This window comes from Castanea sativa, chromosome 1 (assembly GCF_040712315.1).
Source record: "Castanea sativa cultivar Marrone di Chiusa Pesio chromosome 1, ASM4071231v1".
Classification (NCBI taxonomy): Eukaryota; Viridiplantae; Streptophyta; class Magnoliopsida; order Fagales; family Fagaceae; genus Castanea; species Castanea sativa.
This window is the reverse complement of record NC_134013.1, coordinates 49,923,879-49,995,967: the sequence shown is the minus strand read 5'-3', so window position 1 is coordinate 49,995,967 and position 72,089 is coordinate 49,923,879. Positions and strand designations below refer to the sequence as shown.

The window sequence follows — 72,089 nt, the reverse complement described above, 5'->3', positions numbered from 1 at the left end:
CAATCAATGATAAAAGAACAATTCAATCATGTATTTTATATTTATTTATTTATTTATTTATTTATTTTGAAAAAGAATAAGTGGTGACTCCACACCACTTACCCAAAAAGAGAGGTGTTCTAGAAAAGCACTCAAAAAATCCCTCTCTTTTTTGAGAGAACCCCTAGTTTTCGTGGTCTCTCACAAAGGCTTTCAAATTGTAGATTAATAAACATGATTTGTTTCTCATAGGTATTTTGCTACGTTAATGACCATTAAGAACTGTTATTTGTGCAACAAAATGTATAATTTCACGATAAGATTGTTACAGTTGGATTAGAGTTTGTTGTATTGAATCTGCGACATATTACAAAAAGTAATAAAATCTACTTTACATGCTTGATCACCATGGAGTAACTTACATTCGAAGTAACTTAAAATGGAGACCGTGCATTTTAGAGTTAAAATATTGATATATTTATGAATAAAAAGACATACATAATGTTTTTTTTTTTTGGAGGATCAATACCGAGCAATATTATTGAGGAATTGTAAAATCAGAAGTTACAAAAATAGAAATGATAGGTGGAACATGCACCATCTAGACTAACAAAGGAAGAAATAACCTCGCTCTCTTAGCTAAAGTATGGGCTACAAAATTGCTCAGCCACCTAGCATGAGAGAGAAAAAGTTCTAAGTGAACTCGCAATAGACACTATGTCTATTTACAAACGGACCAATTGAAGAGTGATGAAAATCTACAACAGATAACGCATTGCAAACCACTTCAGATTACCTCCAAAAACAGATTGCTGAATGCCCAATTCCACAGTAAATTGTGTTGCTCGTCTTGCAACTAAGACCTCTAGAACTTCCAGTGAATATGGGCAGGGGATTTTTTCAGACATTGCAGCGATTACTTCTCCATTGACATTTCGAACGACAAGCCCCAAACTTGCTTCGTTAGTGTTTGCAAAGATAGCTCTGTCGAAATTGGTTTTGTAAATATCACCCAAAGGGGGGTATCCATCAAACACTTTTCGATGAAGGCTGTACTATATGTAGCGGACATTTTTGTTGGAATTCCGAGAGATAGTTGCAAGCTGCTCTGGAATCTGTCAAGTGCCAAGCTCAATTCATGAAGTCTCAATTTGTTCCTGCGAGACTAGATGAACCATGCCACTGTAGCAAACACTTCCAATCTTCTCATATGTTTTCCAATCAGTTGAACTACATCATGGAAATTCTATATATCTGGGAAATCTTTCGGAATCCATTCAAAGGCTGGAAACCAAGTTTGATGCAGCAACTCCAAAGGGCATGAAAAGTGGATTCCTGGGCTGTGGAGCATATATTGCACCTTGAGTCGTTCAATATTTTCCTCTTCTTCAAATTTTTCTTGGTAGGTAAGTGTGAGAGACCACACCCTCGGTCCATTTTTTTTGGTGTTGGGCCAAACCCACATGAATGGGTGGAGTATATTGCTTCTCAAAATAGAGGTTTGATTGATTATATTTTCCTCTTTAGATTAAGGGTTTTACAATGGAGTCGCCACTTATTTAATTGTTGGAATAAATAAGAAAACCATAATTAAAAAATTATTCATTTTATTAATTTGTAAATGAATTTACATTGATCATAAGAAATTACATAACTTTGGCTCTAGATACAATCTAAGATAAAGTACATGGCTTTGTTTCCTAGTTACAATCTAAAAATTGAAAATTGCATGGATAAGCATTGATCTATCAACTCTTGATCTAAGTTCGAAGGCTATATTACAAGATAGGAAGGTGTTAGGCACCCACCTTGCCCGGTGAAATCGGTCTTCTAGATTATGGTGGCAAACATTCATATCATATCATCCAATGTGTTATCAATCAATTTGCATGTTGAATTTAATGTGTGTGCATGTGATAAACCCTAATTCAATTTATTAAGCATTGCATTTGGATTGAAAAATAGATTCTAGTGAATGTGTGTGGGTGATGATATCTCAGATTCAAGGATTTGAGAGAATTATGAAACAAACATGGTTTTCATATTTTTGATGTGGGTTTAAGATCAAAGATAGTGTTATGTATGAACATATGATGAACAACCAAGAGCATGTGAAGAACACATATGAACATTTAAGAACATTGAAACATATTCAAGGAATTTAAATAAACACTAGCACGCTCTAATCTTAATCTCATAATAATATATATATATATATATAAAAGTTCGGGAAAGAGATTATACTTGCATACAAGATCCACACGATAGAGGAGGAGACTCTTGATGGAGGTCCTAAAGGGTGAAGTTGAAAAGAAGAACTAGGAGAGAGAAAGTGAGTCTCACTCAATACCTTGAGTCTTAGGGAAACTAAGATATGACAAGATTACTCTACTTCACTAGAACTTAAGAGAGGAGAAGAGAGGAGGTTTTTTCGTGTTTTAGAATGGAGGAGAGGGGGGTTTTATATAATAGTAGTGAAAAAAATATAAATGGAAGGTCATTTAATGAGATTTGAAAAAGGATAAAAAAGAATCATGAACCTAGATCCTATTTTAGACTTCGGGGAAAGCTGGTGCATTAAATGTAGAGATTGGTGGGAGTGATAAGCAAGCAAAATTCGATTTTCTTGTAGCTATTGTAACAGCCCACAAAAACAAATTCAAAAAATCATATCTTATTCAATTCTGATAAGAATTATCTTATTTTTGTACTCAAATTGAAGTTTCAGATGTTTAGTTTCTGGAAAAATTAACCTCACTCATAGATTCAAAATATTCTAAGAGATATCAATGAAGTGGTGAGTAGAGGTCATTTGTTAGAAAATAATTTCAGCACAATTAACATTAAAAGGTCCCAAATTAGTTTCCAATTAACATTAATAGGCTTCAATCACTTCCATTTCAGAATTAATTAGTTTTAAATTTACCCTAATTAAAAAGATAATTACACAAATTACTCATGGAATAATTAATGTTTGACTATTTAATTAATTAAGTGTGTGCAGCCTTACCATAAGATGTAGTCTTAGCCAATCAAATTATGACACATCATTAATCTCAGTTTGATTATAATTATAACCAATTGGAATCAATTGTTCATAATCACATATAGTTGGACTCAATTTGTGATAATGCATTTCAGTGATTAAAATTTGATTTGATAATAACTTTTAATCTGATGGTCCGATTAGGGCTTATGACTAGTCGATTTGATCGTTACAACATTAAGATCATTTTGATGAAATGAGATTAAAGATCTAATGACCATAATTAAGATGCCTATATCCAAGGCAAAATTACCCTTTTACCCTCCAAGTGAGGTTAAATGTGGGTTACAAAATGGGGTGTCAACGATAAGGCTTTGGAGCAAGCTCGCTACAGAAAAGTTTATATTTTATTTGACACTTGAAGTTTCCAACTACGCTTCCAAAAATTCTATTAAGTCGATCCTTCTGAATTTGACGCATTGCCCTTGTCCTCAACCTCATACAGCATTTGATACCCTGTTTCAACCTGTCTCGACATACAAAGAGGGATAGCTTTTATTTGCTGTGCTTCAAACCACAAAAAGTTTTGGTTAATTAAGTTACAATTCTACTTACCCGTATTTAAGTTAATCAGATGGTCAACAGTGGCATCTTTTAACACCGCCACACAAGGTGAGATAATCTTCGTAGAACCATTACCTAGTAACCAATTGTCTTCATAAATTTTTATGCTCTTCCCATCACCTAATCTCCACCTCATCATAGCTTTCATTATGCTCTGCTAAGCATAAGAACCAGTGGATGTTGAAGATTCAAAAAATGATTCTCTTGGGAAATATCTAGCCTTAAAGACTCGACAGAACAAAGAGTTATCATCACTCATTAATCTCCAATCCTATTTAGCCAACATCACTTCATTAAACTTTACCAAATCCTTGAACCCCATCTCCCCTTTTGCTTTTGGTTTACAAAGTATCTCCCATTTTTTCCAATGGATTTTTCATTGCTTTCCCTTTTGGCCCCACCAAAATTTTCTTAATAATGCCTCAATCTCATCACACAGTCCCAATGGAAGCTTAAACAACTCATGGCGAATGTTGGAATCACTTGCACCACAGCTTTGAGTAAAACCTCTCTACCCGTTTGGGACAATAGCTTCTTCTTCCATTCCTGGAGTTTGCTCCAGACTCTTTCTTTAATATAATTAAGGCCGTCTTTTTTATTCCTCCTTACCACAGCTGGAAGACCAAGGTATTTTTCAAACTCTTTCACTTTAGGCACTCCCAAAAAAATTGTGATAGAATTTTTAGTATCTTCATCCACTGCTTTGCTAAAAAAAGGTAGTGGTTTTCTCCCGATTTAGCTGTTGACCTGATGCTTGTTCATATATAGTTTAGATGCTTTGTATTGATTGTAAGTCCGACATAGTAGCTCGACAAAATAGCAAATTGTTGTTAGCAAAGAATGGGAGATTCTTGGACCCCTTTTGCACAATGAGAAACCCCTTATATGATCCTCATCAGCTGCCTTTTGTTACATTTTGTTTAGGCCTTCGAAGGATTGCAAGAAAAGATAAGGGGACAAAGCATATACATAATGTCATGTCATTTAATATCTCATTTTATACTATAAGAAATGAAATTTTATTTAAAATGACATTGTGATATTATATATATATATATATATATATATATATATATATATATATATATATATCTTTAAATTTATAAAAAAAATTAATCTCTTTATCAAGGAAATGTACTTTTTCTATTTCTAAAAGATATGGATACATGGGCCTCTTAGCATTGATATATGCATTTAGAAAAATAAAGCATATATTACAATTCAGAAAGCAATAAATTTGAACCGTGACAATTTGATTAGAAGTCTCATAATTTTCTAACTTATCAAATTTTCTTCCACCCGGTTGTTCAACGAAAAGTAATCATGTAAATTCTCAACCAAAAAAAAAAACTTAGTTTAGTTGGCACGGTGTACTTGGGAGCCTAAGCCATTTGGGCCTGGCCCAATCGTAGGTAATCCCAATCTGCTCATACTTTTTCCATCACACGTCATCCTTATTTTTGAATCAGGATATCAGAAATGAGCTTTTTATGGGCCCACATTATCCATTTTTTGTGGGCTGCTGCGAGTTCCTTATGCTTAAAAGTTCCATCACTTTTCGTTGAATTATACCTTCTTAACATTGTCATAATAATTTCACAATAAATTCTTAACATTTTCATAATAATTTTACAACAAATTTTAGGTAATAAATTATTATTGATGGATAAAATAATAATATTAGTAATGGCTTGAATAAAAATCAACTTGTTATTTAAGATTTGTTACGAAAATGTTGTGAATATATATATATATATATATATATATATATATATATATTGGTTTTTTTGGAAAGAATTGTTTTTTGCACATAGCCAAGTTCAACAGTCAAAAAAAAAAAAAAAAAAATAGAAAAAGAAGAAGAATGCCATAGCTAACAGTCTACTGTTTGCGTGATGGAAGAAATGCTGAAATGGTCTTCTAAGTTCTAAACTTCTAATCAATATGTATGAATGAATAAATAAAATGCAGATGTTTGCTTTTACATCGTTATTTAATAACTCTTTTTTTTTTTTTTTGAGAGAGAGATTGTTATTTTATAAACTAGTATGTTTATTGGATATTTGTATTAGAGATAGCTAAAAAAAATTATAATAAATTATAATTGCTAGGAAAAAAATGACATGACATCACATTTTTGTGGCTCATGGACAATACAATATGACAGCGTTTGCAGTGAATATCCTATCTGCCTGCTTTATTTAGAGATAAAAATATCCATCAAATTTGATACATGAAGGCAAACAACCAAATCCCATAGAAGTTATTCTCTCAAGTCTCAACTCAAAGATTTGTTTGCAGGTTTCTGGAAGCACACATCAAAGAACATTTGGACAGGGGGGTAGTACCAAAGAATGGCAAAGTCAGTACCAGTTCAAGTTCAACATGGCAATTACTCATCAAAATTTCTAGCAACCGAAACAGGAAAACAAAGAGAGGATATGCCTTTGAAGCTAGAAATAGAGCAGGTACTCTGATTTTTAATGGTTGTCACACTACTGGAGCTGCCACAAATCTGTTGGCGAGTCTGGCTGCTAGGTGGAGGCCTGGCCTTACTTAAAGCTAAGGAACTAGGATTTATAGACCTTATAGACCTAACTAAAACCAGAAGCCTAGAATAGATATGGTATGGTAACAGGTACGCTAACTGGCAGGAACTACCTCTACTGGAGGATATGCAATTTCTCAAGCATCAAGGATTAACTCTTATCTCTTACCATCAAAATTGTTCCAAAGCTTGTTTTGTCTAATGTATTTGATATGGCTAATGCTGCCTCTAAGTGGCCTATTCACCACAGCTGGGTTACACCAGCAATTTTGTAGCTCTTCCGAAACTTTGTTCTTGTTCTGTTTTATTTATCTGTGTTAGCATGTATAGTGTTGTGGGCTTTAGGCCCAACTAGTTTACTAGTATAGCACACATTCTTGTACTACACTCTTACTTGTACTGCACTCATATGCCTCCAATATAAAGGCACTCATGTATATTCTTTTAGTAAGAAATACAATACTATTAAATTCAGTATTTCTAACATGGTATCAGAGCCACTGCTCTGACCTTTTTCTTAGCAGTCCTGTCTTAATTGGTGTTACTCCATTCTCAACATCGCTTCCGTCGTCATAACAGCTGCAGCAGCCTTTCGCCGTTGAACCTCTGACGTCTTCCAGACATCGTCCTTTGGTTCCGGACCTGTAGCAGCCATCGTTGAAGAGTTCTACACTACAAAGACCACTGCCCTTTTCAGCACCGCTGCGAATCTTGCTCCAATCAATTTTCTGCAGGTACCACTTAGATTGTCTTGCACCGATCTACAAAGTAATGGAATCTGTGAAGCCATCTGAGCTCGCACGCGCCGCTCAAAGATTCTGTGCTAAAGCTCATGCGCCCCACGCGCCGATAGCCTTCCTCACGTGCCTCCACGCGCTTGCACATGCCAGATCTGCACCTGCTGATGTCAGGCCTAGGTGACGTCATCAGCTAACATCATTGCCCATCCGCGCTGCTTACGTCACCTGCCACGTCATCGTTGACCAGATGTTGACCAGACATTGACTTTGACTGAAGGTTGACTTTGACCGTTGACTTTTATCCAGGGTTGACTTTTTTGCAGTCCAAGTGCTCCTTACCCAGTTTTTCGGGTAGATTTCATTTTTGCAGTCCATTTTTGCATATTTTGCATCTAAATGAAGAATAAGAACAGGTTTTCTTCTTGTTACAATAATTGTCGCTGACAATCTAGTAAACGTTTTTGCAATTTTTGCAAACGTTTTGGCCACAATATTAAGACTTGCTATCATCGCAACAAATTAGCTATTTCAATTTCTTCTGCTACTATTGCTAACACTGAGAGTGTCCAACCAATGGCTCCCATCTCTACACAGTCTAAGTCTTCAGGTCGCACTTTTACCATGTCCACAAATGACCTTAAAAATATCATCACCAATGTCATTCGTATGGTTGGTAATGCATCTTATTCCTCTTTTCTCTTAGCTTTATCTGGTATGTCTCCTTCCTCTTGGCTTATGGATTCTACTTGTTGCAATCACATGACACCTCACTCGTCCTTATTTTCTGAACTTAAACCTGCACCACACCCTCTTAATATTCGCATAGCAAATGGTTCCACAATGTTTGGTCATAATATAGGTTCCGTTTCAACCTCTAACCTCTCAGTTCCTGGGGTCTTTAATGTTCTTGACCTTTCTTACAATTTGTTTTTTGTGGGACAATTAGTTGAGTTGGGTTATCGCATTATATTTGATTATTTTGGGTGTATTGTGCAGGATCCAAGGATGGGACAGGAGCTTGGGACCGGTCCCAGAGTTGGGCGTATGTTTCCCGTGGACAACCTTCATCTTCCACTTGTTACTCTTGTTTCTGTTGCTGCAGCTGCTGCAATTTCTTCTATTCCTTCCCTTGCACTTTGGCATGCTCGACTTGATAACATATCTTCTTCTCGGGTACAATAATTGGCTTCTAGAGGTTTGTTAGGTTCAGTGTCTATAGAAAATTTTGATTGTATTTCATGCCAGTTAGGAAAACAACTAGCTTTGCCTTTCAATACTAGTGAATTAATATCCACTAATATCTTTGACCTTATTCATTTTGATGTTTGGGGACCTTCCTCTGTCTCTAGTATTGGTGGATCTCGATATTTTGTTGTCTTTGTTGATGATTACTCTCGCTATAGTTGGATTTTTAATATGAAACATCGTTCTGAATTGTTGCAAGTATATTCTAATTTTGCAAAAATGGTTGAAACTCAATTTTCCAAACGTATCAAATTTTTTTGATTTGATAATACTCTTGAGCACACTCAATATGCTTTCCAAACTGTTTCGCATTCCTATGGCACTATTCATCAATTAACTTATCCAGGTACCTCTCAGCAAAATAGTAGAGCTGAACAAAAATTTCGTCATATTCTTGACACTGTTCATACTCTCCTTCTCTTTGCCAAAGTTCCTATTCCTTTTTGGGGCGAAGCTGCTCTTCATGCTTTTCATGCTATTAATTGAATTCCTAGTCCTGTCATCCAAAATCAAACTCCATATGAGTGCCTTTTTGGGTCACCTCTAGACTATCATCACCTTCACTCCTTCGGTTCTGCTTGTTTCGTTCTTCTTCAGTCACATGAGCATAACAAACTTCAGCCTAGGTCAAGGCTTTGTTGTTTTCTTGGCTATGGCGAAACTCAAAAGGGGTATCAGTGTTATGATCCTGTTTCTCATCGTCTTCGTATCTCCTGCAATGTTGTCTTTTGGGAACATCGCCTCTTTGTTGAGCTCTCTCACTTTCGTGCTTCTCTATCTTCCTCTTCTGTCTTAGATCTATTTCCAGATGAGGCACATATTCCTTCTGTAGCTGCTCCTGACCCTCCTGTAGCTGCTCTTGATCCTCCTGTAGTTGCTCCTGATTCTCCTATAGACTTCTCTATTCAACCACCAAATATCTTTGATCTCTTTCCTAGTTCCCCCTCTAATGAATAGGTGGAAGATGAATAGGTCAAAGACGATCTACCTAACCCTGATCTTGGGTCCCCTGCTCCTGCTTCGCCTAAAGATCTTGCACAAGACATTCCACCTCGTCACTCAACTTGGTTAAGGTCCATTTTTGCACATTTACTTGACTATCATTGTTACACTGCCTTTGCTACACTACACGAGCCTCACACCTATCGTGAGGCTTCCACTGACCCTTTATAGCAGATTGCAATAAAAAAGGAACTTGATGCATTATCTAAAAACCATACTTAGGACTTGGCCACTCCCCGCCCCTAGGAAATCTGTGGTTGGTTGTAAGTAGATCTACAAGATTAAGACTCACTCTGATAGGTCCATTGAGCGCTACAAAACTCGTCTTGTTGCAAAAGGTTTTACATAGGAGTATGAGATTGATTATGAAGAGACCTTTGCTCCGGTTGCTCGTATCTCATCTGTTCGTGCCCTCTTAGCTGTTGCTGCTGCCAGTAAATGGGACATTTTCCAGATGGATGTCAAAAATGCATTCCTTAATGAGGATTTAAGTGAAGAAGTTTATATGCAACCTCCTCCTGGTCTCTCTGTTGAATCAAACAAGGTTTGTCACATTCGACGTGCACTTTATGGCCTTAAATAAGCTCCACAAGCTTGGTTTGCCAAATTCAGCTCTACCATCTCTCGCTTGGGTTACATGGCCAGTTATTAGGATTCTGCCTTATTTCTTCGTCGCACTGACAAAGACACTATTTTACTTCTTTTGTATATGAATGATATGATCATAACTGGTGATGATCTTAGTGGCATTCAAGAACTTAAGGATTTTCTTAGTCAGCAGTTTGAGATGAAAGATCTTGGACATCTCAGCTACTTCTTGGGTCTTGAAATCACTCATTCTATAAATGGACTTTACATTACTCAAGCCAAGTATGCCTTTGAATCCTTGTCTAGAGCTGGACTCATTGATAGCAAGACTATTAACACTCTAGTTGAGCTTAATGCACATTTGATTCCCTTAGAGGGGAAACCATTGTCTAATCCCTCTCTTTACAGACGCTTAGTTGGCAGCCTAGTTTATCTCACTGTTACTAGTCCAGACATTTCCTATGCTGTTCACTAGGTGAGCCAGTATCTGTCTGCTCCACGATCGACTCACTATGCTGCTGTTCTGTGCATTCTTTGATACCTAAAGGGCACTCTCTTCCATGGTCTTTTCTACCCTGTTCAGTCTCTTCTTGTTCTCCGTGCATTTTCTGATACTGATTAGGCAGGAGATCCCACCGATCGCAAGTCCACCACTGATTATTGCTTTCTTCTTGGTTCTTCTCTAATTTCTTGGTGAAGCAAGAAACAAACTCATGTGGCCTGTTCCAGTACTGAAGCAGAATATCGTGCCCTTGCTGATACCACATCTGAGCTTCTTTGGCTACGATGGCTTATCAAAGACTTAGGTGTGTCTACATCCTCTGCTACTCCTCTTTATTGTGACAACAAGAGTGCCATTCATATTGCTCACAATGATGTCTTCCATGAACGGACTAAACACATCGAGATCGATTGTCATTTTATCTGTTATCATCTTGTCTATGGTGCTTCAAGCTAATCTCAGTCTCCTCTACAGATCAACTAGCAGATATCTTCACCAAGTCACATCCTAAGGGACACCTTCGTACTTTGGTTGACAACCTCAAGTTGGTCTCACATCCACCTTGAGTTTGAGGGGGGCTGTTAACATGTATAGTGTTGTGGGCTTTAGGCCCAACTAATTTACTTGTATAGTACACATTTTTTTACTACACTCTTACTTGTACTGCACTTATATTTACTTGTACTGCACTCATATGCCTCCTATATAAAAACACTCATGTATATTCTTTTAGTGAGAAATATAATACTATTGAATTCAGTATTTCTAACAATTTGAGGATCATTTTTTTAAAAAAAAAGATGAAAATTGTTCCTGTGGTTGTGTTTGGATTCAAAGGATTTAAAATTATAATATTTGAAGAAAAATTCATAGCACAAATTAAATAATATAAATTTCATAACACATGATGATGTGAACTTTGAATTTTTTCTCAAACAAAAACTTTTGTGATACAATGAATTTAAAATGACACTTAACAGAGTCATTTTAAACCCACATATGAATAAAGTCAAATCCCTCTATAAATTTCATTAATAGAAATAAAAGTATGTCATTTTATACTTTTTTTTTTTTCAAATTTCTAAAGTAACTTCTAGCAACTGGCTTCTACTGCTAGCACTTGGACTTGGAAGTTGGAAGCAAAACTACAATTACCTTGAATCAATCAATGAATTAATGAAAGGAGGGACTAGTTGGTTTGAGAATCCGCTAGTCAAAAGAAAGATAGGGAGTCCTTCTGGGATGGAGCCTTACGATGCAAGATTGTCACGTACAGTTCCTTTGAGAAGGGTGTGATACCACCCCCTATCAGGCTTGGTCAATAGTGCATGATACATTTTTTAGTTATTGGAGAGCCCAAGTACTCTCTTTCGGATCTAAGGAAACGACTTTCAGAGATTTTTTTTTCCCTATGGAAGATAAAGAGTGAAATATTCAACCTATTAATATTAGAGGACCAAAAGAGTTTATTAAAATCTAAACCATTCTTTTAAAATTCTTTCATCAAAATGGCTAATGATTGAATTTTAATTACAAATCAAATACACATAATTGGCCTAGTTGTACATCCTTTTTTTTTTAGGTAGCAGTCATTAGTGGATGGAGGGGAGGGGTTAGGTGTGGTTCAAACTGTTGTTCATCCATTTCAATTGGTCTAGAGTAAAGTGAGAGAATTTTATGACAATATCAATATGTTGCACGGTACTAAAAGTATCTCTACCAGCTTTTTAAAATTTCACGCAGACTTGAAGAAAAAAAAATCACTTTTTCATACGCACCATCTTAAAAACTTTTTCTATTATTTCTCTATTTTATTAAAATAAAATTTATTATTGTTTTTTCTCCATCAAAATTACTCTATTTCATTATAACTTTTTTCCCCACACCCACAATCTTACTCGCATCCACCCTACTAAAATGAGAGAGAGAGAGAGAGAGAGAGAGAGAGAGAGAGAGAGAGAGAGTCGTGACCACCGCACTCATTAAAGGCCCTCAAGGTTAGATAGAGAGAATTTTCTTGGGGTTGTGTTTGGGACTATTTGTTGGCATTAAGAAAAAAAAAAGGGTTTGAAAATGACTCCCAAGGTGTAGAGACTGTTGTAGCAAATTTATTTTTTAAAGTCCCAAGAAAGACTATTATTGTAATTTTTTTGCTGAACAGAAAGAGTATTATTGGAGCCTTTATTTTAGGTGATACTTTCTAGAAATTAAGAGTGAGAGACTTAAGAGAGGCTGTTGGACATACTTAAACTGGGTGCTTCTATAATTGTCTAAGTTACCAATAAAAAATGAGACCTACTATATAAATTAAATGTAGTGCTACGTCCAAAACAGTTACACAATATTTTTATAACAAATTTTAGTTGGCAGGTTGTCACAGATTTTTTAATTTGAATTTATATCTAAAACTACTTTTTTGTCTACTAATAATAGTAAGTAACAACCTACCATATATGATTTATTGTGAAAGTATTGTGAAAATGTTGTAGATATAATATTTTTTTTTATAAATTAAATTTCATATAAGAATGTATATGAGCATTCCCTTATGATTTAAGTTATTGTCTGCTTCTTCTCTTCTTCTTTTTCTTTTTCTTTTTCTTTTTTTTCTTATTTTTAAAAATTATAAAATTACAATGAGGGAGAAGAGATTTAAATAATCTTGAACATTTTCATTGAAAATATTAAATTGTATTAGTTGAACTATAAGACTTTTGGAAAATCATCATATGCTTTTAAGAATGAGAATAAGAATTATATGAGAAAAAGAGCATTTTCCCCCACTTTCATGGCCTGGCCTTGTGAATACCTTGCCAAGCCTATTTTGGTCTAATGAATCATACAAAATATTTAATACAAAATAACAATTTTTTTTTTATAAGTAAAGGTATGTAGACCTCTTTGAGTATCTAACTATTCCCTTAGATATGTACAGTCTCCCTGTCCTACACACATCAAATTCTTACAGGGAGGAATCCCATGGGTATCTGAAAATTTAGGCCTATTTTTAGCCCATTGTGAATCCTGTGTACTGAATAGAAAAACTATTATTTTAGATTAGGGTTTGGTGCGTTGTTTTATGAAAGAAAAATTGTACTACTACATCTTGTATTTTTCCCTGTGAATAGTAATTTCACTATAACTTCGGGGACGTGAACAAATTGTTGAACCATGTAAATATTGTCTTGTGTGATTACTTTCTTTGATATATATATATATATATATTTTCTTTATTTAGCATTTCACAGATTTGAAAATTTCATATATATTCCCTACAAGATGCCGAAAAGATGTTTTAAACTCAAGATCTTATAGATATCATAAGATCTTAGGAATCACTAAAAAATAACCTTGGAGTTACAAAATAGCGACAATTGACTATACAATTGGAGACATTCTCATCCTTCCTGAATCATTGCCTGCCCATAGAGGAGAGGTATGAGTTCCTATATAAACTAATAATAAAACGAGAGCAAATCAATGGTTAAATTTTTTATGATTAATATACTCTTTAAAGTGACTTTATATATTCCTTATTAATATTTTTTATAAAAAAATTATACAGTATGATGATGCTGAGATCGTTAGTCAAGTAGGTTCGTCCAGATAGATCAGCACGAACTTCGTCTCAATACCTGCAGGAGTAATAATGGAATCCTCTCTAAGTGGCCACCGGTGTGGTGCAGGCCACAGAGTCTCTGATGGTAAAGTCAGAGACTAGGAATGGTAGATAGGGCTTATAAGAACTAGAGCGATATATAGTGTTTCAGCGAGTGTGTATGTATGTACCTTCTTTGGCTCTAAGATGTGTCTTATATACATTCTTATTCTTTCTAGCTATTGTACCCTACTCATGGTGGTATAATTGCTTCTTTTGTAACGCCTCTGGGCTCATTCAATGTGGGCTTTGATGGGTCTCCAACGGTCTTCTTGGCTGATTGGTAATCGTCCAAGGCATTTGAATGCTCCTCTTTATGGCACTTCTACCATTGTCCATGCTGAGATGGGATGGATGATGGTACTTGATGGGCTCGTCTGGACTGATATTTATTGGCCCTATCAACTACCCCCCCCCCCCAGTCTTGCGGTCATCCTTATGTGTAATGATGATCGTAGGAAGATAGAAGGTTTTTTTTTTTTGTTTAAACATGACCCTTGGGATTCCGTTTTAGTCGCATTTAATGTGTAGTGGCGACAGTGTATGCAACATGGCCATATGGCACATTCTGACTACTAGAATTCAATTGCTTCACTCATGTGTCTTTTGGGTTTCCCGTCGATTTTTAGTTTTTCGTGCCCAACTCTATTAAACTTGTCTTCTTTTTCTCTTTCCTCACTTTCTCCTATTTGCGCCATTGTTGCTCTGTATTTCTCTTCTCCAAGCTCCCTATCACGTTTCTCCTTTCTGGGATTGTTCCTTTTGAGGTACGGCTTCTTTCCTCATGCTTTTATCTTTTGTAGCGGGCTTTATTGGTAAAAGATCACCGGTATTTTCCTTTTCTTGTTTTGGGATTTGGAGATTTCCCCCTTTTTCTTCTTCTTTTGGGTTCCATGGTAGATAGCTCTAAGGTTAGGAGACTCTATCCTTCCCTTTCGTTTTTCTTTGTGTGTTTAAGGGCTTCTCGTTCTTTTGGCTCTTCAATTGTGGGTTTTGTGTTTGGGGGTAGTGGCTTAGGCCTGGCGTTGGTTGATCTAATCCTTCTGTTTCGTTACTCAATGGATTGGTTTGAGGGAATAATGGGTGAATGGAGAGCTATGTCGGAAGTGAGGTCTAGTAAGCTAGAAACTAGGTTGTCGTATAGCGATGACCCCGTTTAGGTGGGGGAGGATACCGCAGCTTTTGGCCTAAGAGTGGTTAGGGCTTTTCATGCCCTTGGGAAGGTGTGTGGTCTGGACGCTAACACTTTCTCTAGGTTTAGGGATAGGTTCCAATTCCCTAAGAGGGTTCGGGTTTGTCTTCCTCATGGAGAGGAATGGGCCTATCATTTTTCGCTTGGAGAGGTGTGCTTCTATAAGGTTGCCTTCCTATGCGGTCTTAGGTTTCCCATCCACCCTTCATTATGGAGATTCTGAATCATTTCAACATCGCTTTTGGGCAACTTATGCCAAATTCGTGGAGGATTGTGATCAATTGTATGAAGATATGGATGGCTGTCACTGAAAGGGACATGATTAGGGTGGACGAGTTCACATATTTGTATCGTCTAAAGGAGTTAAAGGAGAATAGGTATTACGAACTTGTGCCATGGGTCAGAAAGGCTAGGATCATTACGAATCTACCATCGTCCTTTCGATATTGGAAATCGAGGTTCTTTTTTGTGTCAGGGGATAAATGGGAGACTCCTTCCAATGGGTTCTAGGGTGATGTTCCTAGGTTACATCGTCATTGGAGAGCCCTGAGTCTAGGTGCATTGTCCTTCTGCAAGTCCTTTTTTCTTTTTCTAATTTTTTTTGTGGCTAATCTTTCTATATGTTGTGTAGTTAAGAAACGTCCAAAGCTCAAGAGGCGTGTCGAAGCAGCTACTGAATATGCCAAGACTATTGACGACTTCGACGACTTGGTTGACCTAAGAACCTTAGCTCGTCATTGCCTTGGTCCAAACCCTTCCTCCTTCGTCTTGTGCACCATTGAAATCGAAGAGAAGAACAGTAAGTGTTTATTTGGTTTGTCACTGACTTGGATTTTTTTTTTTTTTACCAGTGTTTCTCTTTCACAGAGATGACGACGAAGTTCAATCAGGGGATGTATGCCAAGATGAGGGCCAAGAAGAATGAGCCCCTCTCCAACCTTGGGAAGAGGGTAGTGTGTGTCGTGGAGAAAAGGACTCCTGTTGCGCCTATTGCCTCCATCTCTGGGGCTACAAGGGCTGCGTTTCCTGCCACCTCGGTCGAAGAGATCACTCCTTGCCCAAAGAAGTAGCGAGTGGCGGACAAGGGCAAAGAAAAGGCCACCTCCCGCTCGTCAATTGTCTGGGATGACGTCGACCTGGCACTGACAAAGGTGCAAGATGCCTTCATTGCTGAGGAGCTCAAGGCTTTTATAACGTGCCTTCCAACGAGATCGTGAGTCGTCACATTCACAAGCTTGTCTAGGTGAAGTATTTGTATCACTTATTTTTCCTCTCTTTTCCTCTTTTGCATGGATTTGAAAGTTAGGTGCTCTGTGTGATTTCATTTTTAGGTGCTGGGGAAAACCGTCAGGAGGCGAATGCCGCGTCAGTAGGTTCCAAGGTGGAGGCCCTAGAGATGGAGAATTCGAAATTAAGGAAGAATCTCATTACTGCCATAGACAAGGCCAAGACTGCCAAGGAAAAGGCGAAGGTTTTGGCTGGCGACCTGAGGGCTGAGAGGCAGCTGACCTTGGAGAAGGATGAACAACTCCAAGTTACAAAAGAGAAGGTTAAGACCGTTGTTGCCAAGGCCGTTGAAGCCTTTCAACAGACTGATGAGTACAACATTGTGCTCTTTAGTTGGTACTACAAGGACTTTGAGCTCATTTGGCGGTATCTTGTCAAGCATCCTACTGGCGTAGACTTGGGGAGTTTGGACCTGGAGGATGTATACAAAGAGATGGAGGAGGATGAGGCTTCTCTATTCGTTGCTATTGCTCCTGAAGGGAATGCTCCATAGCCCAATCCCGCTGGTGGTAACGAGGTTGCTGCATGAACCTGTCCAGTGCACACACACACACACACACACATATACACACACATATATATATATGCTTTTTTGTTTTTGTTTTTGTTTTTTTTTTTTTTTGCTACCTAGTGTGTTTTTGGGCTTCTAATTCCAAGACAATGCTTTTTGCCCTGTTTTTTTTTTTTTTTTTTGGCTTTTAAATTCTGTTTATGGACAAGATATGTTTATGCTATTGCTCATTTTCATACCTTTGATAGTTCTTTTCTTGTAATGTTTGATGTATGTGACTAACGCTTTTGCTAGAGTCTTTGTTTGCTTACTCCCGTCTATGGGTACTTAGTCACTTTTTAGATGATTTACATCTTGCTGTGGATTTCACCTAGGTTTCATTAGTGACTTACATTCGTCTAGCGGGATTCTCTTTGGCTTTGTTGGTAATTTACTTCCGTCAAGCGGAATCTCATCACTTAGCCTTTTTCTTTTTTGTTATATGACTTACATCCAACTAAAGAATTTTGTCACTTTGGCTTTGTCAGTGATTTACATCCGTCTAGCGGAGTCCTATCACTTAGCCTTTTTTAGGTGACTTACATCCAACTAGGGAATTTTGTCACTTTTGGCTTCATCAGTGATTTACATCTGTCTAGCGGAATCTTATCACTTAGCCTTTTTTTAGGTGACTTACATCCAATTAGGGAATTTTGTCACTTTTGGCTTCGTCAGTGATTTACATCCGTCTAGCAGAATTTTATCACTTAGCATTTTTTAGGTGACTTACATCCAACTAAGGAACTTTGTCACTTTTGGCTTCATCAGTGATGTACATCCGTCTAGCGGAATCTTGTCACTTAGCCTTTGTGTTCTAGGCTTGCGTACAATGACTTGGAATATTGGTTGAATAGTGCTTTTATTACTTTATTTCAAACGTGGATACAATTGTCTTTTACATTTATTGATGATACTTCTTCAAATGCTCAATGTTCCATGGCCGGGGCAATTTCTTCTCGTCCATCGTCTCCAGGTGGTAGTTGCCTTGTCTTGAGTAGTGGAAGATCTAGTATTGCCCTTCCCAGGTTGGCCCAAGCTTCCCTTGGGTTGGATCCTTAGTGGCTGGTGTGACTTTGCCCAGGACATGGTTTCCTATGTTGAGTCTTTTGAGCTTCACTCTTTTGTTGTAATATTTGGTCATCTTTTGCTGGTACTTTGTTATCTTCTGGGATGCTTCGTGTCTCACTTCGTCGAGGCAGTCTAGGTTGACTCTCAACTAATCGTCGTTGCTGTCTCCACTAAAAACTTATCTTCTCATGCTAGTGACCCTTACTTCAACTGCAATTACTGCCTCGATGCCATAGGTGAGCCTGAAGGGAGTTTCTCTTGTTGGGGTTCTTGTCGTAGTTCTGTAAGCCCACAAGACACTAGGCAATTCATTTGGCCATGCGCCCTTTGCTTGTTCCAGCCGGGCTTTGATGATCTTCAGCAGCGTTCAGTTCATCACTTTCGTCTGTCAGTTGGCTTAGGGGTGTCCTGGGGATAAGAACTGGTTCTTGATCCCCAATCCCTAGCAAAAGTCTTTGAAGCCTTGGCTGTCAAATTTTCGTCCGTTATCCGATATGATCATCCGTGGTATCCCGAATCTGCAAACTATGTTCTTCCACACGAAGTTTTGGATCCTTCCTCCGTGATGGTTGGTAATGCTTCTACTTTAACCCAATTTGTAAAGTAATCAATTGCGACCAGTAAGAATTTTACTTGTCTCTTACCTTGGGGTAGTGGACCTATGATGTCAATTCCCTACTGGGTGACTGGCCACGAGGAGGTTATAGGTGTCAACTTCTCTGTTAGGATACGTTGAACATTTCCAAACCTCTGGCATTTGTCGCATCGTTCAACAAACTCTCTTACATCCTTCTGCATAGTAGGCAAGAAGTGACCCATTCTAATGATCTTACTTACTAGTGATCTTGGGCCTGCATGGTCTCTGCATATCCCTATGTGGATCTCCTCCAAGATGTACTTGGCCTCACTTTTGTCGAAACACTTCAAGTAGGGCATGGAGAAGCCTTTTTTGTATAGGACATCGTTTAAGATCCTAGCTGCTCTCTTTCAGACTTTCCTGGCCTCCTCGACGTCCTGCGGAAGTCGTCCATCTTGCAGGAAAGATAGAATTGGGGTCATCCAACAGCTTTCGCTTTGAATTGCGAAGGTGTGGATCTCTTCAATGCTTAGACACCTTTGAATTTCCATTTTTAAATCTGTGCTCGTCGATCCCGCTTCTGGCGAGGCTTGCTTCGCTATCTCGTCTGCCCCCATATTCTGACTCTTAAGGACCTGTTTGAACTCTATCCGATCAAATTCACGGGCCAAATGCCTTGTCAGTCTCAAGTATTTCTACATTATCTCCTCCTTTGCCTTATACTCTTCCTTTATCTAACCCACGACCAGCTTAGAATCGCTCTGGAGGAGCAAGTTTTTAGCGCCCAACGCCTTTCCGACCCTTAGTCCTGTCAGTATCGCCTCATACTTCACTTCTTTGCTGGTGGCGGGGAACTGAAGCTGAACTCCGTATTTGAGCGTATCTCATTCTAGAGTAATGATAATAACCCCTACTCTGCCCCTTTTTCGAGCTGATGATCCGTCAACCTGGATTGTCTATCTATCCCCTTCGTCTAGTGCCTCGTCCTCGTATAGGATCGTGAATTCGGCGATAAAGTCTACTAGTGCTTGTGCCTTGATAGCTGTTCTGGGGTGGTACTTGATGTCGAATTAGTTAAGTTTGATTGCCCATTGAACCATTACTCTTGCGGCCTTGGGCTTGCTCATTGACTTCTTTGTGGATTGATCCGTCATTACTAGGATATGATTCGCCTGGAAGTAGGGGTGCAACTTTCGTGAGGCTACAATCAAAGCGAATGCAATCTACTCAATCCGTAGGTACTTTGCTTCAGCTCCTCGGAAGGCTAAACTGGCATAGTAGACCAGGAGTTGTGTTCCACTCTCTTCCTGAATCAAGGTTGCACTCACAGCTGTAGCCGATACTGCTAAGTATAAGTATAAGTCTTCCCCTTTTTTGGACGGGCTCAGGAGAGGTGGATTGCTCAGGTAGTGTTTAAATCCTGGAAGACCTTCTCACATTCCTCATCTAGGTGAATGCTTGCTTCAGAGTTTTAAAGAAAGGTAGACATTTTTCTGTTGCCCTAAAGACAAATCTGTTGAGTGCAGCTATCCTTCCTATTAGCTTCCGGACTTCCTTCACCATCTTTGGTGATGCCATCTTTTTTTACATCACATAATAAGAAGATTTACAAGTCAATAACTAAATATCAAATAATACAAAACATTTAGTCTTAACTCTTATGTCTTAAACCTCAATATAACATCAAACAGTAAGAAGATTTATAACAAGTTATTACTCATTACATAAGCCCATAATAACTAATAAGCCAACAAAGTTAATAACATAATATTACTCCTCCTCCTCCTCATCATCCATGAGAAAAGGATCAAATTCATCATCAAAAGAACTCCCACAAGAACTACCAGGACCCATTGGAAGATTTGTCAAGCCATGTTCATGGTTGTTGTCGTCGTCATCATCGTCATCAACATCAATAGTTTCAAGTTCAATATCGTCTTCCACATTCACTAGGGCTACTGGTTCATTAAGACAATCCCAATTTATGTCATTTGGATTAAGAAGTGCAGGTTCTTCAGTCACCCAATCTCCCATCAAGTCAATGTTATCCAAGCTTATAGGATCCAATGCATACTTATTTCTTTGAATGTTCTTACCAATGAGAATATTAAACATTAGTAACATTATAATTATTTAAAAGTACATTTCATTTACATATGAGTAACGATGATAAATTTACCTTTCTTGAAGCCTCAAATTATAATGGACAAAGACCAAATCATTTACTCGTTTATGTTCCAATCTATTTCTCTTCTTTGAGTGAACATATTCAAATGCGCTCCAATTTCTCTCACAACCAGTTGCACTACAACATTGACTTAGCACACGAATGGCAAATGATTGTAAATCTGGAGCTCCAAGTCCAAATTGCTTCCACCATGAAACTACAATAACAAGTAAAAATGTAAAATAAGCATTGCCCATGTAATCTTACAATAACAACTATAAAGGATAAATAGACATATTTAAAGGAAATACAATTAAATTATTAATGTTTACTTGGATTTAGTCTCTCTCATTGGCGGATTGCTAGTGATGTGCCAAAGTCACCCATTGACTTTTTGTACTCATCAAGTTGTGAACTTATTTTGTCTTGAATGTCAAGATCGGGAACCAATCTCATTAGAGTGCTTAGCAACCCTCTTTGAACTTCATTTTGCCTTTTAAATGAAGGCCTAAAGTAAATTGCAAGGTTAAGAAAGCAACTTGCTGCATGCAAAGGACTATGAAATTGTTTGCCCCATCTAGCATCAATAACTCTAATATAATGTCCATGCAAAGAAACTTTGTTCTTCAACCTTTTTTTAATTTCCTCTTTTGCTTTGTCCATTGCTTCATAAAAGTACCCCATAGTAGGTTTCTCATCCCCATCAACAAGACAGAGTACTCTAACTTTGTTCTTGCATTGAGACCAAAATGAATAATCTTCCAAAACAATTTTACTTATCTCCTTCCAAACGGCAGTCTTAGCATGGGGGAATGAAAGCCATTTATCACAAGTGAATATTTGTCTAAGCTCTTTTTTGAACCTTAGCATGCTCTGTAGACTTAAGAAGTTAGTGGCAAACCTTGTAATTGTAGGACGACATAACTTTCTTCCATTTGTAAAATCTTGCCTCATCAAGTCTAAAACAACTCCATGGTTGTAAATGAACTTTGTTATTTTTTTCGCCTTCTTAATTGATTCATCAACAAGAGAGAACCACTTAGGATTAGCAATATTCTCCAACATTAAGTCTATGCAATGAGCTGCACAAGGAGACCAAAATAAAGTTCATACTTCAGCTGTAATTTTTTTCCAGCTTTTTTATAGGCAGAAGCATTATCTGTAATCAATTGGACAATATATTCTACACCAATTTCTTGAACAACAGAATCAAATATATTGAACAACATTTTAGCATCCTTTGTAAGGCCTGAAGTGTCAATAGATTTCAAGAACATGGCACCCCTTGGACAATAAACCAAAAAATTCATTATTGGTTGTTGTTTTTTATTAGTCCACCCATTAGACATCACTGAACAACCATATACTTTCCGATCATTTTTTATATCTAACAAAAAATCATTAACTTCATGCATAACATTTTTCAACATGGGTCCCCTCAACTCATAAAAAGAAGGCCCCTTAAATCCTGACCCAACAACAGTAATAGAATCTATCATAGGTTGATAATAGGGTGACTAAGATGCATAAAACATTAGAATGATACCACCATCTTGCCACATTCAACTTTGCATTATCAATCATTGCTTTTGTAGCCAAAGCACTTCTTAATTTTAATATTAATTAATAAAAATGATTTTATATTACAACATAAATGTAAAGATATAGGAGTTAGTATGGAAGATGAGGAGTTAGTATAGAAGATGAGGAGTTAGTGAAAATGTTTAATCCCATATTGAAAATGAAAGAGACTATTTTATTCTTTTTAATTGTGGTGATTAATGGGTTAATATGAATTTATTCAGATATTGGGCTAGATACGTGCATAATGGTGATTAATTTCATGAGGCCCATTGAGCCTATAAATATACTCATGCAAACCCAATACAAAACACAATGTGAGTATAGCAAAACAAAAATCTAGCAAATTGCAAGCATTCTTATACACTAAAATTATAGAGAGGTTCTTGCACCAACAATTTTAAGGAGATTCACAACATATAGAGCCTACACAAGAGAAACCAAATGAGACTGTTGGAGATCTCCATAAGCCCTTTTGCTTTAAGGGAGCCCACTTCAAGAGGTGGAAAGGAAAGGTCTTTTTTTACTTGAGTCTTCTCAAAGTCTCCTACGTTCTCACTGACGAGAATCCTTCAAAGGTTTTTACCAAAGAGATGAGTGAGGAAGAATTTAGTCTCCATCAAGAAAAAATAGATAAGTATACAAAAGATAAATACAATTGTCACTATTATTTTTGAATTGTCTTGCTGATCAATTCTATGATTATTATGATACAACTTATAATTTTGCCAAGAAAATTTGGAAAACTTTACAAAGCAAGTATGATACCAAGGAGGCTGGTGCAAAGAAGTATACTGCCAGTAGATTTTTCTGTTACCAAATGGTGGATGGAAAATCGGTGGTGGATCAAGCACAAGACTTCCAAATGATTGTGGCATAATTGAGATCCGAAGGCATAAAGATTGGAGATAATTTGGTAGTAGCTGACATAGTTGATAAACTACCACAATCTTGGAGGGAGTTCCAAAAGACTTCGTGGCACAAATAAAATGAGACATCCTTGGAGACTTTGATCACACGCATCCGTGTGGAGGGAGGCTAGAGGACAAGATGCACTCATGACACAAGAGAGCAATGGTAATTCCATCACAAAGGTATACCTTATTTTAGCGAATAATAATATGCCCAAAAATAATTTTCCTAGAAAAGGTCAATTGAAGCCTAAAAAAAGAGCCTTTAAAAATAATAATAGACCTCAAGGAAGGGGAAACCCAAATAAAAATTACAATAAGAACCAAGGATCTCCTTCACAATATTAATTTAATAGATCTTGTTTTGTCCGTGGCAAGAGTGAGCATATTGCTTGAATTTGCAAATTTTGGAAACGTGAATCTGTTCCGCAGACTAACGTAACCGAGAAGAGCCTTTAGTGGCTATGATTATAGACATCAATATGGTGAAATATGTTGAAGGGTTGTGGGTAGATTTTGGTGCTAATAGGCATGTCTGTTATGGCAAAGATTGGTTCAAGTTGTACACTCCCTTTGAAGAAGAAAAATCAATTATGCTTGGTGACTCTAGCAAAACCAAGGTTCTTGGGAGTGGTGAGGTTGATTTGAAATTCACTTTTAGATGTGTGCTAACATTGAAAAATGTATTTTACACTTCGTCCATGAGAAAGAATTTGATGTCAAGTTTTTTGCTTAACAAGGTTGGCTTCAAGCAAACTATGGATTTGATAATTATGTAATCACTAAAGAGGGATTATTTGTGGGGAAGGGTTATGCATGTGATGGAATGTTTAAATTGAATGTTGAGAATAATAAAGCATCTATTAGTTCAGTTTATATGCTTTCTTCTATTAATTTTGGCATGCTCGTTTGTGTCATATAAATATTAGATATGTGGGAATCATGAGTACTTTAGGATCAATTCCAAGACTGTCAAAAGATTTTGAAAAATGTGAGACATATAGTCAAACTAAGATTACAAAAATGCCTCTTAAAAGTGTTGAAAGAAATACTGAATTGCTTGAGTTGATTCACTCTGATTTATGTGAATTTGAGGGAGTTCTAACTTGTGGAGGAAATAAATATATTATCACTTGTATTGATGATTTCTCAAAATATACAATTGTATATTTGTTGAAAAATAAAAGTGATGCTTTTTTTAAAGATTTTTTTAAAAAAGTTGAAAATCAATTCAGTAGAAAAATAAAAAGAATAAGAAGTGTAGAGGCTGTGAGTCTGAATCAAGTGCATTCAACTCATTTGCTAAGTCTTTGGGAATTATCCATAAAACTACTGCACCATATTCACCTGCTTCTAATGGTGTGACTGAAAGAAAAAATAGAACTTTAATTGAGTTAACAAATGCCATGTTAATTGAATCTGATCCACCTTTACATTTTTTGGGTGAAACTATTTTAACTGCATGTCATCTTTTGAATAAAGTGCCACATAAAAAGTCACATACCACACCTTTTGAGATGTGAAAAAGACATAGGTCAAATTTAAGATATTTGAGAGTATGAAGTTGTCTTTCTTATGTAAGACTTACTGACCCTAAAATACCCAAATTAGGTATAAGAGCTACTACCTCTGCTTTTCTTGGTTATGCGATTAATAGTGCAGTTTATAGATTTTTTAATCTTAAAAAAAAATAATTTTTTTGAATCTAATGATGCAATTTTTCATGAAGAAAAATTTCCATTTAAATTGAAAAATAGTGGGGGTGAAGCAAATATTTTGTCACAATCTAATTCTTCCACTTCTCATTTACAAAATCAAGAAAATTTTGAAATGGAACTTAGGAGTAAAAGAGCTAGAGTTGAAAAGGATTTTGTTCTTGATTATTATGTTTTTAACATTGAGGAAAATCCCCAAAATTTAAAAGAGGCATTAACCTCACCTGATGCTATATTTTGGAAAGAGGTTGTAAATGATGAGATAGAATCTCTAATTTCTAATAGAACTTGGAAATTAGTAGATCTTCCACCGGGTTGTAAGACCATAGGATGTAAATGGGTCTTTAGAAAAAAGTTAAAACCTGATAGATCAATAGATAAGTTTAAAGCTAGACTTGTTATAAAAGGCTTTAAACAAAAAACCGATTTTGATTTCTTTAATACTTTTTCTCCAGTAACAAGAATTACATCTATTAGATTTTTAATTGCTATTGATGCAATTTTTTATTTGAAAATTCATCAAATGGATGTAAAAACTGCTTTTCTAAATGGGGACCTAGAGGAAGAGATTTATATGGACCAATTTGAAGGCTTTGTAGAGCCTGGACAAGAAAGCAATGTATGTAAACTAACTAAATTCTTATATGGCTTAAAACAGGCACCAAAATAGTGGCATGAAAAGTTTGGTTCCTGCATGATTAAGAATGTTTATAAATCAAATGAATGTGATAAATGTATTTATTCTAAATCATGGAATAATCTACATGTAATTATTAGCCTTTATGTGGATGATATGTTGATTTTTTGCTCAACTATGCATGTTTAAATGAGACCAAAAAAAAAAAAAAGCTTAAAAGCCATTTTGATATGAAAGATCTAAGCGAGGCTAATTTTATTTTGAGCATGAAAATTACAAAAACATGTGATGGTATATTTCTTGACTAACCACATTGTGTTGAGAAAATATTAAGAAAATATAATTTTCATAGTCACAAAAGTGTAGCTTTAATTTATTTCCTGTGAATAATGATGATGAGATTTTTAATCAAAAGGATTTTGCTAGTATCATTGATAGTTTGCGTTATGCTATTGATTGTGCTAAACCTGACATTGCATATGCAGTAGGAGTGCTTAGCAGATTTACTAGCAAGCCTAGTAAAGATCATTGGCTAGCTATTGAGTGAGTAATGAGATATTTAATTGATACCAAAAGCTATGGCTTATTTTATAAAAATTACCCTGTTGTGATTGAAGTTTTTAGTGATGCCGATTAGAATACTTTGCCAGGTGATTCTCTTTCTACCACTGGTGTTACCTTAGGTAGTGGTGCTATTTGTTGGAATTCTAGAAAGCATATAATACTTGCTAATTCAACAATGGAAGCTGAATTAATAGTATTAGCTTAAGCTAGTGAAGAGGAAAATTGGCTTAGAGATTTGTTATATGAAATTCCACTTTGAGAAAAGCCAATTCCACCTATATTAATTCATTGTGATAGCACTGCCGCAATTGGTAGAGTTAAGAACCGTTATTATAACAGTAAACCCAGACCTATAAGAAGAAAGCATAGTACCGTGCGATCTTATTTGAGTAGCGGTATCATAACCGTGGATTATATTAAGTCTAATGATAATCTTGCAAATCCATTTACCAAGGCTTTGGTAAAAGATAGAATCTGGAATACATTGAGGGGGACAGGACTAAAGTCCATAAATTCATGAGCCACGTACGAGGATACCCAACCCAAGGACTAGAGATCTTGAGAATTTGGGACAATGGGAAAAGCGAATCATACGATGGTCGTAAGAAATGCACTATTTATTTATTTTGTAAATAATTTTTTAATTGTTCATCCTTATGATGTAAGTGCATTTATCCTGTAATGTGGAAAGATTGAGTAAAAAACTTTTGATGAAATTTGTAGCTCGTATGAGTGAGATTTTATTATTACAGGAGCACCATTGACAAAATTTCACCTATGTAAGTGTGGGGTTGGGGCCACTTCCTATGAGATTTGGACTTAATCTCAAATACACTAGTGAAATTGGGATCAGCACACGGTCGTAAAGTGCTAGCTATAAAATCTCATGTCAACAACTGGGTTGTTATATGTAAGTAGTGATGCTTAATTTCCCCAAAGCAGTCCTAGTTCAAATCGAAGATCACTACGACTCTGAAGTTGAGATTGCTGTTTTACTAAGTGAAGGTTAAATGTAGAGCACACATTCATGATGCATAGTGACCCATCTTTGCCTGGCAATCTCTCTTTAACTAAAAAATCTAAAATTAAAATGAGTGAGGGATTGTTGGAACATTTTAATATTAATTAATTAAAATGGTTTTATATTACAACATAAATTTAAAGATGTGGGAGTTAATATGGAAGATGAGGAGTTAGTGAAAATGTTTAATCCCACATTGAAAATGAGAGAGACTATTTTATTATTTTTAATTGTGGTGATTGATGGGATAATATGAATTGATTCAGATATTGGGCTAGATGCATGTGCAAGGGGGAGATGAATGGAAGAGATGTCAAAAATGGAAATGAATCAGCTTGTAACACCCAATACATCAGAATAGTCGACCTAATTAATCAGATTAATATGGGTAATAATTTTGTGAGGTCCATTAAGCCTACAAATAGACTCATTCAGACCCAATACAAGACACAATGTGCGTACACCAAAAGAAAATCCATACGATATTTGTTAAGCTGTTGTATCCTAGGGGAGACATGTTAGAGAAGTATACACCGGTTACAAAGTTTAGCCAACCAAGGGCTTGAGTTTCCTTAAAGAGAGCAAGTGTTGCGTCTCAGTTAAAATAGTGTTGTGTAATTTTTCTTTTCAAATTAATAATATTCAAAAGTATTTTCAGTTTTTTTTGGTGTTATTTCCATTATTATTGTGTTTGCACCAATATAATCATATACCTTTTATGCTCTTTTTGTCACTCTTCTTAAAAATTATTTTAATTATTTACCAAAGCAAAAGCATGTCCTCTCTCTCTCTCTCTCTCAAGAACAGTCATGAACAAGCCACAGTTTCATTGTTTTACCCTTAGGGTCCATTCGGTTGGAGGAGTGAAAAAGTAGGAGGATGGAAAATTGTGGAATGATGGAAAAGTGGGAGGATGGAAAATATTTAGTTTCCCTCTTGTGTGTCCGGTTGGAGGGGTGAAAAAGTAGGAGGGTGGAAAACTCCTTTGTTCGGTAGGAGAGAAAAATGAAAGGATAGAAAATGTAATTTATATAAATTGACTATTATACCCTTGTTACATAATATGTAAGAAATAAATTTATTTGTACTCATTACATAATATAAAATTTATCACATCATATATATAAATTTATATTATTATTTTTATTATTATTATGTAAAAATTAGATTAGGTCACATTGAAAAAAAAAAAGTTCAGGTAAGGTTGAAAAAAAAGAAAAGAAAATAGAAGAACGTTCAATAACGTTGAAAAAAAAAAAAAGAACGTTTAGTAACATTGAAGAAGAAAAAAAAAAAAAAAGAACTTTTGGTAACGTTGAAGAAGAAAAAAAAAAAAAGATGAGAAGGAGATGAGAAGCATCAGGTGGGATGGGGGCTTTTTAGTAAAAGTGCAAAAGCTCCCATCCCAAGACACTTTTCTCCCCAATGTTTTCCTCCCAATTTGGGAGGAAAATATATGTGGGCCCGGGAGAAAAATTTTCCTCTAGGTTTTCCATCCTTCCTATTTTTTTTCTCCAAACGAATAGAGGAAAATGCCTATTTTTCTCCCTTTGTTTTCCATCCTCCCTATTTTCACTCCAAACGGATGGGGCCTTAAACTTAAATCTCATAAGTCACATTTAAGATAAATAAATTTATGTTATTCTTGAAAAATATATTATGCTTCATATATAATTAATGAAAGATTTTGTATCATTAATTTGATTTGACTTCTTCTAAAAAAATTGATTTGAACTTAGATCCATCTTTGCCTATAAAGTTGAAACTATTTAGTATTTTATTATTAAGTGAAGTTGTAATGGTAACTTTGATAATTTTAGTTTGTGCTGCATTTTAAAATTTATTTTTATTTTAGTCATGTTATAATTTTACATTATAAACATTGTTTTTGATAAAATTTTAACTATAAATTTCTTCTTAAAAGTTGAAAATATGATTTTGGATATGAAAATAATTTAAGAAAAAATGTAGAAAAATTAATTAAATCTAAAAAAGAATCTTCTAAAAATTTTGATAAATTTTTTTACTAGCGATTAAAATAATACAACAATTTACTAATTGAACTTCTCAAAATACGAGGAAAATAAATTTTAAAAAATTTCTAAGATAAAAATTATTTAATTAATTTTTAAATATAAGAAAATGCAATGCTTCTTAAACCTCAATTTGTCTTGATCACCTGACTTCGACTAAAAATTTTATTCAATCAAGATTATTATACTAATCAACTTAAGTCAACAATCATTTATAAATTGCTACCCTTAAAAATTATTAATATGCCAAAAGAAAAAAATAAATAAAAACCCAGTTTTTGTTTTTTTAGTGTTACATAGAAAATTTGAGGAAAAATTAATTAGAAAGAGTGTTAAGTTATGGTTTTTCACATAACATTTATGTTGGCTTTATTTCATAGTAAAAAGTATTGTAACTACATTAATTTATTTTCTTGTATTTTATGGATTTATTTTTAATGAGTTTAGTATTGAGTTGGTAAAGTTTGCTCAAGATAGTTAAGCAAACTTGTATTTGCATATCTATTCCCTTACTCTTTGTGCTTTATATTTATTGTTTAATACTTATGTTTATACACTAGAGTAGTTCCGGTTTATTTATTATTGCATTTCATTTACTCTTGTTCCGCACTTAGATAAGTAGAGTAAAAACAATTTAACCGTAAGTCTAGAATTAGAAGTCTAAACAAGTAATAGGTTTTTGTTATCTTGTATTTGTATCTATCTTCTCTTACTCTTTATGTTTTATATTTATTGTTTAGAGTAATTTCAGTTTATTGTGTTTTATTTACTCTTGTTTCACATTTAGATAAGTAGAGTAAAAACAATTTAGCCATAAGTTTAAAATTGGGGTTTAAACAAGTAATAGTGTTGCTCACTATCTTGAGCTTTCAAAGAAAATAAGTTAATGTCAGTGACTAATCCATTCAATGCTCGCAAGATACACGTCATTGCCCTAAAATGACATTCTAACGTATATATGGAGCTGGCAAATTCCAGCATACTAATAATGTCGGCAGAAAATTAAAGATCAAGGTGGTTGTGACGTTGTAGTAGCCAGTCTAATACTTCAGTGATGCATACAAATTAAATTGTTGATTGTTATGTAACACCAACTTATTATGACATAATGTATAGAAAGTAGAGAAATTTTTAGGTATATATATATATATGCGTATTTGTGAACGTGGATATACTTAACAATTCCATGATTTCTAGACTAGTTCAACTTTATTCTTCTTAAATGATGAAGTTGGAGTCAATAGCTTGTCGTGATTAATGCACCAAAATGGAGAAAATGATATATAAGAAAAAGGTTGGTAACAAATTAATGTATTTGATTTGAGAGGAATGATTGATGTGTGATGTATATGACAAATTATTGATGGACAAGAATGAAGATTATATATTGGCAAGACTCATAGGTAACATTAATAAAGAATTATTCAGATAAAAAAAAAAGAAAAAAAGAATTATTGATGTAAGTCCTATCCTCTCAAATTAAATTCGAGAAACAAAAGGTCCCTTGATTTTTTTCGTTTTTTTAAGAGCGTCCTTTTCAAATTGCTCAAATAAATTATTAAGCTGAAATTCGAAATAGCAATATATTGTGAGGTAATGAGTTGGAAATAGAAATCATGAAAGGAATTAAGGGATGGAAATTGGAATATAAATTTTCAAATTGAAAAATGATAATCTCTTATCAGATCTAATAAGGTTGAATTATTAAAATAATCACATTGATCAATGATCAATGTGGTCCTCTAATTGGGCCAGAATGCTGTACATGAGCATGACATGGTTCATGGTGTTCCATATATTGGCAAGTGTCAATGATTGGAAGCCAAGTGTCAATGACCCACCAATCATATATTGGCAACATTTTTAGTGCAATATTTCATGTGGCACATGGGACCTGCAACCAAACTAGCTTTGATAAATTGGACATTTTGGATTCAATTTCACAGTTATTAATTCAATCACAGATTAATCAAGCATTTTAATTTTATGGGCTTATGGCTGCGCTGAGCTCAAAGGCATGTAGCTCAAGTGTTGTAATTGAATCAGCCCACATTCACTCTAGCTAGTTGGAGGAGGGTAACTATCAATGGGTTGAACTGTCCAAAACAAAAGACTTTTTCTTTCAAGCAAACAAATGAATCTTTCTGCAGCTGTTTAATTAGATGGTTTTTCTCAGCTAGGTGAAAGCTCATGCTTTGACTATGTCTTTATCACATGCTTATTATACATTGCATTTTTGTTTATTGAATCTCTCTTCGCTCTACTTCCCACATTTTTTTGTTGTTAATTCTGTCCCATAAGTTAAAAACAAATCACTTCACGAAGAATATAATATCTACTTAGGTAAGTAGTAATAAGGACTCTGACTAACATTCATTAAAAACATAAAAAGACTATGACAATAACATTAGAAAAGAAGAAGAAATAGAAAGCCTAAAAAACCGACTTCTCGTGATGATAAAATTGATGTCACGTTTTCATTAATAGAAAGTAAAAACAACTTCGAAAATATTGAACTTAAATAATTAAAATTAGGATAAACAAAAAATTTAAAAATTAAATATCACAATATATATGCACACATAAAACAATGAAAGGTCGATTTGAAAAAAAAAAAAAGAATGAAAAAAATAAAGAAGAAAAGAAAAACCTATTTAGTGTTGGGGACACATAATTGAAGTTTAGTCCTTTAAGTGGCCTAACGATTAACTTTCATGATATGATGATTATAATTAATTATAAGTTAATAATGAAAACAACAACACATTTCATCTTTTTAATTATATATGTGAATTACATGGATTCTCAACAAAAAAAAAAAAAAATGTGAATTACATAATCACATTTTAACCCCAAAAAAAGGATTTAATATATCCACAACAAAATATTTGTTTAGTTAAGATCTCCTTACATTTAAATCTTCCAATTTACTAATTTGTAAAGTCAGATATGAGATATGTAGCATTTATTTGATCCTACATTATTTACTAGAATTCTTTTTTTTCCATTTTTCAATATCTATATAACAGATCTAAGCACGACAATTGAACTAACAGCCAACCAGAAAATCTCTTTTTTAATCTACTAAAGGCCAATTGAGTTTTTAAAGATGCTGTAACCTGATTTTATTTTATTTTTAATCTTCTAAAACAAAAAAGTTTCTGCTGCAGTCATTTCTTTATCAATGTGTAGGAACTCCTCAGAATTCTAATTAGAAAATAATTTAGGGAAGCATTACGTAAACCGAAACCATATAATATACAACCACCGGTCCACCACCTTGTTCTTTGAACTTTCCACTTTCCACACACTTATATCTGACCAATTCTCTTTCATACCACCTGCATAGCGTTCTCTCTCTTTCTATCTCCAAATGAAGCTCCAATCCATTGAGCCTCCCTTTGGGAAAAACCAGTCACTACACAAGTCACCAAAGATAGTTCTACTAGTAATATTTACCATAGTTTTTCTCACAGTCATACCCTGTTACCCTTTGCTGAAGTACCCTCTATATCTTGTCAACAATTATTCAGAACCCTCCTCTTTTTATGATTCCAATGATGAATTAATAAGTGTACAGTCCATCAATGAAAAGTGTGACTTGTTTTCTGGAGAATGGATTCCAAATCCAGATGCTCCATACTACACAAACACGACGTGTTGGGCAATACATGAGCATCAAAATTGCATGAAGTATGGGAGACCAGATAGTGAATTCATGAAGTGGAGGTGGAAACCACATGAGTGTAACCTACCTATTTTCAACCCAGCACAATTCCTTGAAGTGGTCAGAGGAAAGTCTTTGGCCTTTGTTGGAGATTCTGTGGGAAGAAACCAAATGCAATCCTTGATTTGCCTCCTATCTAGGGTAAGTCTCCTCTAGTATCTAAAAGTTTTTATCAGCAACAAACTTAATTACAATGATATAAATCATTATTGTGCAAGATCTTTTATAATTCTTATGCACACGTACGATCTCTCAAAGTGCAACATTATATTTTAAGCTAACTTTTAATATGCATTAATGAGTGTTATTATGGTCATCTAGTAACAACTTTACAGTTTTAGGTTTGACCGCTGATGTTTATTTTTGGCTTTCATCCTATATTACTAGTTATTTGAGAGAAAATTATATTGATCTCCTTTGAGGTTTCAACCAAATTATATTGTATTTTTCCTTGTTTCAAATTAAATACTAACCTCCCTTGAATTGAAAAAATACCATACACTAAACCTTCAAGGCACTAAACACCAAGATTTTAAAATATTTCTATTGATTTTATAAATAGAATAAAAAGAACAATGAAAGAGACTTTTGGCTAGAAAACTTTTGACTAAAATGAAGGCCTTCATTTTAGTTTCCTACCTTTTCTGTCCTAGTTTTTTGTTTTGTTTTTTTTTTTTTAAGCTTCTCTTTACGTGGAGCAAAATGCTTCAAAAAATTCCAAGTCAAATTTTTCTTAAAAACTTCGAATTAAGTGAGGAATAATGGATTTGTAAAAATAAACTGAAATAATCAAGCAATGGATTTGTGAAGAAAATAGCTGGAATAGTCAAGTTAGTTGTAGTAGTGGATCAAATCCAAAATGATTTTAGCTCCAATAATTACCGTGAGAGAGTATTTTACATATTTGAATGAAATTTCAATTATTTTTTATTGTAGGCAAAAATTCCATTAATTAATTTAATAGAATTTTTCGCTCTTCTTTTTGGCTAAAAAAGATCAATATATTGAAAACAACTGATGTATGATATGTCTCCATTTAAGAGAGGTTGTTGTCCATTAGGTACAAAGTTAGTGGAGCTAAAACCTAAGCCTAAGCCATTGTGACATTGTATTATTGAAGGAGCAGGTAAAATTGACAGTACAGAAATATCATTATTGAAGGATTAGGTAAAAATAGTGAATGATAAAAACGAAGCAGCATGGATTGGAATCTTTGCCACCGCATAATATCTTGCACTGCATATTAATTAAACTTGGGCAATGAAACGCAAAGAGCCTTTTGGCACCGTACCACCTACAGTTTGTAGATCTATAATCCCTGTAATATGATTTTTTTAGACCAATTAAAATCTATCGCATCAAATATTAAAAATAAAATAAAATTACTCCAGATCACCTGGCTCTTGCTTGTTTGGTCATGGAGCAAAGGGAAGAGGGCTGGTTAATGGAGAGAAAAAATCTAAATCTTTCTTGTTCTTTTTTTTTTTTTTTGGTTGATCCCAAAGAAAATCTAAATTTAAAACCATAACGTTTTGTACTATAATTTTGATATGACAGATTATAAGTGATGGATAAAATGTAGCGGGTCAAAGTAAAAATGACAGTCACAGTATATCACATAGAATAATTGTAGAAAATTATGTTATAAGAGTTATGGTTCTAGAATAACTCCGTTAACAAAGTGAGAGAGATTGTGTATTCTTCCAGTGGTAGGATTGACTTGGAATTGAGTTAGCTTCTTTACTAAATATAATGACAATATATTTCACAATTTTTTTTTCATTACGTTTGAGATAATAAGTTATAATTGTTACTACAAGTAATAATAGTAATGGTTTAATATGAAAGTGATATTATACTAATCACAACCTTCCACGTCAACAAGTTATCATAAAAGTAGTGAATTTTTATTTTATTTTTTTTTTTAGAAACAAGTAGTGAATTTTTTTGTATTAGTAGAATTTTTTTTTTTTTTTTTTAATGATGTGATAGATTTTAATTGTTTCAACTAAACCACGATACCCGGATTGTATAACATAGATTGGGGAGGATAAGGTCCCAACAACAAAGGTCTCTCTCTCCATGTGGTAAGTAAACATATGCCACGTGATATTATGAGCCCATTAGTCACAGTATCTTATTTATAATTTGACCCTTACTCTTGAATCTTGAGATCTGGAGAAGAATAACAATGTGCTAAGCTTACTTTCCAACCAAGATCCATCTTTGAGCTCATTTAGTCTTTAGAGTTTAGACCTTTTAGGAACCTTATTTGGAAAACTAGTATATGTTAAAAATGGGGAGGTAAAAAAGTTTGGAAAAAGTTTTAGGATTTCGACAAACTAATCCTTGACCTGTTGATAACATTTTTATATTTTCCAAATAATTATTATTTTAATTTTGCAAGGCAGAATTAAGCTAGACATTCACAAAAATCTTGTAATAAGTCCTAAAACTAGAGGATCATGATTATCTCACACTCCCAAACTATAAATTATAGTTGGTATTAGTGTATACACCACTCACAAAACGTGGACATCGGCTAAAAATTGTGGACACTTAATTAATGTCTACACTTTGTACATGACTGGTGTGAATGGAGTGTGAAATTATAATTTTCCCAAAGTATAGTGTCACCTTGAATTGAAGTGAGGGCAGGGCAGTGAAGACTGGCGTGGTATGCATGCCTGAGGGATGATCACCTAAGCTAATGTGTAGATTTAGAACCCTAGGTGCAGTTGAAGATATATAGTACACATTCTCTCCCTAATTTGACCCTATTTTAGGGTAATTCATGCCAGTGCTCTAACAAAGATAAAGAATGTCCTCATCTTAACTTGCTCCTTGTTGATTTGCACTTAAGACAAAGCTTGGGTGAAATTAATTTAGAAGAAGTTAGTGGACTTGCCCATTTGCCCCACATAAATTGGATATATGTATCTATCATTGAAAAGAGTGTTTCTTTCTTTACTTTTTGTTTCTTTTTTCTAAGATGAAAAAAAAAAAATTGTGGATTTATTAAACTAACAATGACAAAAACTTACGAGGCTGATTTAGCAGCTGCTCCACTTAGATTCGAGATGCTTTAAGCTTCCAAAAGCTGTGAAAAAAGTTCAAATTTTAACAGTTCCCTTTTCAAAGATCAATACATATAACTTCAGGGATCTTGGTCCAATGATAACTTTGTGTGTAGGTCCGAGAACTACATGTGCTTAGAAATTAGTATCAGAGGACAACATGTGCTTAGAGATTAGTTATTATGCTATAAATAACAATCCCATAAACAATGATGTAATATATATATATATATATATATATATAATTTTTTTCTTTAATTCTTTCAATTGGCTGTCTTCTGGCAGATCTATTTGCTTTTAAATAAAACAAAATCCAAAAGGCCTGGTCATCTAAACGTGTCGGAGGAATATATTGATCAACTAGTGAAATTTTCAAACCTAACAAAACAGAAATTGTTGTAAGGTCTCTCTCTCTCTTGATCTGAGAAAGGATAGAAAATTAATATGTTGTCAGCTTAGTCTAGTTTATACTAAATTGTCTCTCGACATTCCAACCAATTTTCATTATTTTGCCCCTTGACTTACTTATGTTCTCGTAGACAATTGTCCTCTATACGGATCTTTTGGCTAACACTTAATATTTTTATTCTTGTGTGTACTAGAATTTTAGTAGATTTGTCATAAACTGTTGGATGTGAATATTGCTACCTTATAATAATTTTTCATGAGTTGGACCCTGCAAACATGCATGATGCACCATTGCACCCTCACATATCGAGAAACAAGACACATGACCTATGCTTTTACCTTCTCTTTCTTTCTTTTTTTCTTAAGATTGAGTTCCATTTCAATTTTTGTATTTTCAGGTAGAATATCCTATAGACGTTTCATACACACCGGATGAGAGTTTCAAACGTTGGAGATACATGAGTTACAACTTCACCCTGGCCACTTTTTGGACACCTCATTTAGTAAAAGGCAAGGAAGCAGACAATAATGGTCCAACCCACACAGGCCTCTTCAATCTCTACCTTGATGAGTTTGATGAGGAATGGACAACCCAAGTCGAAGAATTTGACTACTTGATCCTCTCTGCTGGCCATTGGTTCTTCAGGCCAATGGTCTACTATGAAAATCACCAAATTGTCGGCTGCCATTATTGTCTTCTAGATAATGTTACTGACCTAACAATGTACCATGGTTACAGAAAAGCATTTAGGACTGCCTTTAAAGCCATTAATAGCTTGAAAAACTACAAGGGTATAACATTTCTTAGGACTTTTGCACCATCACATTTTGAAAATGGTTTGTGGAACCAAGGTGGGAATTGTGTGAGAACTAAGCCATTTAGGAGCAATGAGATGAAATTGGAGGATCAAAATTTAGAGCTGTACATGGCCCAAGTGGAGGAATTTAGGAAGGCAGAGAAAGAAGGGAAAAAGAAAGGTTTGAGATACAGGTTACTTGATACAACACAAGCAATGTTATTAAGACCAGATGGTCACCCTAGTAGATATGGGCATTGGCCACATGAAAATGTGACATTGTACAATGATTGTGTGCACTGGTGCTTGCCAGGACCCATCGACACCTGGAGTGACTTTCTTCTTGAGATGTTGAAGAGGGAAGGTGTGAGATCACATCAGGAGAAGCTTCAATATTTGAGTGACAGAAAATTGCAAGCTAGATAGATTGAACTATTATTGTACTTATAGATATGTTAATTTATTGCTCTCATTGTTAATTATGTTTACGTATCTCAAATTTGTTTAATATGTACACGGTGGATGAAAATCGAAGAGACTAAGAAAGAGGGACAAAACCTCGCATGTTGCCTTGTGGGTTTCTTTTAGCCTTTGTATTGTTTCTCTTCAACATGTTATTCATTTATTTAAAAAAGGGAGAAAACCTCTAATATGGCCTAAACCTCCTTAATAAGTGGGCCCAATACATAAAATTTTTAACATTTTAAATTTGAGGTGAAAACACTATTTTGGTTCCTATATTTTCAGGTCACAGTCAATTTGGTCCTTACATTTTAGCAACAGTCAATTTGGTCTCTACCATTAACTTACTAACGGAATATGCTTACGTGGTAGATGGCAAGTATAATCGACACATTTGAAGCTGAAAGTTCGATTAGTGTGTAAAACACTAATGAATGTTTAGACCCCTAATTTCAAATTAAACCAACACAAGCTTATACCTAAACAATATATGTGCAAAATTAAAGGTACAAGCAGAAATCCAAACAAATAAACGACTCTATACCATAATTAATCACAACACAATAGCAATTAAAAGGTAAGAGTGAGGATTAGAGAGATGCAAACATGAAGATAACATTGGCATGTGTTATCGAAGAGGAAATCAAAGAACTCGACGAAAAACCTCTCCACGGCCCTCCAGGCGATCAAATGATCCACTAAAGAATAAAGTTGGGATACACGAATAGCAATAGACCCCCCAAGCCTAATCAACCCAATGCACCTAAGCCCTTCAAGCTTTTTACTCCAACAAGGTTAAACTTAACTGTGTATTCTTTAGCTTCATGGATCCCGCAATAAGCCCATTCCATTAACCAAGTGAATTGGTCATCTCCAAACTGCTTCCTAAGCACTAAAATACCTCTTCACTGATATGGGTATGGTGAGATAAGGATTTGGTAGATGTACCTCTCAAGGATATGTCAATGCAGAGAGTGAGAGTAGAAGAATTTGGATAATCAAATGTCTAAGATTGTGGGTGAATCAATCTTGGTTTTCTCTAGGGTTTCTCTCTCAAAATTCTCTCTAGAAACTCTTTACATTTCGTGGGTATAAGAGTATTTATAGTAGGGTACATGAGGAATGTGAAAAGTCAGTTTTCATCAAAACAGGGCATTCTAGGGACTTGACCTTGCGACTGGAACGAGTTGCGAGTTTGAGTCGCGAGATAACTTCCAGGCCAGACTGTACTTTTTTTCATGTAGTGCTCTAGCTGTCGTGACCCTTCAGCTCCCTACATGCTTCATACGTGTGCCACTTTGGAGACTTGCCAGTCATGAGACTCCTTTGAATACACACATCTAGAGTTTTCTTCACACTCTCTCACACACAACCCTTACATAATTTCCACCTAAATACAGAATATCTAATTGTTAAATTACAAGCAAATTTAGCATGGAATAAAGTCAACACATGATTGAATAAATTCAACCTTACAAAAGCTGACATGGCAAATATAATAATATTAAAAGTAATTAATTAACATTAAAAAATTACATCTAAGCATTGCAATAAACAAAAAATCACTGTGTCGGTTTGAAACTATGTATTGAAAAAACATTATTGTTGTAATTTTTCGTTTATTTGTTAATATATTTCCCTTGTTTCTTTGGAAAAAAAAAAGGCGTAAATGCACTTTTAATCCCTACATTTTAGTTCAATTTTTATTTTGGTCCCTACATTTTCATTTTACCGCTTTTAGTCCCTAAAATGAAAAATGTGTTCCATTTTGGTTCTTGCCGTTACTCACTTAATAGAAATTGCTGATATGGCAAACAGAATGCATTATTGGCACAGTAAATGCTGACGTGGACATTAAAATAATATTTAAAAAATTTATTTGTTATTTAATAAATGCCACATCAAATCCATGTCAGCTTAGAATTTTAAATTTTAATTGATCAATTAAAAAAACAGAATTAAAAAAAAAAAACATGAATTTAGATCTAACATCCTCTTCATCAAAAACACAAAAGAGCACAACCTAGAAAAAATCATACAAACCCAGAAAATCAAACACAAGGACACAAGAAAATCAAACTCAAAAAAATCATAAATGAATATTGTACAAAACAAAATCAATCCACGTATATACATAAACCAAATTAAAAATAAAAAAAATAAAAAAAAACTTGAATTTAGATATGGTAATTCGTTGGTTTCTCTCTCTTCATCTCTCTCTCTCAAACACAAAAAAGAAACAAAACAAATCTTAAGTTGGGCTTTGAATCTAATGCCATGTCCAAAAAAATTGCATTTTGTAATTGCATTCAAAATCAAATGGAGATAGATGAAAGGAATCAATTACCTTTGTTCATTGAGAAAATTTATCAAACACCATAAAGGCTAACAACAACCCATGAATACAACAATTACAACCAAATCTAAACAAGGTGAAAATCCAGATCAACAAAATCATAACCCACAATTACATAGACAAAATTTCAGAACCCATTCCCAAAACTCAACCTAGTTTTTTTTCACCAATTACGTAGAGACATAACTCAAAGACATTCAACAATTACACAACAACAAAACTCAAACCCAGATTTTTTGGCCCCAAACACAAAACTCAATACAGATTTTCTTATGCTTTTTGAGAAACCAAATGCAAAACTCAAAACTCAAATCCCAAATTGATGAACAAAACCCAAGATCCGAAACTACAAATAGCCACGGATTTAGAGAGAGAGAGAGAGAGTTGAGTTTTTGGCCATGGGTTTAGAGAGAGAGTTGGGTTTTCAGCCAAGGTTTAGAGAGAGAAAAAGCTGAGTTTTCGGCCATGAATTTAGAGAGAGAGAGAGAGTTGGGATTTCGGCCATGGATTTAGAGAGAGAGAGAGAGAGCTCACCTTCAATGGAAACCACCTTCAGTCACCTCCAACCCACCTTCACCCGAAACCACCATCAGCCACCTCCACCTTCCCCTTGAGAGAGCGCTTGAGATTTTCATCAAGAGAAAGAGAGCTAGGAGATTAGAAATTTATAAATTAGAAATTCTAATTTCTATATCTTGTAAAAAGACTTTTTTATTTATATATTTTTTATTTAAATTAAAATTGATAAATTAGAAATTCTTTATTTTTAAAATTTTAAATTAGAATGCTGAATACTAAATGATTTTTCAATATTATTTTAATGTCCACGTCAGCATTTACTGTACCAACAGTGCATTCTGTTTGCCACATCAATAATTTCCATTAAGTGAGTAACGGCAAGAACTAAAATGGAACACGTTTTTCATTTTAGGGACTAAAAGTGGTAAAATGAAAATGTAGGGACCAAAATAGAAATTGACCCAAAATGTAGGGACCAAAAATGCATTTATGCAAAAAAAAATTTTAATTTAAAAATTGAACAACAAGAACAAAATCCAGATCACTACTTCATAGATCTCGTAAGTCTGTGCCACTTTCAGATCTCACAAATCCGAATCAATTCCAAAACCAACATCTAGGTTTGGTTTTAGATCTCGGTGTCTTCCTAGATCTCTCTTCTTCTTCTTCTTCTTCTTCTTCTTCTTCTCTCTCTCTCTCTCTCTCTCTCTCTCTCTCTCTCTCTCTCTCTCTCTCTCTCTCTCTGTAGTTTCAAGAGTATTAGATCAACAAGATCTAATCTGTTTCTTGACGTTGATTTTTTGGGCATGTGTAGGTTTAAAGCACGAAATAGTTTTGCATACCCAAAAAAAAAAAAAAGATTTGAAAGAAAATAAATTAGGGAATAAACTATTTGATCCTTAGCCTAAATTCTGTGATTTTGAAATCACGTCAAATCGGAGAGAGATGAAATCAAATCTAAAATTTAGACATGTTAAAATGAGAGAAAGGACAAATTTGAGGTTCAAAAGCCTTTTTTATGAGAAATTTGACATGGCATGGTATTCAAGCGGTGATGTAGGAAATTTCCAAGAAACTTCATTCTTCAAGATTTGGATAAGTTGAAGTGGTCGACCCATAATGTAAGAGTCATTGTAGTAGTAACAAAGAGGAGGCATTCTTGTTGTGAGTGGGAAAGAGTAAGAGTAGAGAGGAAGACAAGTAGGTGCACATTTGCTAATTTTTGTTTTGGGAGGAATTGGGGTTTTAGGAATTGTATTGTGAGCTGAGATCGGACCTAGGAGTGTCTGAAATGTGTTTGTAATCATGGAGGAGATTTGAGCCTAGGTTTGATCTGGGATTTTTTCTTTTTTAAGTGTTTCTGTATGTTTGGTTGGTAAGAAAAAAAAATTGATATTTAAATTTTTTTCTGATTTTTTTTCAATTAAAATGCTGATGTGGAAGAATAAAAAATAATAATAAATGCTGATGTGGCATTTTAAATATCTATAAAAAATTTAAAATTTTAATTTATTTGCCAAGTCAGCTTCAAATGTGCCAATTGTACTTGTCATCTGCCCTATAAACATTTTTCATTAGTAAGTTAACTGCAGTGACCAAATTGACTGCAAGTTAAAAATAATAATGACCAAATTGACTATTGCAAAAATATAGGGACCAAATTGACCGTAACTCCAAAATGTAGGGACCAAAATAATGTTTTCATCTAAAATTTTAAATAGAAGGTAGAGTGAAGACAAAAATCATACCCAAAAATCCGAATCTCCTACTTTGATACCAAAAATTACTATTTGTTGATTATATTTCTAACGAATAAAATTAGTCGAGGTCCTCTTCCAAAAACAAACAAACAAACGAAATTTGAAGTTTATTTGAAATGGCCAAATTTTTTTTTGCATTTTGCCTCAAAGGCAAACTCGCAGTTTAATTTTGGACAGGTACTCCATTTGATATTGCAACACTTGTAATCATCGGTTTCTTCATAGTAAAGTCATATCAGGGGCCAAGGGTCAGCACTACTATTTCACCAACCTGTTAAAGCCCACGTTATCCTAAAACTATCATAAGACAGCAACTTATACTAATTGTTTTAATGGTTTTATTTGACTCATAAGGTAGGATGAGGTTCAAGAACATTGCTGAACATTGAATGTGTGACATGTTTTTCATCCTTGAATACTTCTAATCATTGATTTACTTAGCCTTTTCAACTTGACTCCCTTTCTTTACGTTTAAGTTTGAATGATACTAGAAGTCATTATAAGTTCATATATGTATTAATCAGATATATTTCTCTTAAGTTTTATATCATATTGTGGTCCTAACAATTCACCACAACGAAAATATTTTTATGGTTTCTTAAATTTTGAGCGTTGTACTTGGAAACAAGTAATGAGTATGCTATAATTATACCTAGGAGATAGCTAGTTATCATTGTTATTCTTGAATTCTGGTATAATATAATCTGACACCCAAAATTTTCTTCCATATTCTTCTCCAATAATGGTTCAATTCATTGAGCTTCCCCTTGGAAAGAGCATACCACACAATAGAACCATTAAAGTTCTCTTACAAGCCCTTACAGTCATTTTCCTCGTAGTCATCCCTCTCTACCTGGTAAACAATTCATCTGCGCCATTGCTCTCTCCAAAAAACAATGTCATGAGCATAAAATTAGGAAAGAAATGCAATATATATCGTGGAAAATGGGTTCCTTACCCCAATAGTTTTTATTACACTAATGAAACTTGCCCTGAGATCTTCGACCAACAAAATTGCATGAAGTTTGGAAGACCGGATACCGAGTTCTTGAAATGGAGGTGGAAACCAGAAGAATGCGAGCTACCTATCTTTGATGCAGTGCAATTCTTGGAGCTTCTCAAAGGGAAGTCATTAGCATTTGTTGGAGACTCTTTAGGAAGAAACCACATGCAGTCATTAATGTGCCTCTTGACTAGAGTAAGTTTCCAATTTGTTTACTTCACAAGACATGTTCCTTCTTCTTCTTTTTTTCTTTTCTTGATTTGATAGGGTTGTGGCTAACAATGTCACATTTTCACCTAATTATTGGCTAATTGGTTAATGGTTTCCACATGACAAGGACGAAAAAAATATGCATATGGCTCGCTCATGGCTTCCTATGAAATCACTTATTAATATTATAAACACAACAAATTTCACAACTTCTTTCAAAATTTGCTGAAGTGACATATTGTGATTAGTACAATTTCATTTTACAAGGAACTATCATTGATATAACTTTAATTATACACCAATCACAACTTATTACCTCAACAGTTATATATATATAAATATATAGACAAACACACGCGCGCGTGCGTATGTGTGTGAATTTTGATGTTGTTTCATTCAACTTACCTAAAATTGATTGAAGTCTCAAAATTTTAACTGCAACACCGGTCTCATGTGCAAAATTAACATAAGAATGTTCAATAAGAAGGTGCCCTTAACTCTATGAACACACGGATTCTCTTATATCTCATTTAAATCATAATTTTAGTGCAATTGTCATTCATTGTTGCATCAAATATTATCCAAAATACTATAGAATCTTATTTTTACTCATTGGCGTACTGTTTTCTCACTCTTTATATGCTATTAGGTGGGATCTCCTAAAGATGTTTATTACCCAGATCCAAGGTTCAAACGCTGGTTTTATGAGGACTACAACTTCACACTGGCATCCTTCTGGTCACCACACTTGGTTAAAGCCATAGACACAGAGCCGAATGGGCCAACCTACAATCGCCTCATGAACCTTTACTTAGACGAAGCTGACCCTATTTGGGCATCTCAAATCGAGACATTTGACTATGTGATATTCTCAGCTGGAAGATGGTTCTTTGGGCCACAAATGTTCTATGAAAATGGTCAGATTGTTGGTTGCCATAAATGTCTCAAAAATAACATAAAAAATGTGTCTATGTTCTATGGGTACAGAAAGGCCTTTAGAACATCCTTTAGGACCCTTGTAGGACTTGAAAATTTCAAGGGGATGGTAATTTTAAGGACATTGTCTCCACAGCATTTTGAGAATGGGGAATGGAATAGTGGAGGGAAATGTGTAAGAACAAGGCCTGTGTCCAATTTAGAGATGAAATTGGCTAGGGATGATTTGGAGTTGTACATGACTCAAGTGGAGGAGCTAAGGGCAGCAGAGAAGCATGGGAGGAAAAGGGGTTTGAAATTTAGGATGCTAGATACAACTGAGGCTATGATAGTGAGACCAGATGGACACCCAAACCATTATGGACATTGGCCACATGAAAATGTTACTATAGCAGATTGTGTCCATTGGTGCTTGCCTGGCCCTGTTGACACTTGGAATGAGTTCTTGCTTCAGATGTTGAAGATGGAACATGGGGATTCCATTTGATAGGAAGCATCTGAAAGTTTTAGATAAATATCGGAGCTAGGAAATTTTTTATTGCTCAGTTCAACTTAATCATTGTCCTTTCTTTTTTATTGCTAGGAAATTACTTGAAATGTAGACATCCTGTACTTGTTACATTTACTTGAATTTCTGAGAGGTTTGCAATAATTAAAAAAAAAAAAAAAAAATATATATATATATATATATATATATATATATATATATATATATATATATTGGTTAATACAGAATCTTCTGAGATTTCTGACCAAGATCCAAGATGTTGGCCAAGATTTTTAATATTTTATTCGTTTGATATTTAAGTATATTTTTCAAGATTTTTTGAGATTTCACAGGATAAAACCAAAGTTTGTAAACCAATATTTTAGGTATTTTAACCTCCTTTAATGTCGATGATAAAAGACAGTTCCCTCTCTCTCTCTCTCTCTCTCTCTCTGCAGTCTGCCACTTCTCGCCTCTAAATTCAGTTGAGATAGCGGCAAAGGGGTGAGCCCAGGACAAGGAACATTGCAGAAAGAATCATCCTGCATAATGAAGATAATGTATGATGGGGTGGGGAAAGGTATTCAAGATACTGCCCAATAAAAAAAAAAAGGTTAAAATGATGCAAGGTTGATCAATTTCAAGACAAGCTTCATCTGACTATTGCAATGAATGTCCAAATTTTTACAAGCATTTTTTTTTTCCTCTTTTAAGCTACATCAATCACTGAAACATGCTGAATCTAAGGATCTGTGTGCAAATGTAGGATTACCACAATTTAAGACTAAGGCCCAAGTTAAATTACAATGCAGATTGAAGAAGCAAAATTTGGCTACAGTCCAGGGTATGTACTAGTGTCAGTCACTTCTGCAACGAAATCTATTGGCCCCAGTATCTCAGGCCAACCAACAAGTATTAAACACCTACCATGAACACTATGTGAAGCACTTCTTTAATGTCAATTTTAAACTGCAAATCACCAATCACCGTCATGAGTCTTTTAACCGGTTGTATTGTATCAAGATACCTGGTGAAGCTGTTTTGTCCAATCGAATGGTTCCCAGTCTTTGACAAAACTTTTAACTGCTTCCCTTTGAACCTCAACAGAATCATACCTTCGCCTACGGTGCATGTCTTCTTCTGGCAACTGTAGCATGCCTCTTATAACATTAAGGCCAAAGCTACTTTTAAATTGTGTCTCATCATCAATTACGTGCACAAATCCCTTATACAAACCGAATTCAACATGGAAGTACGGAAAGTTTTTAGGAATTGAAGCACGCAATCCCTTTTCACTTGTATCAATAAGCTTCTTTGCATTGTGTTGGCTCCACTCATCTTCGGCTTCATCAATTGCCTACAAGTAGAACAAACTTCTTTTAGAATATTTTAAAATAAATTTAATAATTCAAAATCAAACTTAGACACAGACACGTACATAATACATTTAATGCATAAAACACATTGCAATATATGTTTATTATCACCTTCTTGTGAAGAATCATGGTTTCTTCTTTTATTTTTTTATTTTTTCTTTCTTGAAACAAATAGGGGAAAATGATTCCACTTGGGCTTATAACTACAGATAATAATAAAATTATCAAAATATTTAAAAACAAAACAATGTACAAAAGTGATGGAAATTAAAATAATGCACAACGGGTTATATATAAAACTGAGATTCCAAAAATAACAAAAAGTTCCCAAAATATTTTGATAAGTGGCTTATTACGTTCCTCTTGAAACACTGGCTCAATCTCTTTTCTTCTTTGCAATCAATAAAATATGCTTGGTAAAATTCACTACTTATGCCACCATTACGTAGAAGTAGAACATTGCCCTTATGGAGCTTCCAATAGAATTACAAGTATATTTACATAACTAAAAACAGTTTATTTTTGGAACCCCAAGAGAGAGCACAATCAGCAAAGGTCATTTAAAAAACACACCCCCTCCCCCTTTCTCTACAGGCCAAACTCACTCACAAAAAATAAACAAGTTGAGTTCAAATGTTTTTTAATTTTTTTTCTTTACCTCCAGTTTCATTTTGACATTTTCTCAACAAGCATATGATTCAGACAACTGTATAAAATTAGTCAAAGTTGCCCTCCCATAATTTTTCTAAACTGATAGCACTACTTCAATTAAACACTCTTTTCTCCAGCTTCACTTCCCTGATAAACAGTTCCCACTTTACTTCTAAGCTAATTTGCAAATACCCCTTTTGCTAACTACAATGTACAAAGATCATTCAAACATTGCACACCAATGGGGCAGGGGTAGAGAGAGAGAGAATGGCACACTTTTTAATTCACACTAACTACTTCAATAACCCTAGCTAATAAAATGACAAGCAAGTAGATTCCGAATGCTGCATTCATAAGCAAATTAGAATATGAAAAATACCTTTTTAAAATATAGAGGAGCCTCTTTAGCAATATCTTGGGGTAACGGAATACACTCAATCAAACAATGGCGGCGTTGTTGTGCCAAACTCATCACTGTTTCAAGAAACACTACATCCCTCTCTTGCTTTGCAAACATCATGATAAGGCATTTCTTGAAGTTGCGAATTTCATCCCACACATTATCATCAACAGTTCTTGTGGCCGATTCATGCTGTAGAAAAAATAACCATCATTTAGGGGCAGGGAGGGCAATATTTCCATATCAATAAAATAGATTGATTTAACAGGAAAAAGAAGGTACGTAAAGGAATCAAGTTAATCTCACCTGCAGTGGTAAAATGCAGCAATGACCAGGCACCACAGGCTGCGAATGTGGCAACATCAAGTATGTGAAATTTGCTATCGAAACAATAAGATGTTTTGGCCCTTTTGGATTCTCAAAGCAAAAAAGACACCGCTCTTTTTGAGTCAAGAGTCGTGTATTCTTCTGTGTAACCTTATGCTCATTATCTGCACCCTTCTTCCCAGCCTTTTTACTAGGACCAACTTCAAAATCATATTCATCATCTGCCTGACCATAAGTAGTATATTTTTTGTTCTGCATTATCGTTCGAGCTAGATGCATATCAGCATCATCCTCTTCCTTCTTTTGTCGAACAGATCTATCCTGCATAATATATCTGGGTAAAAGGGAACAAATCAGTGTAATGATAACACCACCAAATGTGTTACAGGAATAAGAGAGATATTGAAAATGCAAACTCTACAAGTTTTACACACCAAAAAAATAAAATAAAAACCCTTTCCAATACTCCATTATAAAAAGGAAAAGAACCCACCCACCCACCCACCCACCCATGCACACACACGAGTTGAGTCCATCTTTGCTGTTATAAATTCCATTAAATACAATACTTATTTCCTTATATAATGAGCTTCTAGCATTTGAACAAAAGAAATAGAATCCCCCTCCCACCCCACCAACCCATGCAAACACACGAGTTGAGTCCATCTTTGCAGCTATAAATTCCAATTCCATAAATATAATACTTATTTCCTTATATAATGACCTTGGATTTGAACAAAAGAAATAGATCCCTCTCCTCCCCCCCACCCCCCCCCAAAACCGAGAAAAAAAAATCACAATATGCATAATTACCTGCTTGAGCTTCTCTCATTTTGTGGCTTAATTGAATTATCCCCACCATCCTGCTTTGCCTTGATCTTCTCTGCTTCTTGCTAATAAAAAGAACCAAAAAAAAAAAAAAAGGATAACTCCAATTCATAACCTGAAGCAGAAGGTAGTTTACCAACTACACTGATACTTCAAATATGAACACTTTCCCATGCATACTCCACAGGAGCATTAGTTTGCGTTTTTACGTTCAGTTTGCATTGTACATGTTTAATGAATTATGGTCACCTTAAGATTCTAGATTATACCACTCCAAAGAAGTAAGGTAGAGAAAAAAAGTTCATAAAAAAGGGAAAAAATAAAATAAAATTATCTTCTGCCACATCCCAAAGCACACAATTTGAATACATACTTGTGGAGAAATATAATTACAACTTATGACATGCATCGCTAAATTCAAACAATATTATAGCACAGCAAGGAAAATCTTGCATTCACCTCTAAGACTCAATCAAAACCAATTTCTTCATTTATTTAAAATTGGAAACATGGCATGGGGGGAGATAATCCAGCACTAGAAAAAAAAAGTGACAAGCCTAAACCCCAGAAACCACAAAGCAAGCTGAGCTATACAAAAAAGCAGCCAAGTCACCTTACAAGATACTGTCTTCACCCACCTGAACTAAGAAATCCCAAGGACTTCATGATAATATAACCCTAAATATCGCAATTCTTTCACCATTAAGTTTCTTGTTATTCATGAAATGACCAAAATTAGCTAAAAAATGAACACTTTTACCTACTTCCAAATAGACATGCAGTATCAAGGAAAGGACATGGAAATTCCTTTCTAGCATGCCAGACATTTAACCCTAATTGCTAAGCCCCTTGGGTGTTTATAAAGCATTTCCCCCCAAATTAAAAGTGTTTTCAATGACAATTTCCTAAATTTAATATTCTTCGAATTAGTTTCTCCAACAAAGCTGTGTATGTCACAAAATTCAAAAAATCACTGGAGAGAGAAACTTGAGATTCTTCATGTGAAACCTAAACTAGAGAGAAGAGAGCAGGAAAGTTGAAAAGCATAGAGATGTCATCTTACCAAAAGTTTATTCGCTTCTTCATGCTTTCCTTTCATACGAAGCTGAAAAGCCTTAGCTGCCAATTGGTTTGCACTGAGTGCATCATTAGCCACTGCACTGCCTTCGCTAGATTGGTTCATTTGTGATGAAACAAATCTTGCCTCCATATTTCCCTCAACAGAACCACCAGGATCATTATTTTGCTGCCGAAGAACCTTTTGCATAAAGCTTCCATCATTGTTAAACTTATTTAAGCTTGATACAGCAGCCTTGACAATGTCAGCATCCTTGGAAGATTGATTTTGACTTTTCCCCTTTCCCCAAGATAAAGAATCTTTAACTTTAGGTTCCCTCATTTTATGATGCTGGAATGATACATCCTTCAAGTAGTTCCTATCATTGTTCTGACAAGCACAGACATGTAACTTGTAAGCATAAGTGAAGTGATTCTTCTTTTCACTTTAAGCAATGACAATAATTTTCACCTCAAATAGAACAACCATGTATACTGACAAAAAACCAGTTATGCCAGAATGGCCAGTTACCTTTTCGAAATCCCTCTCGTTTTGATCGTCAGAACCTGGCTTCCGTTCCTCAGTTAGCCCCCTCTTCCTATCTTTTATGGCATGTAGATGAGCACGAGATGGGGCAGCTTTACGAGACGCTACAGATACAGCAAGTTGACCAACAGAACCCCACCGTTCTTCAACAACCTGAACAATTTCATCACTTAAAAAACAGCCAAAAATATTTTATAGAGATACTTTAAAATATCTGAAAGTTAAGGTACAATACCTCGTTAAGCCTTCGTCCTTCTCGAGCTGCTTGCTCTTGTGCACGCTTCAAGGCTTTAAGTCTCCAGCTTGCACCTCCATCTCCAACAACTGAAGAAGACAAATGTTTGTCCCCACTGGGTTTGCTCCCATCAGTATCTTCTGGATAACCATTACCATCATCCTTCAAATAAGGATTCATCTCCCTGGGATGCGCCTTCTTTACCTGATTAAAAGAAAAAAAGCAAATGAGGTCACCATGTTCTCATAACAAACAAGTGGGACAGGAAACAAAGGAGACATACATGTTTCAAGCAAACAGAATATGCACATACATGATACCCTTTGGAACACAGAGCAGCAGAAGTGTGACATATTGACTAAATTTCAAACAAGTATTCATTTTATTTTATTTTTAAAAGGTATAGTTATTTTTGTGCAAATGCCAAAATGAGTTGTACACAAATGATCATGCATCACAATCAAAATAAAAGAGCTAAGCAGTTACATTTTTCGTTTATATTTTCTTCTGTTAACATAATAAATGATTGGCAAAAAACAGAGATAATCTTTCCTTATGGAAATATGCCCCATTGCGTGTTAACTTGTAAAGAATGTCAAAAAAAATAATCATGTAACTAAACTACCAATCTAATAATTACTATAAAAAAAATTCAAAGAACAGAGAAATGGGGAGGCAGGTGCAGCAATTCAAACAAAACAACGATAACAATAGACTACATATTGCAACAGCTGAAGCTTCGTGGTAGCTCTCAAAGTAAGAGTATACCTCCTCGGTTGGAGTTTCCTCAAATTTGTCATCAACAATCATCGCAGGCCTTTCGTCCCTCTTTTCCCCAGGTCTAAGCATCCATTCTAATCCCATCTCTTTTCTCACAATTTCCTTCTCTTTTAAGGAATCAGTTCCTGCACCACTATCTGCGAATTCGAAACAACCAAAACATATTAATCCACTATCATAAAATAATGTCATAACATTCAAACAATAAAAAACAACATAGAACAAAAGGCAGCATAGACCATAGAATACATACCAGACAAGTCGTCTCGAGCCCCACTTCCCTTGCTCTTTCTCCTTCCATCTTCTCTACTTCTCAATCCCTTCTTCGAGCTATCACTATCCTCATCATCCCCCGACCTATCACCCTTACTTCTCTTACTCTTTCTCTTTCTCTTTCTCTTATCCCGACCGGAACTGCCCTCACTTTCACTCGAAGAATACTCCTCCGAAGAGTACCATTTCTTCTTCTTGCTAGAAGGTTTCTTAATTCTCTCAAGTTCATCATCATCTGAACTACTGTACCTACAACTCTTCTTCCCTTTCTTCCTATGTTTTTCCTTTCTACTAGTAGATTTTTTCCTCTCTTTTATAGAATCATCCGAATCACTATCCTTTGCCTAATACACAAAACACAAATTCGAATGACAATAAGCCAAAGTGTTTAACAAATACAAGACACACAGTTCCTTAAAATTAAACAAAAATAAAAAAAAAAAGAAAAGGAAAAAGTAACGGGAATTACTTTGTCAAGCTTTTCACGGGGAACGAATTTGAGCCCTGCAAGCATTGTGGTACAAACAAAAAATTCAACAGAGGTGGTATATACAAATACAAAAATTAAATCGCCCTGCAAATAATAAAAATCAAGATTTGTGTCAGTCACTGATTCAGATTATAAAATAAAAAACCCAACAAAGAGAAGGATGACTTACACACGTAGAGAGAAGTCGGTGATGGCAATTCGAAGTACACCACCAGCTTTTGAAGTCGGCAGAGGCCGGAGAGACCGTGAGAGAGCTTCGGGTTTTTTCTTCTTTTTTTTTTTCTAAAAAAATTTCGGATCCAGAAGATTTGTAATTATATGAACCCGAATCTGACCGAACCGACGCGAAACCGAAAATAAATTTTCATACCTGAAACCTGACCCAAATATTCTCAGATCCGCCCAAAATCCATCCGGCTGTGTCAGGTGGGTCGGGTCCCGGCTCAGCCCTACTTCAAACAAGACTTTTCAATAAATATAAGGTTTCAAGGTTTTTAATTATAATCTATGGGATTAAAGCAACTAGTGAAGTAAGCAATATGCATGGAATTTGACTTTCGAGTTTAAGATATGCTTTAATTCATTAAATTTCAAAAAATGTAATATAATAGGAATTTATTTAGCAAAGACTTGAGTCCACTTTGTAACATCCTTTTATTTTGTGTTCTTTAATGTTATTACTGGTGAAACCTTGGGTTTGAAATATATTCGGTGACTTGTTTTATAGACTTAATTTTAATTAGGAATTTTGGCATGATTATTTTTTTTAATTTACATATTTATTTTATAATTTCTCAAACATATTTTTATGTTTATTTAATTTTTTTTTTAGTTTACCTTACAATTGATGTAATGACTTGACTGTTACACCAAGTTAACATCTAATCTGTGTTTAATAACCACACTCAATATTCCACCCAAATGAGTCAATACCATGTGGGAATCAACAATAGCACAATATGAACCATACCGACTATTTAAATAGGAACTGGTACTATTCTAAAACGTACCGAATAAGTTACCAGTATGTGTGTATAGCGGTAACTCTGAAATAATACACAAGTATCGAAATATTTTGCTTCCATGACAAAACCAAAACAACTTTAAGTACAATATTGAATACTTTAATTCCTTCTCTATTGCAAATTCTACCATAAATTGATTAATAGGATAGATGATATATCATTTATGTGAAAAAAAATATTGAATAACCATGTCTTTTTAGCTAAAGAAAGTTTTTTTTTAAAAAAATTATAAATACACAAATTCCATGTGGTTTCCCCCTCTTAGGTTTTGAGTGTAATACTTATTCATGTAACATTGTCTTATGTGTAGATCATTAATTATGTAACACTTAATCAGACCTAGCAAATAAGTTGATTAGCTTTGGGTCATAAACGAGTTTTGACCTAAATTGAGTAATGTTATTAAACCCGACCGAGCTTGGCTGGTCAGATCGGTAACCCGGTGCATTGATCGGGCCGGGTGATCAATTAGATCAAAAAAGTATGTGACTGGTCAAAACCGATGCAACCCGGTGGGTTTTCAACAACCAGTGTGACCTAGGTGAGTTTTATTAACCTGGCAGAGTTTGTGAATTGTGTAAAATTATATTAATAGATCTACTTTATTAACTCTTTTATTATTTAAATATGTGATAATATGGTAATTTAAACAAAAGAAAACCTAACAAATCCACACAAAAAAAAAGCATTGTTCCTTGCACCTTGCCCTATGAATTCATGCTTTATAGTTTGTACATGTACCATCACTTTTTAGTTTTCACAATTCTCAAAACCTATTGCTACGGGCTGCTACTATGCATAAATTTTTTTTATGCTTTGAAGTCTGAGCAGATGCACTTGGCCAACGATTAGCATGTAAGTATGACCATATAACTCTATGCCACCAACTCTCTTCTTTTGTTTAGGTCTTTATATATATATATATATATATATATATATATATATATATGTGGAGACTTTATTTCTTGATTGACTTTTAGTTTAAGCATCTTTGGTTTAATTTTTTTTTTTTTTTTTTGGTCGTGTACAGTGTGAGTGTGTTTTAGTTAACTTTAACTTTACTGAAAAATATAAATGAGTAATTTGTTTGTTTCTTCTAATGCTATTGATTTTGAATTATAATGGCAAGTTTAATTTAGGCATATGCCTTTTTTTCTTTTTCTTTTTTTAATTTACATGTTCGGGTTATGATTTCTCAAACTTAATTTTATATATATATTTAATTTTTAAAATTCTTTTATTTGACCCTGCAGCTCGACCGATGACCCACTGGTTGAACCAATGACCCAGTGACCCAACTCATAGACCGGGTCAACATCTGGTCCGGGTTTAATAACTATGAAATTGAGTCAACCATGGTTCAGGTTGATTTGTATTATTTCACATGAAATGATAATAATATATATGATGGTGATGATGATCATATAGTTTTTTTTATTTATTCATTTCAATATAAATAAGAAAACAAATAGCAACTACTCAAAAATAAAATATAAATAAAATTCTTAAGTTTACATAATTCATAGTCATAAATGATATCATCGCCACAAAAGAATGAAAAAGAATATTAAATTTTACAAACCATATCAAGTTATCAAACTCCTTTGGTGCATCTATTACGTATAAAATCATAATAAATTTAAATTAACTAGAAAGATAACTAAATCCTCTCTCAAAAAAAAAAAGATAACTAAATCATAAAATTTTAAGAATATAATATAAAATATTAGGTAGAGAAATAAGTAAATCTTTCAAATGAATTCACCTCAATCTACTCAATGTTAGTAGTAGATCCATCATTGAAAATATTCGTACTTGAGAATTGCATCTCAAGTTGGCAAGTAAATTTTAGTCAATATTTTCATTTCAATGCAATATTTTTATATAATTTTAGCATACAATGAAATTGGGTCAATAAAGAATTAAAATTTTATAATTACTGTGGGGGGTAAAAGTGCTTGAATATGCGTTTGGGCTTTGAGCCTGATTAATTGGTACAAATTTGTTCAATCAAGGTCTCTAGGCCACAGGTCAGTCCGCACTATAGTTGTCCGATGAGGAGTATCTCCTCGGACGGGCCCAGCAAAGGCTCTGGGACTTGCTAAACGGTTTAAAGGCAGAATTCTTGAAGATCTATTGGGTAAAGATGTGATCCAAGCACCCTTTAGAAGCGGGAACGTGTGAGAAATATCTGAGGAAAGAGCTGCTACCACCGCATTAAAGGCCCTGCATCTACTTCTCTGGCCGCATTAATGGAGAAATGACCTCCAAACAGTAAAATTCAGCCTTCCAGCTATTACTTGAAAACTTTAAGAAGGTGGTGGATGGGACAGGTATCTAGGAGGAAGATTTGTGTTACACGTGGATGAAACAGTGAAGAAGAAGGATATAAGAAGAGGAGAGGGGAAAGAAGAGGGGGATCTCTCTTCTTCTTGGAAAAAGAACCAAAAATTGTAATCTTTTGCTTAGAAAAAGAAATACTATACAAATTGTCCTCGGCTCACGTCCGAGGAGGTTTTTTAGTTACGTCCATCTATTACTTGCATAGACAGCGGCATTCTAGCTTGTTGTTCAACCTTCCAACATCCCAAACCTAGGTGTCAAACCCATACTCTACAAATTTCATTGTATAAGGCTCTTTGGGCCTGAGCCCATCACTTGTTTTTGGGTCCGGGTACAAATTGTGCACTTACAATTGGCGCCGTCTGTGGGAATCTAGCGTTGAAGGAATTGGAACATCATGGCAGGCTCAGGTTCGCATCATGCAGAATCTTAGGGGTCCCAGCGCAAAGATCTTTTTAAGCGTCTTGAGCGTCGGAGGGATCGAAAGGGAAGCGTGCATACCGTATATCCTGACGCGAGCCATTCGCGTGGTGGAAGCAGTGCCACCCATGAGGATGATGCCAAGGCCATGCAGAAGGAGATTGACCACCTCAAGAAAAATCTACGCCGTGTCAGACAAAAACGGGCTTCACCCCCATCCAATCCTTCCTCAAGGGGGTCTCGAGGAAGCAGTTACAGTTCAAGGTCCAGGACTCCCCCTAGCAAGACCTTCTCTTACGAAGGGGATGACCTACCAAGTCGTAAGCATAGGAAGCTTCCCTCCAGGGGCTTGGGGAACGATGCTATGAGCCGAGCATTACACCAACTCTCCAAATCGCCCTTCTCACGCAGGATCGAGAAGGGAAGGCTCCCTAGATGGTTCACCCAGCCCACCTTCACCATTTATAATGGCAGGACAGACCCAGTTGAACATGTGAGCCATTTTAATCAGAGGATGGTGGTGTATTCTTAGAACGAAACCTTGATGTGCAAAGTCTTTCCTTCTAGCCTGAGACCTGTTGCTATGAGATGGTTTAACGGACTAAAGTCGGGATTTGTCGATTCTTTCATGGAACTTACCAGGGCATTCGCGTCTCGATTCATTACATACAACAGAGTCCCTCGACCGTTGGACTCACTATTATCTATGGCCATGAGGGAGGGTGAGACATTGAAAGCATACTCCGACAGGTACTGGGAGATGTTTAATGAGATCGATGGAGATTTTGATGAAATGGCGATTAATACTTTCAAAGTGAGCCTCCCCACTGATCATGATTTAAGGAAATCCCTGACCAAAAAGCCCGTACGGAGTGTACGTCGCCTCATAGACCGCATCAACGAGTACAAAAGGGTTGAGGAAGATCAATTACAAGGTAAGGGTAAGGCGAAGGTTATCCCGTAGGAGAGAAGGGATTTCAGGTCGGACAGGTACCATAACAATAAGCCGAGGAGAGATTACTCTGGACAATCTGGCTCAGCCACTCCTCAAGTAGTTAATATTGTATTCCAAGAACCAGTTCACCAAATACTGGAGAAAGTCCGTAAGGAACCCTACATCAAGTGGCCTAGTAAGATGGCAGGGGACCCTACGAAACGGAATCAGAACCTTTTTTGCCAGTACCATCAGGATGTGGGCCATACCACCGAGAATTTTTGGACTCTTTGGAACCACTTAGAGTAGCTCGTTAGCGAGGGAAAATTGAAGCAGCACCTGTATCAACCCAACGGACAAGGAAATCGTTCGGGTTCAAATAATCAAAAGAACAACTCATCTCAGTCGCCTTTGGGGACGATTAACGTCATCTTCGCTGCACCTGGCAGGACCGGTTCCTGTCCTACCAGGGTGATGGCAATGTCACATTCCCAGGCCGACGAGTCAGGCTTGAGGCCGAAGAGGATCAAAGGGAGTGCGCCTATTTTAGGATTCTTTGATGAAGATAAGGTTGGGACCATTCAACCCCATGACAACGCCCTGGTGGTCACATTGAGGATAGGGAGTTATGAGGTCAAGAGGGTGATGGTCGATCAAGGCAGCGATGCGGATATCATGTACCCTGACTTATTCAAGGGGCTTAAGTTAGGGCTGGAGAATCTCACTCCCTATGACTCATCGTTAATAAGTTTTAAAGGAAAGGCTGTTATACCAAAGGGACAAATCCGATTGCCCGTACAGTCTGGGTCGGAAACGGTCGATATGGATTTCATCGTGGTTGACGCATATTCTCCATACACGGCCATCCTCGCCAGGCCTTGGCTGCATGCTTTGGGTGCTGTTTCCTCAACTTTGCATGTTAAAGTAAAATTCCCTTTGGGTGGAATCATTGAAGAAATTCTTGGTAACCAAACAGTAGCAAGGCAATGCATATCTGCAGCAGTACTGCATCAGGCCAAGACAAAGTCCTCGGCCTTGGCTGTGGTGGACTTATAGCAATTAACAACTCTGGATGCGCTCGGTGCGGTGACAGTAGAGGAGGCCATGTGTGAAGATTTGGAAAGATTTCTCATAACTGATGACCTCAAAAGGTTTTTTCAAGTTGGGATACGGTTACCCCACCAAGAGAAAATGGAATTGGTGATGTTTTTGAAAAATAATATCGATGTCTTTGCTTGGGATCCCTATGAGGCTCCGGGGGTTGACCTAAGCTTCATTTGTCATCATTTGAACATCAACCATGCCGTTGTTCCCAAGAGGCAACCACCTTGGCATTCTTCGAAATAGCATTCTGAGGCTGTCAAGGAAGAGGTGCTCAAGCTCAAAAGGGCTGGGGCTATTAAAGAAGTTTTCTACCCGGAATGGTTGGCGCACACAGTCGTAGTGAAAAAGAAGAGCGGAAAGTGAAGAGTGTGTGTGGACTTCACAGACCTAAACAAAGCCTGCCCAAAGGACTCGTTCTCGATGCCTCGCATCGATCAGCTTATGGATGCTACGGTCGGGCATCCTCGGATGAGTTTTTTAGATGCTTTCCAGGACTATCACCAAATACCATTGGCGTTGGGTGATCTGGAAAAGACTGCTTTCATTACTCCTACAGGGAACTATCATTATAAAGTAATGTCATTCGGGTTGAAAAATGCAGGGGCTACTTACCAAAGGATGATAACCAGGATGTTTGAATCGCAACTTGGAAAGACCATTGAGGTATATGTGGATGATATGGTAGTGAAGAGTAAGACAGTACCTATGCATGTGAAAGACCTACACGACACCTTTCAAATACTTAGGAAGTACAAGCTGCGTCTTAACGCCTCAAAGTGTTCTTTTAGGGTGGGTTCCGAAAAGTTCCTAGGCTACATGGTGACTGATAGAGGAATAGAGGTGAACCCGGCACAAGTCAAAGCCATTCATGGCCTGCAACCACCTCGGAATCCAAATGAAGTTCAGAAATTGACCGGGATGACTGCTGCTCTTAGCAGATTTATCTCTCGGTTCGCTGACAGGTGTAGACCTTTTTTCCAACTGTTAAATAAATGGAAAGGATTCCAATGGTCCGAGGAGTGTGCTTTAGCTTTCCAGCAACTTAAGGAATATCTTTCCCGACCACCCATCATGTCTCGGCCAGAGGTCGATGAAATCCTGTTTGCATACCTAGTTGTAGCTATCCATGCAGTCAGCCTGGTTTTGATAAGGGATGACAGTGGGGTACAAAGATCGGTTTATTATGTCAACAAATCTTTGAATGAAGCTGAGGTACGTTATTTGCCTTTGGAGAAGGAAATTCCGGCTGTAGTCCATGCCACATGAAAGCTTCCTCACTATTTCCAGTCCCACACCGTCGTGGTTTTAACTCAACTGCCTCTCAGGTCAGTGTTACGAAGTGCTAACTACTCGGGGAGGGTAGCCAAGTGGGGAACTATTCTGAGAGCTTTCGATATCAAATATATACCACGCACCTCGGTGAAGGGCCTGGTTCTCGCGGATTTAGTGGTGGAGTTCATCGAACCATCGTTAGAAGAATCTGCGAAGGAATCGCACATGAATGAAAAATTAGTTGGCATGATCATTGGCAAAGGACCTCCGATTTGGAAAGCGTATGTTGATGGGGCAGCAAACCAAAGGGGATCTGGGGTTGGACTTGTTTTGGTATCCCCTGAGAGAATTATCTTTGAGAAATTATTGAGATTAGCGTTCTCGGCTACTAATAACAAGGCTGAATACGAAGCTTTCTTGGTCGGAATAAATATGGTACGGAGAATGGAGGGAAAGGCAATTCATATGTTCTCAGATTCTCAATTAGTTGTGGGCCAAGTAACGGGGACCATGGAGGCTAGGGATTCAAGAATGCAAGAGTACATGACCCAAGTCAAATGTTTACAATCTGAGTTCGATTCTTTCATCCTTTCGCATGTTTCTAGAAGTGGAAACACATATGCGGACTCGTTGGCCACTTTGGCGACATCCTCGGCTCAATGTTTGCCTAGGATTATCCTCATCGAAGACTTGCTAAAACCAACTCTAACCACTGCAAGTGCCATCCATATTCATCTAATAAGGCCCAGACTTAGCTGGATTGACCCTGTGGTTTCCTTTCTAAAAAGCGATATTCTGCCCGAGGAGAAGGCTGAAGTAGATAAGATTCGTCGAAAGGCGCCTCGGTTCTGGTTGTCCGAGGATCAGAAATTGTATAAACGCTCTTTTTTCGGACCATACCTGCTGTGTGTACATCTTGAAGCAGCGGAGACACTTTTGGAAGAATTGCATGAGAGAATTTGTGGAAGCCATACTGGGGGGAGATCCTTAGCCCATAGGGCTCTGACTCAGGGATATTGGTGGCCCAATATGCAAAGGGAAGCTCAAGACTACGTAAGAAAGTGTGACTAATGCCAAAGGTTTGCTCCCAATATTCATTAGCCTGGGGGAGTCCTTAATCCTCTGTTTCGTCCTTGGCCATTCGCTCAATGAGGACTAGATATAGTTGGGCCCTTTCCGAGGGTTGTGGGAAACAAAAGGTGGCTGCTCGTGGGAACTGATTACTTCACTAAGTGGGTCGAAGCTGAGCCTTTATCAAATATTAGGGATGTCAACTCCAAGAAATTTATCTGGAAGAATATTATCACTAGATTTGGGGTACCACACACACTTATTTCAGATAATGGCGTACAATTTGATAGTAGAGCTTTCAGGCAATATTGTAACGACTTGGGCATCACAAATAGATACTCCACCCCAGCTTATCCTCAGGAAAATGGGCAGGCCGAGGCCGTTAACAAAGTTATAGTCAATGGACTTAAGAAGAGGCTGGATGATGCGAAGGGTAGATGGGTAGAGGAGTTGCCACATGTTCTGTGGACATATCGGACTACGCCGCGAAGACCCACTAGAGAAACACCCTTCTCCATGACTTACGGGGCCGAGGCGGTGATACCTTTAGAATCTGGGTTTCCCACATTAATGACGAGTTCCTTCAGCCCGAGGAATAATGATGGCCTCGTAGGAAAAAGCCTGGATCTGGTCGAGGAACAACGAGAGGCCGCCATGGTCCAAATGGCTTATTATCAGCAGAAGCTTAAACGAGGATATGATGCTCATGTGAAGCTGAAGCCATTAGCGCCTGGGGATTTGGTGTTAAGGAAAGTCGTGGGTACTGCCAAAAATCCGGCATGGGGAAAGCTAGCACTAAATTGGGAAGGACCATATCGGATCATCTTTGTAGTGGGCATAGGGTCATATCGATTAGCTGATCTAGATAAAAAAATTGTACAACGCCTCTGGAATGTAAACAACCTACGAATGTATTATTATTAATAAAAAGTATTTTTGTCGTTCGTTGTTCAAATTATCATTATGCAGTTTGGTTTATTTATTGCTGCTTATAAGTATCAAACAGAAACTTGGACATGCATGGTCCTCAGACCACATGCCTTGTGGAAATTGATATCCTATTGTTTGTTAAACAGAACTTTAGTTATGTCGGGTCCTCAGACCTTCTACTTTGGGGAAATTAACATTTCAAGTTACTACTTCTAAGTATCAAATAGAAACTTGGACATGCATGGTCCTCGGACCACATGCCTTGTGGAAATTGATATCCTTTTGTTTGTTAAACAGAACCTTAGTTATGTCGAGTCCTCAAACCTTCTACTTTGGGGAAATTAACATTTCAAGTTACTACTTCTAAGTATCAAACAGAAACTTGGACATGCATGGTCCTCGGACCACATGCCTTGTGGAAATTGATATCCTTTTGTTTGTTAAACAGAACCTTAGTTATGTCGGGTCCTCAGACCTTCTACTTTGGGAAAATTAACATTTCAAGTTACTACTTCTAAGTATCAAACAGAAACTTGGTCATGCATGGTCCTCGGATCACATGCCTTGTGGAAATTGACATCCTACTTTTTGTTAAAAAGAAGTTTAGTTATGTCAGGTCCTCGGACCCTCTACTTTGGGAATATTAGCAGGATCCATACCACATTAGTGTTGAGGTGTTGATGAGCCACTTGGATTGCTTTATGCCCCAAACTGAATTCTAAGTTAAATTTTTGATTGTGTATTGTTGTGTCACATATATTATGCTCTTGAGGCATGATTTACAAGTATACGCTAAGTATGTGTACTTTTATTTAAAGTTACGACAAATTGAAATATTGGAGGTGGAGTTAGTTGTTCCATTCATTCATTTTTGCGCTGATGAATATTTTTATACTAAAGATTGGAAGTCAAATGAAAATCAAACCAGTCAAAGTTTCTCATTAATTTCTGTTAATGTACATTAAAAGCAAAAACCTTAAAATTTGTTACATAACAAAAAGGGAAGAAGTCCTAACTAGCCTAAGCCTTAAGCCTTAGAAGGGGGGTCCTGCTCGGAAGTGCTGGTAGCCTCTGTTCGTTTCAGCTCTAGTTCAAATGAGGCCTGACCTTGTTTCCCTTTATCTCTTGCCATCGGTGGAGGGACATTGGGCTCGGCATTTTGGCTCGTAGGCTTCTTGGCACCATCGCCCTGTTCCTTCTCTTTGTTGGAACCCTCAGGTTCTTTAGGAGTTGGAATGGGCTCTGGAATCATGGATGGGAGCGTGGAAGACGCCGTCTTAGGGGTAGGTGCGACAAGAGGAAGTTCTTCGAGCACCTGGATGTCTTAGGGGAGCCAGTTGTTTTCAGGCTTCCTCAACTCAGAGGTTGTGGGAATCCCTACCACATTTAAAGCTTCCTCCCACACTTGTTGACAATATTCCCAGCACAGCTCGGCGAACTCCTCAGTCAGTTGGTTTTTTGTTGCCTCCACCCCTTCCTTGTAAGCGGTCTTCTTCGCGGCCTCTATGGAGTCCTTGAAGGTACGAGCCTCATCCCTCATCCTAGCAAGCTCCTTCTTCAGGTCGGAGTTTTCTTACTGAGCTTTGGATAAGTCTTTGTCCTTCTGACGAAGAAGCTTGCGTTGCCCCTCCACCTGGGTCCTCATTGTCTTTAGGTTGGCCTCGGCATCGTCCCTCTCCCTTTTCTGCTCTGTCAGCTATGTGGTTAGTTTCTCGTTCTGCGCAAGAGCTTGGTCTAGGGACTTCTCGGTCTCCTGCCTAATCTCCAGTTCAGCTGCAGCTTTCTTCCGAGAGTCTTCCACCCATTTCTTGACAACAAAGACTTACTGAATGGCCTGTGGTGAAATATTAAAATAAATGCATTATTAGTAGCGCAAATTTTAAGTACATAAGAATGGTTTTTTCATTAAGGTGTAATGAAAGCAATAAAGTGAGGATAAGACTTAGATACTCACCAAAGCCAAGGCCTTTTTAGCAAGAGGAACAGATGCAGTTGGTTCATCTTGTCCAGGGCGTCCATGTCCTTGGGCAGAAGAAGAGGACGTTCCAAAGCATCGGCCAGGTGGTGAACGTGACCTTATTGGAACGCCTTAATGCTAGATTGGCAAGAGATTGGTGCCCCGTCCAGTTTTAGCTCGGGAGACCAGTTGGTCGGTGTACGGCGTACCTCGGCAAGGTCCTGATTCTCCCCACTTTCCACTGAAGAGGCACATCCCTTGGCTTTGCCAATTTTCTGTTGTTGTTGTTGTTGTTGTTTCAGCTTCTTCTGCCTCTCCGCATCTACCTCCTCGGCCTCGTTCTTCCTCTTCTTCTTAGGTTCCGGAACGGGAGGCTTAGGATCGGAAGGAGGAGGGGGTGGTGGCAAGGACGGAGGGACTTGGGACCCACCCGTTTCCTTATTAGAGACTTTCGAGCCCCTCTTATTCATCAGCCACCGTAGAGTGGCCATATCTTCTTCTTCGGAGCTGGAATTAGGCTGTGCAATTACTAGACCTTGTATGCCCAAAGTTTCGGCGGGCGCGTGCTCTTCGTCCGAGAGGATGACGAGTGGATCTTCTCGAGGTCTCTCAGCTTCCTCGAGTCAAAACTGGTCGATCTCCTCATCTAACGATTGTTGCGAGGACGCTGGCTCTTCTCGGACGGCGGTTGCCTGGGAATGTGTCGAAAGAGGAATCGCTGCGATAGGACGAGAGTATAGTATAATGGAGGAGTCGTCTGGGAGTTCGCGGTTAGAAAGGAAGCCTGGTCGTGACACGTCTCTCCTTCTGCGTCGTTTGTCTCTCGCGGTGATCGCGTTGTCAATTTCTTGAAAATCCACTGATAAAGGATCGTATCCTAGTATCAAGTGGGCAGCTCTTACTTGTAGGTCTTTACTGACAAAGACTTCAGAGCGAAGGATGCGATTCGAGTTTGCGACGTTGCAAAGGCTTAGACATGGACGTACGTGTTGTTTATCTATGAAAAGAAACATCCGAGAAGACGAGCATGTTTGGATTAGTGATAAATATCAAGGGAAAAAGAAATAATGTGCAATATAATTAAAAATGGCAAAAGTAACGGGATTGAGTCATGGGTTAGGAAATCTAACTCCAATGGAGTCACATCTGGCTTTCCCCATTCGACTGGGCAGTGAGGACCGTCAAACCAGTTTCCCAAGGTGATGAGATAGTCATCTTTCATGCCTTTGTTGGATTTGGGAAGACAGGATATCAGCCTAACGATGCTAGACCTGGATTTAATGTAGTATCCTACACTTTTGAGTTTATGGCACTCATACATATAGGCAACATCGTGCCATGTGAGGTTCAAACCAATTTGCTCGTTTAAAGCATCGACACAACCTAAGACCCTAAATACGTTTGGTGTGCACTGATCTGGGCATAACCTATGGTTACGTAGGTATTCGCTGGTTACATTTTTCATGGGGAGGGTCATCCCACCTTCTATGAAGGTGATCATGGGAATGATAACTTCTCCCTCTCTCCTAGCGCTACCTATGGCTTCTACTGGGCAATATTTTAAGCCTACGTTGTGAGGAATCTGATATTTGGCCCTAAAACCCTCCATACCGACGTCGATATCTACTGGACACTTAAATCTACCCATTTGGTGGGAATGAAAATGAAAGTTTGAAGAAGGAAAGGGATCTAGATGGTGGCCGAGGATAGAAGCCGAGAAGGAATGAGTAAAGAAATTGGAGAACTTACGGGAGTTGATTAGGCGATTCTTCACGAGTTTCTTGAGAGCAAAGATAATGATTAGCACTTAGATGTGATTGATTTCTGAAAGAATGGATGGAGATATGGGTTCCCAGGCGTTTTAACGTGTGGGAGGCGGCTTCGAATCAAAATTATCTCACCTAATTTTTTAGAACAAACTTGGGCCATTGGATGCATATCTCACCGTTGAACGTGAGAAACAGGATGTAACTTGCAGTCATAAATGCGCGTGTTCCGGGTTTCGAAGCGTCAGAGACGTTTTAAGAGAACGAAAGGACCCCTACACGTGTGGCGGTTTGCAAAGTGTGTGGAGGGTGCGCTATTTGGTTTAAAACTCTATTTCTCTCCTCGGATGGGAGGGAAAAATAAAGTTTTGAAGGGTTATTGTGGGGTGTAAAAGTACTTGAATATGCGTTTGGGCTTTGGGCCTGATTAGTTGGTACAAATCTGTTTAATTAGGGTCTCTTGGCCCACAGGTCAGTCCGCACTATAGTTTTCCAAGGATGAGTATCTTCTCGGACGGGCCCAGCAAAGGCCCTAGGACTTACTAAACGGTTTAAAGGCAGAATTCTGGAAGATCTATTGGGTAAAGGTGTGATCCAAGCACCCTTTAGAAGCAGGAACGTGTGAGAAATATCTGAGGAAAAAGCTGCTACCATCGCATTAAAGGCCCTGCATCTATCTAACTGGCCGCATTAATGGAGAAATGACATTCGAACAGTAAAATTCAGCCTTCCAACTATTACTTGAAGACTTTAAGAAGGTGGTGGATGGGACAAGTATCTGGGAGGAAGATTTGTGTTACATGTGGATGAAACAGGGAAGAAGAAGGATATAAGAAGAGGAGAGGGGAAAGAAGAGGAGGATCTCTCTTCTTCTTGGAAAAAGAACTAAAAATTATAATCTTTTGCTTAGAAAAAGAAATACTATACAAATTATCCTCGGTTCACGTCCGAAGAGGTTTTTTTGTTACGTCCATCTATTACTTGCATAGACAGCGGCATTCTAGCTTGTTGTTCAACCTTCCAACATCCCAAACCTAGGTGTCAAACCCATACTCTACAAATTTCATTGTATAAGGCTCTTTGGGCCTGAGCCCATCACTTGTTTTTGGGTCCGGGTACAAATTGTGCACTTACAATTACTATTCTATAAATGAATTAAATATTACCTTCAAATCTATATAACTAACTTTGAATGCAAATCAATGTTTACCCATTCTCAAGCAAAAGATAAGATTGATACTAAATAAGAATTTAGCTCTTGTGCTAAAAGTTAAATTACAAGTAACAACAATTATAGGAATGCCCAAGAGATCATGTGCCCTTAAAGAGAGTTCAAAATATTGATTGTAATTCTTTTTCCACCAAAAGAAATCATATAATTTTGGATATTACCTTCAAATAAATAAAGCTTCATTTTTTAAAACAATTTAAGTTGGATGGAAATTTTTTCGTACACAACCAAAATAATAATAATAAAGGAATAACCTTAATGTGGTTCCAACTTGGGACAAAGGGACGAGACAATTTTTTTAAGAGATATTTTTTAACCTAGGTATAGTTTTTTTAGGTGGGATGAGACAAAACTTAGGTACAGTTTTTTAGGTATTTTCCTTTAGAGCCTGTTTGGTCATTCGATTTGAACGTATTTTGGCCCTGAGATGGACCATGGTGTAAAATTGTTTAGGCAGGGGTTTCTTTTTCACTTTTTCGTTTTCTGTTTTCAAGAAAAAAAAATCGTTAATATTTCACTATGCAATACGGTTTTTCGAAAATAGGTCTAAGGGTTTTCTATGTTGAATTTTTTTTAAAAAGTTACTATTCATTAATATGATATATTATATTTTTTTTTCTTTAAACATCTCTCTCTCTCAAGAGTCACCACGACTCTCTCCTTCCTCGTTGTGTTTAAGAGCAAGATCTTTGCATATTGTCCTCCATATTGCTAGTTATTTTTCTCTTAATAATTTGAAGACTAAAAGTCCATACATTTCCCAATTATCTTTTCAAACAATTTACACTTAGTTGTAGTATCAACTCATTGGTTCTTCTAAAGTACCTTGGAGGATAGAATGCCTCTTTTCTTTTCTTTTTTGTCCACAACGGACTTAAAATCAAGCTTATAGGCCTCATGCTTATGAACCTCCTCTAGTCATCTCTTGGCTCACTATTAAGCAAAAAGAAAAACAGGAAATGAGACTAGATGATGTAGAACAAACAGCACATGTCTTCCTAGAGCAGCAAGGGCTCCAGATTTCACAATGCAAGATCAAAGAGAGGTGCTAGTAGAGGCCATCGAGACAATAGTGTCGGAATTGCATGAAATTTGGCAGGTTGAAAGAAAACGACATTCTGATCCAGATTCATAGTTATGAGCATTGCCTAAATTTAAGCAAATTCCTTCGTTAAGGCTCCAAAAACTGTGTTTTACTATTTATATTAATATTTGTTTTTTCTTAATAACTTTTAGTTTAAAAGTCTAAAATAAGCTCTCGTCTGATTTGGGGTGTCTCTTAGAGACAATTGTTAGGTTCTAAGACTTTAGAATCTAAATGTATTATAACTTCAATGTGTAATGATGGCAAACCATGATCAAAACTTAGAGTCTAGATTTAGGCTGCTCAAAGTGTGTTTATGTGTAAAGTTGGAATCAAGTAATTGCAGAAAATTACTATTCAATTTCTGCATGGCTCGATCGATCGAAAATTAGACTCGATCGATCGAAGCTCGTGCAGATTGTTTTTCTGCAGAATTTTTCAACTCAGCCTAAGCCCGTTTGATGTGTAGGGTTTTATGCTTTATGTCTCATATAAAAAGAAAAACCCTAGCCATGTTTTAGATGTGGTTGATATGATGTATGTGTGAATCTCTTGTGAGATCTAGAGGTGTTTACCTTCATACATACTTAGGGTTATCAAGATCAAGATTGATGTTGAAAACTTGGTAATCTCTTCAATTATTGTTTCAAGTGCTTAAAGAAAAACACAATTGGTGTACTTGTGGTTGCTGTGAATCTAAGAAAGAAGTAGTCCGTGGACTCAGAGCTGTCACGTGGTCGTGGTGGTAAGTTTTTTACTCGAGGTAGCATTAGGATGTTAGTGGTCTAAGTCCTTTTGTAAAACTTCAATTCTTTCATAGTGGATCTTGTTTTACCTTGAGGATGGCTAGGTTAAATCCTCCCTAGGCTTTTTACTGGTTTGGTTTTCTTGGGTTATCATATCATGTGTTATTTACTTTTTAGCACTGCTTTACATGATATGATTTGAATGTGTTAACCTAGATTGAAATAATTTATCTAAGTAATCCCTTAACTAAATAACTAGATTAAACAACTTATGTTTTAAGGGGTCTAAAAACGTACAACAATATTTTTAATTTCTGCAATTATCTAAATTTTGCTATTTTTGGCAAAAATCACTATTTTGCCACCTAATTACGTGATTAGCGCGGATTATGGTTTATGGGCGTTTTCATAGCCACTTTATGTGATGCCCCAATTTGATTGATTGTGTGATGTGTGTGGGTGTGTGATGAGTCCCACGTCAGGTATTTACTAGGTAGATCTGGGCTTTATTAACAACTACAAGGAACCTCAATTGTGACTAGTCCTTTTGAGGTATAGCGCAGATGTGACTAGCGCTTTTCTTTGGGTCGTTACATATGGTATCAGAGCCGACCCGGTAACCCGCTTGGGCTCAGAGACACTATCCCAAAAAATGGGCCTTAACGAGGACATTAGGGATTTAAGTGGGGGAGATTGTGATGCCCCAATTTGATTGATTGTGTGATACGTGTGGGTGTGTAATGAGTCCCACATCGGGTATTTACTGGGTAAATCTGGGCTTTATTAACAACTACCAGGAGCCTCAATTGTGACTAGTCCTTTTGAGGTATAGCGCAGATGTAGCTAGCATTTTTCCTTGGGTCGTTACACTCTAGGATTTCTTTTACTATTTAAACATATTGTAGCCTTCATGACAATCTAGTTTTTCAGATTTATAAAATAGAGACTTTGTATATTTCTTTCTGGCGGATTCCAAAACCTAATCACCTTGTACATTCAAGGGATCCCTCATGGATTCGAGGTTTTCATTCAGAAGATAACATGTTTAGTTTCTTTTTCCATTCAAAAGAAAATATATTTATTTTCTTGTAACTTCCGCTTGTGATAAACCGCGCCCCCAGTTCGTTTTATAGGTGTTGGGCCAAACCCACGTGAATGGGTGGAGTCATGTTATTGCCTCTCAAAATGGAGGTTCGACTAGTTATATTTTCCCCTTTAGATTAGGGGTTTAAAATGGAATCACCACTTATTTAATTATTGGAATAAATAAGAAAACCAAAATTGAAAAATTCCTCATTTTATTAATTTGAAATTGAATTTACACTGATCATAGGAAATTACATGGATTTGGTCCTACAATCTAAGATAAAGTACATGACTTTGTTTCCTAGTTACAATCTAGAAATTGAAAAATTACATGGATAAGTATTGGATCTACTAACCCTTGATCTAAGCTCAGAGGCTATGTTACAAGGTGGGAAGGTGTTAGGCACCCACCTTGCTCGTTGAAACCGGTCTTCTAGACTATGGTGGTCAACATTCATATCATATCATATCATCCAATATGTCAATCAATTTCATGTTGAATTTAATGTGTGTGCATGTGATAAACCCTAATTCAATTTATTAAGCATTTCATTTGGATTGAAAAATAAATTTTAGTGAATGTGTGTGGATGATGATATTCTAGATTCAAGGATTTGAAAGAATTATTAAACAAACATCTTTTTCATGTTTTTTGATGTGGATTTAAGATCAAAACTAGTGTTTATGCATGAACATGTGATGAATGTCGAGGGTTCTTTTTACGTTTCTTGCGCCTTAGACACGCGTCTTGATGTTATTGGACAACGCTTAGTCTAGGCATTTTCTAAGAAGGAAGTTGGGTCTAGCGCTCTGCGGAATGGGCTCCAAAGTACCATTCTACCGCTGCCAGTTTGTGCATAAACGTTGAGTCCAAGTCCCAGGGAAGACGCTGTAAAGTGGGCATATCCTCTGTTTCATCTGTAGGAAAGAACTTTTCTCCAGTTTCTACCGCAGGTCTTACTTTTCTGCTATGCTAAAACTGTCTGCCTTGCAGTAAAACTGTTTGCCGTGCAGTAAAACTGTTTGCTATAAAGTCTTTTGCTGTGTAATAAAGCTGTCTGCTGTGCATTAAAGCTGTCTGCTGTAAAGCCTTATGTTGTGTAATAAAGTTGTCTGTTGTGTATTAAAGTCATCTGCTGTAAATTAAAGCCGTTTGCTGTAAAGCCTTCTGCTGTGAATGACTACTCTTCATTTTCTGCAGAAATACTTTTCTACTTCCTGCACATAAACAAATCTAAAACCCAAAGAAAATATCAATCAAGCAAGTGTTAGCTTACATGGGTTAGCATATTCTCAATTATATACATACATATATTCATAAATATACTTATACGTATACACATATACATCTATAACATATATTCTGCAGAACATAAGAAACAAGTTATATGTATATATATACTTATGGCAGGATAATGAGTCAAAAGTAAAAGATGTAATAACAAATAAAGAAGAAAGCTTCGACATGAAAGGTTTAGATAGTATAACAGCTAACACGGTAAATATAATAAAAAGTTACTACAGCAGAATAACTAGTACAACAAGTAAAGATACCATAGCAGGACAACTGATGTGGCAAATGTGATAAAAATGTGCTACAGCAAGATGACTAAATACGGCAGATATAAGTTATAATGAGATAAATCAAATATATTTGCAATCAAAATCAAGTATTGAATCTTCCCATTGAATAAGTAAACCAAGAAGGAACCTAAACCCCAACTTGAACAACCTTGTCATAGGCTCCTGCCATCAAAGTTGTGCATTTTGGAGAATAGGCCTAAATGGCTACTAGCTATTACTTTTTGGAGACTTCAAAGAGTGAGTTTGCTAAGAGAGAGAGAAAAGATGGTCTATTGATGCATGCCCCTATTCCTGCCGTGTTTTCTCTCTTCTTTTTACCACTTTCTTTCTTTCTCCCCGTTCTATTTTTTTTACTCTTAGTTTTCTTTCTACTCTATTGTCGTGGGTTGTTTTTCTCACTTGGATCTTTTCCCTTAGGTGCTTCCTCTATTGGGTCCCCATTTTGCATCGGGTCTCCTCTATCCGGTCTCCCCTTTCTCATCCATGGCTACCTCCTTTTATAGTGAGCTAATTCAATGGGATTTCTCCCTTTTACCCCTAGGGCTTTACCAATTGTTTTTGGTTCGTTGTGGGCATCCATTCAAGACTACTTACTGACCCATTTATTGTCCCGACCACTGCCATTGCTCAGTTTGTTTGCTGCACCACTACTCATTTCACGACAAAATTTCCTTTTGTTTGCTCTTGCTGTATACCTTTACCTCTAGGTTCAAATGGATAAGGATTAGGCTACCTCACTACCTAGCTCTATGGCATGCATCAGATAGTCCCAACCATCTATTACTTCTTTTGGGTAAGATACTATCCCAGCAAGGTATATTCCCAAAAGAAGTTATGGCAGGAAACCAAATATAGACCCCCTTTTCCCCCCAGCACCAAACCACACCCTCTGAATCCCCTTGATTCTAGACCCACCTCCCTTGTATTGGCTGGGTACAGGTTAGTGGTGCTCCAGCCCTTCTGTGGTTGCTCCATTGTCTTCTGTTTTTGTCTCCCACATCGTTTCTGCCGTAGCAGATTAGTTTTGTTTTATTCCGCTACATGTTTTTTTTTTTCTTATTTCTTCATGTGTTTCCTGCTGCGTTTGTCATTTCCTTTGGTTTGACTTTTCTTTCCTTCACGTGATTCCTGCTGCTGACACTTCCTGTTGTTCTTTGTTTCTTTTTATCGTGCTTCTTTAAATTAGCTTTCATGCCTATCTTTTTTATACTAAAGAATTTGGGCCTTTATGGGCCAAATAATGTTAACTGGACTAAAAGGGTCTTGGGCCCAATTTATCTTCATCTGCCGAAGCCATTCTGCCATAAAACTGTATTCTACGGCAAAACCATATTTTGCGGTAGATTTGTATTGCTGCAAATCACTTTTCCTTGCATTTCTTCTTTTGGACCTCTCTTGCTCTTTGGTCTTCTTAGTGGGCCATTGGGCCTTACTTTTTATTGGGCTTTCCTCCGTATGGGCTTTTCTCCGTATGGGCTTTTGGGTACAGATCAAAAAATGGGCATCAACAATGAACAACCATGAACATGTGAAAAACACATAAGAACATTTAAAAACATTCAAACATATTCAAGAGAATTTAAATAATTACTATCATACTTTAATCCTAAATTCTCATAATGGCAACACAAAAAACAAGTTAAGGAAAGAGATTAT

At 36.4% G+C, this 72,089-nt stretch overlaps 4 protein-coding genes across 4 annotated transcripts; 2 read left to right on the top strand and 2 right to left on the bottom strand.

Annotated features, from left to right (window-relative positions):
• Nucleotides 1–20,316: 20,316 nt before the first annotated feature.
• Nucleotides 20,317–21,583, bottom strand: LOC142629024 (uncharacterized). The gene is made up of 3 exons (XM_075803027.1): nucleotides 21,097–21,583; nucleotides 20,726–20,930; nucleotides 20,317–20,626 (listed from the first exon to the last, which is right to left on the bottom strand). The coding sequence occupies exons 1-3, from the start codon at nucleotides 21,581–21,583 to the stop codon at nucleotides 20,317–20,319; spliced, it is 1,002 nt and encodes a 333-aa protein (XP_075659142.1).
• Nucleotides 21,584–32,447: 10,864 nt separating this feature from the next.
• Nucleotides 32,448–37,769, top strand: LOC142607229 (protein trichome birefringence-like 19). Its single transcript, XM_075778653.1, has 2 exons — nucleotides 32,448–33,043; nucleotides 36,786–37,769. Exons 1-2 carry the CDS (start codon nucleotides 32,549–32,551, stop codon nucleotides 37,608–37,610), a joined length of 1,320 nt encoding a protein of 439 aa, XP_075634768.1. The 5' UTR covers nucleotides 32,448–32,548; the 3' UTR covers nucleotides 37,611–37,769.
• A 5,120-nt stretch (nucleotides 37,770–42,889) lies between these two features.
• Nucleotides 42,890–45,102, top strand: LOC142622482 (protein trichome birefringence-like 19). The gene is made up of 2 exons (XM_075795955.1): nucleotides 42,890–43,479; nucleotides 44,144–45,102. Exons 1-2 carry the CDS (start codon nucleotides 43,024–43,026, stop codon nucleotides 44,915–44,917), a joined length of 1,230 nt encoding a protein of 409 aa, XP_075652070.1. The 5' UTR covers nucleotides 42,890–43,023; the 3' UTR covers nucleotides 44,918–45,102.
• Nucleotides 45,103–45,555: 453 nt separating this feature from the next.
• On the bottom strand, nucleotides 45,556–52,325 carry LOC142619707 (uncharacterized). The gene is made up of 11 exons (XM_075792946.1): nucleotides 52,050–52,325; nucleotides 51,860–51,964; nucleotides 51,371–51,734; nucleotides 51,106–51,254; nucleotides 50,338–50,541; nucleotides 50,088–50,255; nucleotides 49,563–49,946; nucleotides 48,485–48,564; nucleotides 47,651–48,005; nucleotides 47,324–47,536; nucleotides 45,556–46,274 (listed from the first exon to the last, which is right to left on the bottom strand). Exons 2-11 carry the CDS (start codon nucleotides 51,902–51,904, stop codon nucleotides 45,936–45,938), a joined length of 2,301 nt encoding a protein of 766 aa, XP_075649061.1. The 5' UTR covers nucleotides 51,905–51,964; nucleotides 52,050–52,325; the 3' UTR covers nucleotides 45,556–45,935.
• Nucleotides 52,326–72,089: the final 19,764 nt, after the last annotated feature.

Excerpts from the sequence above, each read along its gene's own strand:
- LOC142629024 (XM_075803027.1), bottom strand. The coding sequence starts at position 21,583 with ATGCTAAGGTTCAAAAAAGAGCTTAGACAAATATTCACTTGTGATAAA. Across the intron at positions 20,931-21,096 it reads TGAGTACAAAAAGTCAATGG|TTTCATGGTGGAAGCAATTT; the intron begins GTGACTTTGGCA and ends TTGTTATTGTAG. Across the intron at positions 20,627-20,725 it reads AATTTGAGGCTTCAAGAAAG|AAATAAGTATGCATTGGATC; the intron begins GTAAATTTATCA and ends GAACATTCAAAG.
- LOC142607229 (XM_075778653.1), top strand. The coding sequence starts at position 32,549 with ATGAAGCTCCAATCCATTGAGCCTCCCTTTGGGAAAAACCAGTCACTA. Across the intron at positions 33,044-36,785 it reads TGATTTGCCTCCTATCTAGG|GTAGAATATCCTATAGACGT; the intron begins GTAAGTCTCCTC and ends TTGTATTTTCAG.
- LOC142622482 (XM_075795955.1), top strand. The coding sequence starts at position 43,024 with ATGGTTCAATTCATTGAGCTTCCCCTTGGAAAGAGCATACCACACAAT. Across the intron at positions 43,480-44,143 it reads TAATGTGCCTCTTGACTAGA|GTGGGATCTCCTAAAGATGT; the intron begins GTAAGTTTCCAA and ends ATATGCTATTAG.
- LOC142619707 (XM_075792946.1), bottom strand. The coding sequence starts at position 51,904 with ATGCTTGCAGGGCTCAAATTCGTTCCCCGTGAAAAGCTTGACAAA. Across the intron at positions 51,255-51,370 it reads GGCTCGAGACGACTTGTCTG|ATAGTGGTGCAGGAACTGAT; the intron begins GTATGTATTCTA and ends TCGAATTCGCAG. Across the intron at positions 50,256-50,337 it reads AAGGACGAAGGCTTAACGAG|GTTGTTGAAGAACGGTGGGG; the intron begins GTATTGTACCTT and ends GAAATTGTTCAG.